General features: G+C 52.7%; 2 protein-coding genes and 1 long non-coding RNA gene across 4 annotated transcripts; 1 reads left to right on the forward strand and 2 right to left on the reverse strand.

The window, feature by feature from the left end:
- Positions 1 to 5,474: 5,474 nt before the first annotated feature.
- On the forward strand, positions 5,475 to 12,333 carry LOC103884176 (endoplasmic reticulum membrane-associated RNA degradation protein-like). 2 transcript variants are annotated; one of them, XR_004179302.1, is made up of 5 exons: positions 5,475 to 5,547; positions 5,931 to 6,149; positions 8,651 to 8,764; positions 11,963 to 12,040; positions 12,162 to 12,333. XR_004179302.1 is itself a non-coding variant. In XM_021938107.2 (3 exons), coding segments are annotated over exons 1-3 (339 nt in total). In that variant the 5' UTR covers positions 5,475 to 5,545; the 3' UTR covers positions 8,769 to 9,202. The 2 variants fall into 2 exon arrangements, 1 of the variants encoding a protein (XP_021793799.2); XM_021938107.2 differs by lacking the exons at positions 11,963 to 12,040; positions 12,162 to 12,333 and having other exon boundaries at positions 8,651 to 9,202.
- Positions 10,064 to 17,806, reverse strand: LOC103878577. The gene is made up of 3 exons (XR_638814.4): positions 16,684 to 17,806; positions 16,341 to 16,461; positions 10,064 to 10,113 (listed from the first exon to the last, which is right to left on the reverse strand). It is a non-coding gene; the product is annotated as an uncharacterized LOC103878577 (long non-coding RNA).
- A 4,467-nt stretch (positions 17,807 to 22,273) lies between these two features.
- On the reverse strand, positions 22,274 to 54,999 carry DOC2B (double C2 domain beta). The gene is made up of 9 exons (XM_003912031.4): positions 54,484 to 54,999; positions 45,476 to 45,555; positions 40,115 to 40,189; positions 38,189 to 38,298; positions 37,548 to 37,674; positions 32,462 to 32,619; positions 24,473 to 24,554; positions 23,511 to 23,607; positions 22,274 to 22,914 (listed from the first exon to the last, which is right to left on the reverse strand). Exons 1-9 carry the CDS (start codon positions 54,857 to 54,859, stop codon positions 22,778 to 22,780), a joined length of 1,242 nt encoding a protein of 413 aa, XP_003912080.2. The 5' UTR covers positions 54,860 to 54,999; the 3' UTR covers positions 22,274 to 22,777.
- Positions 55,000 to 63,466: the final 8,467 nt, after the last annotated feature.

Raw genomic sequence — 63,466 nt, forward strand, 5'->3', positions numbered from 1 at the left:
TATAATTATTTCATTAATTGCCTATTAATGTATTTTCTCCATTTATTCCAGTTTCATTTTTCCCACTGGTTCATTAGCCTTATTTGTGTACATATTGCTTTGTTATTTGTTCATAGGTTTTGATTTTTTTTTCCTCTGGCTTCACATTTGGAGTCATTCTGAAAAGAATCTTTGCTTTTCAAAATTAAAAATATAGGTGTACATTTTCCCTGGTACTTCTATTTTTTCTTTTTCTTTCTTCTTTTTTTTTTTTTTTTTTTTTTTTTTGAGACAAAGTCTCACTCTGTCACCCAGGCTGGAGTGCAGTAGCACAATCTCAGCTCACTGCAACCTCTGCCTCCTGGGTTAGAGCAGTTCTCTGCCTCAGCCTCCCGAGTAGCTGGGATTACAGGTGCCTGCCACCACGCCTGGCTAGTTTTTTTGTATTTTTAATAGAGGCGGGGTATCATCATGTTGGTCAGACTGGTCTTGAACTCCTGACCTTATGTTCCACCCGCCTCAGCCCCCCAAAGTGCTGGGATTACAGGCATGAGCCAACGTGCCCTACCTATTTTTTCTTTATTTTCCATTTACGTCTTTGGATCCAACTGGAATTTATTTCATCTTGAGAGTAAGGTACAGAGTCTAGCTTTACTTTAAAAAAAATTAATAGTTATTATTCTGTGTAAACTTGGACAAACATAAAACCCCAAAAACAAATAAGAACACCTCATGGATTGAGTTAGGGATAATTGACATTTTTCACAATATTGAAGCTTATTCAGGGACACAGTGTCTCCCCATCTTCATTCCTCAAGTCCTCCCATCTACGTGGCACCTCCAGCCTCCCAGGTGGCTGCTCAGGTTGGAAGCCTCAAATTCCTCTCCTCTCTTCATACTCCGTCCTTGGAATAGGTTTTAGAAATATGTTCCACAGTCCGGGCACAGTGGCTCATGCCTGTAATCCCAGCACTTTGGGAGGTCAAGGCAGGTGGATCACCTGAGATCAGAAGTTCAAGTCCAGCCTGGCCAACATGGTGAAACCCTGTCTCTAATAGAAATACAAAAACTAGCTGGGATGGTGGTGGGTGCCTGTAGTCCTGAGAATAGCTTGAACACGGAAGGCAGATGTTATAGTGAACTGAGATTGTGCCACTGCTTTCCAGCCTGAATGACAGAGCAAGACTCCATCTCAAAAAAAGAAAAAGAAAAAAAAAGAAATATGTTCCACATCTGCTTCTTCCTGTCCCTCCTGTGCCACCACCTGGCCATACCGCCTTGGTCCCTCCCTGGAATGTCGCTGGCACTGACTGGTCTGCCCACCGACTTCTGCAAGCCCTTCCCCTTGTCATAACACAGCAGCCAGACTGATCCTTCTGCAACATGTCATCCTCTCCTCAGAAGCCCTCAGGTGGGTTCACGTCTTGGAACAGAAGCCAGGTGCTCTGCAGTGGCACACATACACCGCTCTGCAGTGGGATATATACGCTGCTCTGTAGTGGCACACATACACTGCTCTGCAGTGGCATATGTAGGCTGCTCTACAGTGGCACACATACGCCACTCTGCAGTGGGATACATACGCTGCTCTGCAGTGACACACATACACTGCTCTGCAGTGGGATATATACGCTGCTCTGCAGTGACACATACACTGCTCTGCAGTGGCATATGTAGGCTGCTCTGCAGTGGCACACATACGCCACTCTGCAGTGGGATACATATGCTGCTCTGCAGTGGCACACATATACCACTCTATAGTGGGATACATATGCTGCTCTGCAGTGGCACACATATGCCGCTCTGTAGTGGGATACATACACTGCTCTGCAGTGGCACACATATGCCGCTCTGTAGTGGGATACATACGCTGCTCTGTAGTGGGATACATACGCCGCTCTGCAGTGGGATACGTACGCTGCTCTGCAGTGACACACATATGCTGCGTGTGGGTCTGCCCTGTGGGGACATCACCCGTGCAGGCACATGTGTGTGCCTCCCGTGTTCCGCCCAGCACACTCCCTGGTGCACTCCAGGCTCTCACACATCTGAGTGAAGGGAAGGCCAGCACATTTCTTCTGTAGTTAACATCTAGCTACTTGAGTTGTTTGTTTTGTGCTTTTAAGAATTGTAGGTAGCGGGCCGGGTGCAGTGGCTAACACCTGTAATCCCAGCACTTTGGAAGGCCGAGGCAGGTGGTTCACCTAAGGTCAGGAGTTCAAGACCAGTGTGGCCAAACGTGGTGAAACCCCGTCTCTAATAAAAATACAAAAAAATTAGCCAGACGTGGTGGTGGGTGCCTGTAATCCCAGCTACTCAGGAGGCTGAGGCTGGAGAATCGCTTGAACCTGGGAGGCAGAGGTTGCAGTGAGCTGAGATCGCACCAGTGCACTCCAACCTGGGCAAAAAGAGTAAGACTCTGTCTCAAAAAAAAAAAGAAAAAAGAAAAGAAAAAAGAATTGTAGGTAGTTACAGATTTTTTAATTTGTCAACTATCAATTCACTGACTTCATTTCTCATAGGTTTCAGTTGACTGACTTGGATTTTTAAGTTATGTGGTTATATTAGCTTCAAATTATGTAATTTTTATGCTTGTAAAAATATGTATGTGCTTAGCAATTAAATGATTATGTGATTTTTTTTAGTTGTATTGTTTTTTAGTGTTTAAGTAACTATTTCCTAGTTAAATTTCCAATTGTTTGGAATCCTTTTTTTCTTATTCATCTCCAGTTTTGTGCACAGAGGGTGGGTGTGGCATTTGTGATCTATTATTGTTAATGGCCTCCATTTAAAATCATTTTATTGGCTGTGATTTCCTTGCCATGTGAAACCTATTTTAGTGAAGCGTTTGCTTTTCTAGCTGCAAAAAATTGTTTGAAGAAAGATAATGAGAAATGGGGACTCTAATTGGCCTACAGTTCGATAGAAGAAAACTAAGTCTACCCAAACACGATAGTAGCCACTGTTTTCTCTAAACTAGGAAAAAGCAGCAGTAGAATTGTTGATTAGTCTTGAAGAAGGCTATAGTTCTCGCTGCCATCCGGTTTTTCAGCCTAAAAAACAGGTATGCCGAATGCAGGGTGCTGGGAGGGGTGTGTACGTCTCTGAAACCACCTGTCTTTTGCAGAGATGCTGGAAGGGTGCAGGTCAGTTCTGCCGAGTCAGACTTTGAGTTGGGCAGATCCAGCTTTCTTAGCCAGCTGGTGTTTGCTGTGGCCCTGGCCTGGTTGCTTAGTCTTCTGATCCTCAAGTTCCATGTCTCGCTGTTGAAAGTAATGCAGTGCTGATGGCACTGAGGTTTTTAGTGTTAAATGGATGAGCACTGGGAAGTGTTTTTGCTGAATCCCCTGTCAGGCTTTTATTGCTGTAGGCAGTAACGCAGAGCTGGGAGCAGTTTTTATTTGTCAGTGGTGAGTAATGTCAGTTTTTCTTCTCCTACACGGACTAGCTTTTGTTAACTTACTGAAACAAACAATTTTTTAAGCATTTCTGCCAGGAAGTTCCAATTTGGCAATCAGTGAAGGTGTTTTATTCTACATACGGGAGGATACAAGGGTAGTGCAAGGGGATGAAAAAGACAGTCCCCAAGAATATAAGCATCGTGACAGCTGTGCAGGTGAAAATTCATAAATGAGACTACCTCTAAAAGGAAGCTGTAAAATCAACATACAGCGGGTCAGGAGAGATTTGCAAAGGCGCTTTAAAGAAATGGTGCCTTGAGAAGTCGGAGGCCTCCTTGAGAATGCCTTAAGGAAAATACTGTCAGAAGGGGCTGTCAGCAGTGAGGTTGGGAAAACAGCCTCCTGGAGGTGTGGCTTGGAGGCAGAGCATCGGGCTGCACTGGTCGGATGCCATTCCCCGTTGGCGCCGCAGACCAGCTTTACCAGTGGGGATTGCCATGCTTTCCAAGCGCAAGCCCTTAGGAAGGTAGAGGTGGGCAGGTAGGGAGGAGGGAAGATTTAGGAAGGAAGAGGAGCTTCAAGAAGGCAGCCTTTGTCTTCCAACCAGAGCTGCTGAGGCTCCAGACCATCCTCTCCTGCGCCCCACGGTGGCTATTTGGGTCCTTACCACTTCCTGTCCCCCTCCTGGCGTCTCACAGGTATTCAGGCATCTTTGCATCCAGGGCTTCGGTTATTCCTGCTGTTGAGACCACTCACGCTCCGTGGTGTCAGCAGCCACCGTTTGACTTGCTCATGTGCTAGTGGGTTAGAAATGGGGAGCATCTGCCGAGGGATCTGTCCTGTGGCCTGGCCTGGGTGTGGACGGCTGTGGTCCCCCAGGGCTTCGTGGATGTTGCGTCTGAGAAGACTGGAAGTTGGCCAGAGGCCTCATGGGGGTCCTGCAGGGGCAGTCTCAAGGTGACAGCGGCTGCACCCCGAGCGCGGCCTGAACTGGAGAGGCACCTGCGCCTCTGACATGGCTTTGCATAATGTGCAGCATCTTCACTCTGTAAGTCTGCTTGAAAGTTCCAGGCCAGCCTGCCAGAAGCATTTGGTAGGTCCTCCTCTCAATGGTAGGTGTCGAAGAACCTGTGGAGGAAGTCATAGCCACCCCAGACAAGCCCACTCCTGGCCTGTCCCCTGTGGTGTTTCAAAGCCTTCCATCTGTAATTGAAGAACTGACACCAGCCCTCTCTTGGTTTTAAAATGTTTAGAATTTATAATAATTCTTATAGGGATGGTCAGTATTTTCTAGGAGAGTGATGTACATCCATAATACCAATCTAAAAATAGAGGATTTCTAGGAAAGCTGTCAAAATTGCCCAGGCATGGTCAGTCAATAAACATTTTAATTCCAGGTGCTGAGCTTTATGGGAGGAGCATCAGGTTTGGGGTCGCCTGCTCTTCCCAAAGAACGTCCTACCTTGGGAAGCAGTCAGGTATCAGACATCCCAGCTCTGGGCTGATATCGTTTGTCGCAAGCTCGTTAGTTTTCAGCAGCACTTTCCTTTAGCTGGTGTTTGCTTAAGTGATACAGCAGCGGCGGTTCTTAGCCCTTGGTAGGCTGTGAGGAGCTGTGCGATGCTGAATGCATCTTCCAGCTGGCCTGGGGCTCTGGTGGAGACTAGAACATGGAACGAGAGGCAGGTTTTGTAGTGGCATACGCCCATGAGAAACTACTGAGCAGGGCAGAAAGAAAGATGAAGCCCCTGAGTCATAAGGAGAAGTGGGATGGAGGCATGCATTCTGAATCAGAGACAACAGCAAGACATACCATGGTTCAGCAGGAGGAATACGAGGTGGTTTAATCGCTCCACACAATATCATCATTGACTTTGCTGGCATAGGGTATCGCGCTTTTCTCCAATTCTGTCCCGTGATAAGCTACTTGGTGGCCGAAACCAAGATTCACAGTCAGGTTAAAGTGCTCAGCAGGAACCATTAACCATTATTGTGCGCACCACGTGTACTAATCATCAAGTGTATCTAAATATTTTCACTTTTCGGACATAGAAGATAATTCAAATGCCAGCCACTCTTTAACACCATGCCTACGATGAGCTGTATCACCATGTGCCTGAGAGAATCATTGTGTTTTAAAGGACTTGGATCATCTTCCTACTGAGATGTAAGTTCCAGGACATCCTGACAACTGTTGAAACATTGATTCTGCAGATTAGCATATAGCAAACCAGATGATTTTCTGTTTTAGATTTCGGCAAGTAGTCTTAGAATCCCACTGTTACTACTCCAAGAGGAATTATGAGATCAGTTTTGACAATCTCTGTGCAAGCGTGGCACATCTGATGAGGCTGTGAATGTCACATTCTGTTTGCCACAATTCAGTGTATTTAATTAACACTTGCCGCATGTCACGGTTGTCCCTGCAGACCCACCAGTGATACGCAGCTAGCCCTGGCTCCCAGAAAGCCGCAGCCTTGCAGGTACAGAAGGAGAGTGAGGTACAGGTGAGGATCACAATGCCTGCTCCAAGTCTGGCTCTGTTTGCAGGTGGCCCCAGCTGCTCCGTGAGCTCTGCAGCACACCCTTTCCTACCCTCTTCTGCCCCAGGATTGTGCTGGAAGTGCTGGTTGTGCTCCAAAGCATCGGCAAGCAGTGTCACCACGTGTCTGGCCAGGTCACCATTGCCTCGGAGCTGAGACACAGGCAGTGGGTGGAGAGGATGCTGCGGTCTCGCCAGCGGCAGAACTACCTGCGTATATGGAGTAGGTGTGCGCTCACTTTCCTGTTTTGGAGGGGCACTGTGGGGCAGGAAGTTGTCACAGATGCAGTTCCAGTCCCCACTGAAGACACACACAGTAGGCCCCTCACTGAACCCATCGACAGGTGTTGATATACTTGGAGTTCACAACTGAGAGTATGAACCCAACGTATCTGAGACAGGTCTCAATCCTTTTAGAAAGTTTACTTTCCCAGGGTTAAGGACGTGCTGTGACAGCCTCAGGAGATCCTGACAGCATGTGCCCCAGGTACTTGGGGTGCAGCTTGCTTTTATACATTTTTATACATTTTAAGGAGACATAAGACATCAGTCAGTAGGTGTAAGGTGTACATTGGTTCCATCTGGAAAGGCAGGAAAACACAAAGGTGGGGGCCTTCCAGGTTATAGGTGGACAAGAGACAAAGGATTGCATTGTTTTGAGTCTTTCATAGGCCTTTCGGTGAATACAAAATTGACTTGTGAGTGGGGGTAGAGGAATAGTGACTTACACCTTAGTGTGGCTCAGTGAAGCTGCATTTTACACAGGGCAGAGGAAGCAATCATATAGGTATTTGTCTCAGGTGAGCTGAGGGATGACGCCCTGTCCCACCCCTGGGAAGATCAGCTGGCAACTGCATTGCCAGGGTGAAATTCAGCAGAAGTCTTTCCAGGTAGAAATCTTGAGGCCCACGAGGCATTTCCTTGTGGACAAACTGTGAGGGAGGTCTGTATGTAGCTTTTTTCTCTTGTAGCCACCTTATTTAGGAATAAAATGGGAGGCAGGTTTGCCTGAGGCAGTTCCTAGCTTGACTTTTCCCTTTGGCTTAGTGAGTTTGGGGTACTGAGATTTATTTTCCTTGCATGGTGGAAACAAAAGTTAAGTTCCCACAGCATGTTTCTGGTCATAAAAATATTGCCAAACTTCTAAAGAAAGACCCAAAACACTTACAGTGTTAAACATTGAGGCATATATGAGCTCTATGGACATTTAAGAAAGATGAATAAAAACAAGTGAGAACTACTCACTGTTTGGCGAGGCAGTATGACGCAGGTCCGGGCAGTCCTGTGGTGGTTAAATGAGGCAGTAAATGCTTCTGCAGAGCCAGACCCTCCCAGGCCTCGCTTCTCGCCCCCCCACCCACAGCTCCAGCACCAACAGGGAACAAATGTGTGGGTCACTGAGCACTTTTTGTAACCGACACGCACTGTCGAAAGCACTTGTATGATGATGGTAGACTTACAAGTTCTTATAATTTGTATTCATTCATTCATTCATCTACCTACTTTTCCAACCTGCTCATTCCATTTCAGAGTTGTGGGTGGTTGGAGCCTATCCCGGGCAGCTCCGGTACAAGGCAGGACCCACCCTGACAGGACGGGGTTCCCGCAGGGCCAGTCACACCCACACTCACTCTGGGACCATGGAGATGCTGCCACCACCACGTGCACGCCCTGGGATGTGGGAGGAAAACTGGGGATGGGAGAAAACCCATGAACGCGGCTTCCACAGACCGTGGCCCCCGGGGTATGGATTTCCTTCACCGATGTTGTGGATGAAACGGGTGTTGAATGAAATGATGTTATCTGAGGACCGTGAGGACTCCCCATGCTGATTTTCACAGAAAGTTATAGCACATACTATTTTAAATAGGGTGTTTGTAATTTGGCCTATGGAAATGTGGGTTCTATCTACCTAAATGAATATTTGGATTTAAAGTATAACAGCAGATTAACTGGACTTGGATTTAAAATGTAACAGCAGATTAACTTAATACAGATTAACAGCATTATGGTTCCTTCACTTACAGTGTATATTTTCTCGAATGTACACATCCCAAGAAATGACCATTTTTGGATACATTTCTAGAACTTTTGCTGAGTGGTATCTGTGTTTTAAAACTTTGAAATAGATATCACTGGATTCCCTCCAGAAGGGTGCGCTACCAATTCTACACTCTTACCAGCAGTTTATAAGACAAGGTCATTCTCATACCACTCTTCAAAACCAGAATATTTTTAAATGTCTCAACTAGTTTCATGGGAAAAATAAGATCTTACTTTAGTTGGGATTACTTTAATCTGGTGGCATTGAGCCTGCTTTCGTATTGAGGCCATTTGTTTTCCTCTGGTGAGAGTCCCTCCCTAGATGTCAGAGGGCAGGGAGCAGGGGGGCTGCTGGGCGCAGACTGGGCCTGCCTGGTGCCCCGTGAGTGTGCAGAGCCCCTGGCAGCCCTGACGTAGACCGTCAGATGTCTGAGAGTCTCAGATGATGACTGATGAGCAAGGAATGCGGACGTGCAGGATGGGCCGGGAGCAAGGGCTACACAGGGCACTCCTGCCAGCCACGGGCCTAGGAGCTGGAAGCAGGCATTGGGCTCTGAGGATTAGGAAAATTATTTTTTGAGAAGTTGGGACTTAAGGATGTTGATGAGGTGAAACATCTTTTTCCTGATGAAGGTGGAAAATACCAACGTTCCTCACGTTTGAATTTACTTTCATCTGTTTTTAGTATCAGACTACTGTCCCCTGTGCTCAGCCTGATCCAGTTCCTCATTACGCTGGAGTTGGTCAACGTTCATGCTGTTCATGGGAAGAATGCGCATGAGTATCAGCAGTACCTAAAGTGAGTATGTTCCAATTCTCTGTAGTTGCATTGCATCGTGGGCCAGATTGGGGGTGAGCCTGTAGGAGTGAGACTGGGGCAGCATGAGGGCCACCATCTCCTTGGTGGCCCCACCGCCGTCTCAGGCAAGGGTCTGACATCTGGCCTGCAAGAAGAACTCCCACATCCAAATGTCTCAAAACCACATTTGTTTGTTTCTTTTTCGGAGACAGAGTTCCATCTGGAAAGCCAGAAATCCACAAACGTGGGGAGCTTCCAGGTTATAGGTGGACAAGAGACAAAGGATTGCATTGTTTTGAGTCTTTCATAAGCCTTTCGGTGAATACACAATTGACTTGTGAGTGGGGGTAGAGGAATAGTGACTTACACCTTAGTGTGGCTCAGTGAAGCTGCATTTTACACAGGGCAGAGGAAGCAATCATATAGGTATTTGTCTCAGGTGAGCTGAGGGATGAAGCCCTGTCCCACCCCTAATACTAACCCTAACCCTAACCTTAACCCTAACCCTAACCCTAACCCAAACGCTAATACAAACCATAACCCTAATCCTAACCCTAAACCTAACCCCTAACCCTAACCCTAAAACCCTAACCCTAAAACCCTAACCCTAACCCCTAACCCTAAACCTAATTCTGACCAACCCTAAACCTAATCCTAACCCCTAACACTAACCCTAACTCTAAACCCTGACCCTGACCCTCACCCTCACCCTGACACTAACCCCTAACCCCTAACCCCCAACCCTAACCCTAACCCTAACTCCCAACCCTAACTCCTAACTCCTAAAATTCAACCTAACTCCTAACCCTAACCCTTAACCCTAACCCTTAACCCTAACCCTGTAACCCTAACCCTAACCCTAACCCAAACCCTAACCCTAACCATAACCCTGACCCTGACCCCAAACCCTGACCCCCAACCCTAAAGCCTAATGCTGACCACAAACCCTGACCCTAAACCCTAAACTTGACCCGAACTGCTAACCCCCAACCCTGAAACCTAGCCTTCACCCTGACCCCAAACCCTGACCCCCAACCGTAAAGCCTAACGCTGACCACAAACCCTGACCCTAAGCCTTAACTTGGCCCCGAACTGCTAACCCCCAACCCTGAACCCTAGCCTTCACCCTCAACACTAACCCAGACCCTAACTGCTAACACCTAACCCTAACCCCTTTCTACTAAAAATACAAAAAATTACCAGGCGTGGGGGAAGGCACCCGTAGTCCCAGCTGTTCAGGATGTTGAGGCAGGAGGACTGTTTGCACTTGGGAGTCACAGGTTGCGGTGAGCCAACATTGCGCCTTTGCACTCCAGCCTTGGTGACAGAGCGAGACTCCGAGACTCCGTCTAAAAAAAAAAGCAAGCAGCGTGTTTGTGCACACCACCATGTGCACACTGTCTCGCGTTGTCTGTTGTCACGCTTTCGGCGTTTGAACGGATACAAAAACCTTAAGTGCTCTAATTGTTATTTCCTTTCTTCTGCTAGGTTTGGGTTTAGTGTACTGTAATATTTAGAATTCCTTATATGGGGCCAGGCTCGGTGGCTCAAGCCTGTAATCCCAGCACTTTGGGAGGCCAAGACGGGGGGATCACGAGGTCAGGAGATCGAGACCATCCTGGCTAACACGGTGAAACCCCGTCTCTACTAAAAAATACAAAAAAAAACTAGCCGGGCGAGGTGGCGGGCGCCTGTAGTCCCAGCTACTCGGGAGGCTGAAGCAGGAGAATGGCGTGAACCCGGGAGGCGGAGCTTGCAGTGAGCTGATATCCGGCCACTGCACTCCAGCCCGGGCGACAGAGCGAGACTCCGTCTCAAAAAAATAAATAAATAAAAATAAAAATAAAAATAAATTACGTTTCTGACTTAATATCTGTATTCTTTCTTGAGGTAGACATTTATGATTATAAATGTCCTGAACACTCATACGTTATGGTGTGTTATATATTCATTTTTGCTTTTCACCATTTATTTTCTAACTTTGTAATATTTTTCCTTAAGTCACATTTAAGAATGTATTATTTGTCACATATTTATGGTTTTTGCAGCTTTTCTTCTTTTGTTGATTTCTACTTTCATTCCATTGTGACAAAAAATATATATCTGGAAATATTTCAATCTTTTAAAATATATTAGGACTTATTTTATAGCCTAACATATGGTTTATCCTGGAAAATATTCCATGTGCCATTCAGAAGAATGTGTATTCTGCTGCTATTCTGCTGTTCTGCGTATGTCTGTGAGGTCTATTTGGTATATAGTGCTGACCAAGTTCTCTATTTCCTTACTGATCTTCTGTCGTGTTGTCATATTTATTACTGAAAGTAAAGTACTGAAGTCTTTAACAATGATTGTTTAACCGTCTATATCTCACTTCACTGCTGTCCATTTTTGCTGCATATATTTTGGGACTCTGTTGTTAGTTAGGTATAGTTTTATTATAGTTATATCTTCTTGCAAAATAGAACCTTTTAATATCATAAACTTTAAAAAATTTAAAGTCTATTTTGCAGGCCAATAAATAGTCACCTTAGCTCTCATTTGATTAACATTTTCATGGAATAACTTTTTCCATAATTACACTTTTAGCCTCCTTATGACCTTATATCTAAAGTGAGTCTTTTCAGGTAGCATATATTTATAGATGGATGTGGTCTCTTTAATCTGAGCTCCCAATCTCTGCTACTGAGTTTAATCCATTTGCATTTAATGTGATTATTGACAAAGAAAAATGTACTTTGGTCATTTAACTGTTTTTTCTTATATGTCCTACATGCTTTATGCTACTTAATTCTCCCATTACTCCCTTTTAAGCTAACTTTTTGTAGTGTAACATTTTGATATCCTTCTTTCTTTTGCTGTATATTTTTGTTTACATAAGTTGTAACCTTGGGCATTGCAATTAACATTTGAAACTGATAAGTCTAATTTGAATAATGCCAACTTTGTTTCCGCAGCATACAAAACTGTGCTCCTATATATCTCTGTCCCTCCCCCTTTATGTTATTATTGTCACAGATTGCATCTTAACTCATTATATGCTCAGTAATATAGATCTATTATTATTGTTTTATGCATATACCTTTTAAGTAATATTAGAAAAGGAGAGAAGTTATAAGCCAAACCCCAAATGTAATAATCCTGGCTTTTATATTTACCTATAAAGTTACCTCTACTATTGTTATTTTTTTACTACAGCTTCAACTTACTGTCTAATGTCCTTTAATTTCAACTTGAAGGAGCCCCTTTAGCAGTGCTTGACAAGCAGGCCTACAGGTAATGAACTCCCTCAGCTTTTGTTTATCTGGATATTTCTTAATTTCTCCTTCATTCTTGAAAGGTAATTTTGCAAAATATAGAATTCACGGTTGACCATTTGTTTTTCCTTTCCTTTGAGGACTTTAAATATGTCATCACACTGCCTTCTGACCTCCACAGTTTCTGAGGAGAAACCAGCTGTTAATCTTATTGATGCATTGCTTCTCTCTTCAAAATTCTCACTTTATTATTGTGTTTCAATGATTGACTATAATGTTCATCCTTTGAGTGCATCCTTCTTCAAGGTCACCGACCCTCATGTATTTCCTCAGATTTGGGTGTTTTCAGTCATTTAAAAAATAATTTCTCGTAAATAAAAACTTTTCTTTCCTGAATTTTTCAAAGCCTTATTCAATTTTTTTCAGCATTTTTTTTTTTTTTTTTTTTTTTTTTTTACTTTAAGCTCTGGGATACATGTGCAGAACGTGCAGGTTTGTTACATACATATACACGTGCCATGGTGGTTTGCTGCACCCATCACCCTGTCATCCAGACTTTAAATCCCACATGCATTAGTTATGTGTCCTAATGCTCTCCTTCCCCTTGCCCCCAACCCCTCAACAGGACCCAGTGTGTGATATTCCCTTCCCTGTGTCCATGTGTTCTCATTGCTCAATTCCCACTTATGAGTGAGAACATGTGGTGTTTGGTTTTCTGTTCCTGTGCCAATTTGCTGAGAATGATGGTTTCCAGCTTCATCCATGTCCCTGCAAAGGACATGAACTCATTCTTTTTTATGGCTGCATATTATTCCATGGTGTATATGTGCCACATTTTCTTTATCCAGTCTATCATTAATGGGCATTTGGTTCGGTTCCAAATCTTTGCAATTGTAAATAGTGCTGCGATAAACATACGTGTGCATGTGTCTTCATAGTACAATGATTTATAATCTTTTGGGTATATACCCAGTAATGGGGTTGCTGGGTCAAACGCTACACTGACTTCCATAATGGTTGAACTAATTTATATTCCCACCAACAGTGTAGAAGCATTCCCATTTCTCCACAGCCTCGCCAGCATCTGTTGTTTCCTGGCTTTTTAATAATCACCACTCTAACTGGTGTGAGATGGTATCCCATTGTGGTTTTGATTTGCATTTCTCTAGTGACCAGAGACGAGCTTTTTTTCATATGTCTGTTGGTCGCATAAATGTTTTCTTTTCAGAAGTGTCTGTTCATATCCTTTGCCTCCTTTTTGATGCGATATGCCCCCTTTTTGATGGAGTTGTTTTTCTTGTAAATTTAAGTTCCTTGTAGATTCTGGATATTAGGCCTTTGTCAGATGGGTAGCTTGCAAAAATTTTCTCCCATTTTGTAAGTTGCCTGTTCACGCTGATGATAGTTTATTTTGCTGTGCTGAAGCTCTTTAGTTTGATTAGATCACATTTGTCAATTTTGGCTTTTGTTGCAATTGTTTTTGGTGTTGTAGTCATGAGGTCTTTGCCCATGCCTACGTCCTGAATGGTATTGCCTAGGTTTTCTTCTAGGGTTTTTATGGTTTTGGGTTTTACATTTAAGTCTTTAATCCATCTTGAATTACTTTTTGCATAAGGTGTGAGAAAGGGGTCTAGTTTCTGCTTTCTGAATATAGCTAGCCAGTTTCCCCAGCACCATTTATTAAAGAGGGAATCGTTTCCCCATTGCTTGTTTTTGTCAGGTTTGTCAAAGATCAGATGGTTGTAGATGTATGGTGTTATTTCTGAGATCTCTGTTCTGTTTCATTGGTCTATATCTCTGTTTTGGTATCAGTACCATGCTGTTTTGGTTACTGTAGCCTTGTAGTATAGTTTGAAGTCAGGTAGCATGATGCCTCTAGCTTTGTTCTTTTAGCCTAGGGTAGTCTTGCCTACACAGGCTCTTTTTTGGTTCTATATGAAATTTAAAGTCGCTTTTTCTAATTCTGTGAAGAAAGTCACTGGAAGCTTGATGGGAATATCATTAAATCTATAAATTGCTTTGGGTAATATGGCCATTTTCACAATATTGATTCTTCCTATCCATGAGCATGAAATGGTTTTCCATTGTTTTGTGTCTTCTCTTATTTCCTTGAACAGTGGTTTGTAGTTCTCCTTGAAGAGGTCCTTCACATCCCTTGTAAGTTGTATTCCTAGGTATTTTATTCCCTTTGTAGCAATTGTGAATCGAGTTCACTCATAACTTGGCTCTTGGTTTGTCTATTGATGTATACGAATGGTTGTGATTTTTGCACATTGATTTTGTATCCTGAGACTTTGCTGAAGTTGCTTATCAGCTTAAGGAGTTTTTAGGCTGAGACAATGGGGTTTTCTAAATATACAATCATGTCATCTGCAAACAGATAATTTGACTTCCTCTCTTCCTATAGGAATATGCTTTATTTCTTTCTCTGATTGCCCTGGCCAGAACTTCCAATACTATGTTGAATAGGAGTCTTGTGCCAGTTTTCAAAGGGAATGCTTCCGGCTTTTGTCCATTCAGTATGATATTGCCTGTAGGTTTGTCATAAATAGCTCTTATTATTTTGAGATACGTTCCATCAATACCTAGTTTATTGAGAGTTTTTAGGATGAAGGGATTTTGAATAATATTGAGTAATTGAACACCAACATGGCTTCACCTTACTCCAACAGTGAAATTGCTCATATGAAGGTCACCAGTAAGCTCAAAAGGCCTCATCTGCCTTCATTATTTGACCTCTCAGCAACTTTTAAAGTATCAGATCATGCTCTATGATCAAGACATTTTCCTTTCTCACTTCTTGATGACACCACATAAAACTAGTTTTCCTCCTTTTCACAACCCAACTTTTTGGGTTTGTTTTTTTGTTTGAGACAGGGTCTCACCCTGTCACCCAGGTAATACATCCGAAATGATAGACTTGAATAGGAATAGTAATTGAAAGTCCAAGACTTCAGATCTGTCAGTAGATAATTTTGGACTCAAGCCTGGGATAGGTCACTTGCTAGCTGGGAGCCTAGGCAAGATATTTTACTTTCTAATTCTCAGTTTCCTCATGAGTAAAATGTGGGCACTAGAGTTATCGGTTGGTAAGGATTAAATGAGCTGGTATGGTAATAGCTTAGTCACACCACACTGTTCTCAGAATATTTCATTTCAGTTTAATGAATATGGGTCCTTATTGTACAAAGGATTAAGATAAATTTATAGAATAAATTTTCTAACTACAACTTCTCACCATCATATAGTTTTTAACCTCCATGAGGAATATGAGTTCAACATCTCTATAACTCTTAATATAAAATATTGAACTGATATGATTTGACTCTGTTTCCCCACCCAAATCTCATAAAGAATTTTAATCCCCACCCTAACCCTAACCCTAACAATCCTAACCCTATGCTATCCCTAACCTAACTGAAAATGTTAAGAGCCTAACAGTTGAGTGAATAAATGATGACTGATCCTAAAGCAATTAAGTAAATAATTCATTAGGGAATTATTAAAGAATTAAGAATTAATATTCCACAAATCCTCACTGTCTCAATGATGCTCCTTGGTGTTCCCAGGCTTTTCTTAACCACCCCCACTTAAGCTTTGCAACCACCCCATGGCAGGTCCTAGCACCATCCCCATTTTACAGGTGAGAGGTTTGTGAACCTGCCTAGGGTCACACACCTGGGCAGTGTCAGGCCTGAATTTGAGCAGGCACAGGTGGTGTCAGGAGAGACGCTGATGTCTTAACAGTACAAGGAAAAGGAGGAGCAGAAGTGAGCAAGGCGTGATGGCCAGACATGCCATGGGCTGACCCTACATGAACTCTGCCCCACAGCTGGCCAGGCTACACTTTTCCTGTCCTTACATTGAGTTTTCATTTCATCATAGGAAGAGCACGGAGCGCAGGGAGAGTGTCCAAACAGCACTGGTACGGACTAGGAACTAGAGACTTTGGCTATCACCGACTCAGTGAAAAACCATCAGACAAAATACTAGAAATAAACCACAGGGACAGCTGACTTTGTCTTTAGGTGTCGGGCCTGCATGTGTTTCCTTCTAAGTCTGTCCCCTCATTCTCCAAAGCAGACATGAACTCGGGTGATGAGTCAGGCTGCAGGAGCAGTGTAGGGTCACAGGAAGCCCCCCCCGACCCCGTTCCCCGATGTGGGCTCCTTGCTGGTGACTTCCCCCTCCCTGGGGTCTGACCTTGTCCCCATGTCGGGGTCCTAGCACCCCCGCACCCACTCCACGCTCCAGTCTCATCTGAGGAGAGAGAGGAACTGATCACGTGAGGTGGTCCCATGGCCACGGGATGACAGTACCTGGCAGCCAGCGGCTTTGAAACTGTCTCAGCTCCAGGAAAGTCCGGGGCTGAGGCCAGCAGCTCCCACGGTCCTTGGATTGTCTCTGGGGATTGTGGAGGCCCCTTTTCCTCACGTTCCTCTGCAAGTGATGAGATGGGAGGAGAGGCTTAGTGAGGCTCCGTGTCCCAGCCTCCTTCCCAGCAGCCAAGAGCAGCCCTGCTGGCTGGAAAAGGCTGTTGCCACGGGGCCATCCCAGTATTCTTTCTTTCTTGGCATGTCTTTGGTCTGAAACAACAATCCATTACTATCAACCAAGACACCCCAAAACCTGGTGCTTGGTTCACCTCTCAAATATACTCACTGAACCCTCCTCTGGCCACACGATGCCCTCGTCTCCAGCTCAGCTCCTGGCCCTGCCACACAGTGACCTCGAAATGCAAATGGGCAGCCACAGCTCCGTTTCCAGCCGCGCTGGAGGTTTTGCTGTTTGGTGGCAGGAGGACTTGTCCTTCAGATAAGCCTGACAGCTAAGCAGGTGTGCAACCGGTCTGCCAATCGCTGGTGGTGCCAAACATCCCTTTCCCGGGGCATGAAGCCAGCCCAGCTGCCACTCCTTGAGCACAGGTGCGCGCGGAGGCGGCTGTGACAGCTCATTCCACCGAGAGAGGGAGCGGGAGCCCAGCCGAGCCTCTGTGCGGACAGCAGGGACGGCACTCGGTGCGCGGCGCCCTGGATGAAGGAGTCCGGAGCAAGAGCTCGGAGAGGCAGAGAGCGCTCCGCGTGGGCGGGACCCGCAGCCGCTGCCTCCCCAGGCTGCCCCCTCCCGGGCCCGCGCGGTGCCGGCAGGACCAGTTGCGCAGCCGCACACACGTCCCGCCGGGCGGGCCCCTGCTCCACCCGGACAAAGCGCCCGGGCCCCCCGAGTCCCTGCAGGGTCAGGGTCTGCGGAACCGCGCGGCCTCTGCCCCACAAAACCACCGCGCGGCGGCAGAGCTCGTCTGTCCGCGTCGCAAGGAAACGAGCCGCGCACCCCAGCCTGCGTTTCCGTTTCCCGGAGAGACCCCGGGCTCCCTCCTCCGAGGACAGGAACGCAACGCACTGGCAGAGCTCGCGGATTGGCTGGGGGAGAGAAGTGGGCGGAGTGAGCACTAGGAGATGCTGTCATTGGATAAGAAAGAGAAGTGGGCAGGGTGGGCACCGGGTAGAGCCTTGCTGGATGGATAGGAGTGAGAAGCAGGCGGAGCTGGCACTGAGATCCTGCAGCTGGACAGGCATGAAGTAGGTGGGGCGGGCACTGAGGAGACCCTGCCAATTGGACAAGAGAGAGAAGTGGGCGGAGTGAGCATTGGTAGAGCCTGCTGATTGGGCAAGAGACAGGAGTGGTAGGAGCAAGGACTGCGGAGAAGGCTGCTATTGGATGTTAGGGAGAAGAGGGCGGAACAAGAAGGTGGGGAGCTCTGCCGATTGGACAGGCGAGATAAGTAGGAGGAGCGAGCAATGAATGGAGCCAGCCCTGAAAAGAGCCCTGACAACTGAACAGGGGAGAGCAGTGGAACCAGAATTGGGGTTACGGTCACGGTGACAACCAGAAAGGAAATTACAGCAGGGATGCCCACCGCACCAACCGAAAACTATGACCCGAGTCCTAACCCACCCTAACCCAGCCAAAACCAAACGCCAAACCCTCACTAAATGTGAAACGCTGACCCGGACCCACACCTGGACCTAGTGCGACCCCAAGCGTGAACCCTAACCCCTGACCCCTAACCCCTAACCCTGACCCTGACCCTGAGGGGAGACATAGAGGAAAGAGATTGAGAGGTTTGCACACTCAGTGACATACATTTTCTTCGTTAGTCGATGTTAGAAAGCAAAGGCTTGTATCTCTTGAGACGTTTCTATCTGACCTAAAGAATGATGTGCAATAAACTATTCAATAAACTGTGTTAGGAAGGTTTTCTCCCCCTCAAAACCTACACAATACGTGTCTTAAAGTACCTTCCAACATTTAACTCCCTTGGAGACTCAGACAGGGGCTGGCGTTTGAGTCAATACTCCACAGCTGTTTGGTGGATGAGTGGACAACAGCACGGCCAACAGGTCCCGGTGCAAAAAGTCTTGGGTGGCCTCAGTTTGAATCCTGCTTCTGCCATCGACCAGCCGTGTGATTCGGTACAAGTATTTTAACCTCTCTGGTCCGCAGTTTCCCCATCTGTAACTTGAGGGCCTACCTCAAATGGGTGCCTGGTGAAGAGTAACAAGACTATATCCGGAGTAGGTTTCAGTTGCCTTTTCCTCCGTCTTTCCCCCTCCCCTCCAACCCTTACAAATCCTTCCCCCCAACCCCCCTACAGGGTCTCCCTCTGTTGCCCAGGCTGGAGTGCAGTGGCATGATCTTGGCTCACTGCAATCCCCACTTCCCAGGCTCAAGCAATCTTCCTCCTCCTACCTCATCCTCCCGAATAGCTGGAGCTACAGGTGTATGCCACTACGCCAGGCTAATGGTCATTTTGTATGTGTGTGTGTGTGGAGACAGGGTGTCTCCATGTTGACCAGGCTGCTCTCAAACTCCTGGCCTCAAGCAATCCTCCCACCTCGACCTCCAAAAGTGCTAAGACTTACAGGCCTGAGCCACCGCCCCCACCCCCTTCAAATCTATTACAAGGTGAGCGTCTTGCCAAGGCAATGAGATCGCAATATGATGTTTCCATTTACTTTGGATTATATGTCATTATAAATATTAACAAATAAGACTCAAAAAGGACACCTTCGGGTAGGTCAGACCAAAGTACAAAACGTGTGTGTGAGGCTGCAGTTTGAGGGCAGTGTCTGCAGCCGTCACATGGTAGCAAAACGGTGTTAAGCAGTGCACGAGAGTCTGCGTCGACGACAGCCAGAGTCCATGCATCGGGAGGTTCACTCGGTTTGCGAAGAACGGGCAGGGCATGCACGGCCTGGGCTCGGCGGGCGGACGGGCCGGGGAGCAGTTCCCCAGGTTCGCCACTAGAGGGCAGGAGGTGACCGCTTCGGGGCTGGAAGACGGGCCCGTTGGGGATTGGCTAGTGCCGGTGGAGGGCGGGGCGGAGAGCGGGGCGGGGCGGGGCGGAGAGCGGAGGGCGGGGCGGGGCGGAGAGCGGGGCGGGGCGGACGCGGCGCCTGGTTGCTGACATCTGGAATGACTTTTTTTTTTTTGGCATCAGATTTCCTGTCTTGTGGGGCTGATGGACCCGAGTAAAGATGCCCGTTCGGGGTCAAAGGCAGAGCCGCTTCTGCAGCTTCTCAAAGCATTTTTTTGTGGGTTTTTTTTTTTCTTTGAGACGGAGTCTTGCTCTGTCGCCCAGGCTGGTGCAGTGATGTGATCTTGTCTCACTGAAACCTCCACCTCCCGGGTTCAAGAGACTCTCCTGCCTCAGCCTCCTGAGTAGCTGGGATTACAGGCATGCGCCACCTCGCCTGGCTAATTTTTGTATTTTTAGTAGAGACGGGGTTTCGCCATGTTGGCCAGGCAGGTTTCGAACTCCCGACCTCAGGTGATCCTCCCGCCTCGAACTCCCAAAGTGCTGGGATTACAGGCGTGAGCCATCCCGCCTGGCCTCAAAGCGCTTTAACAGAAAGACAATCTGCACGGGATCTAGAAGGGTGCTGGGATCCTGGGGAAGGAAGGTTTCCGAATTTCCTGGGGGGTTCCCGCCCGAGTGCCCGTGCTGCCCCCGGGATGGCCAGTGAGCCCGCCTCCCAGCCTGACTCCCCGTCTGTCAGGCCCAGCCCCATTTGTGCAGCCTGGGCAGTAGAGGGCCCTGGACTGGGGGGCTGGAGCTCTGGGTTCTTGCCCCAGCTGTGCCCCTGCAGGCCCCGTCCGCCCACAGGCCCCAAGTTCCCCATGTGCCTATAAGGAAGTCATGCTAGCTGGAGGGTGCAGCCTCTTCTAGCTTTGCCATTCACTTCTGTGTCTTCAGAGAGGCGGTCAAGTCTCCTCTCTGAATGAGACCCACAAAAAAAGCAAAGCTAAGACGATGCCCAGAACTTACGTAGACACCAGGCCTTTTAGAAATAGACCACCTCTTACCTTAGGCCCCCCGAGGATGCCCATTCTGTGTGGAGAAAAGAGGGGCCCTTGCCTCAGCCCCCAGAGGCTAGGGTGGGGTGGCCGAATTTTGGGGCCGGGTTAGGCACCTCTGGGGAAGCCTGAAGTAGCACAGATGGTTTCAAAGCCAGCGGACGAGGGGGCAGGACAGTGGCAAGACCCCAGGTCTCCATCATGCACCGAGCTTACTGAGCCTACACCTGGGGTCTCTGCTGAGTCTCTGACAGACCAGGAGGGAAGGGACTGGGGGTACCGACCCCCAGAGAGAGAAAGTGGCAGTCATAAGACCTGGCTTTGAGTCGTGGCTCACCCCTTCCTGGCTCTGTGGCCTTGGCAAACTACTCAGACTCCGGGAACATGTTTCACCTGCAAGATGGGGTTGAGAATCAAACCCACCTCGCAGGGCTGTGAAGACGCGTCCAGACAAGTGCATGCAAACGCCTTCACACACAAAACCCTTCCTAAAGGTGGGCAGACAAGGCTCCATGAGCAGCCGGTGGCCAGGGACTGTGTAGGGCTGGGGTCCTGTTTTCCCTGCAACCTGGGAAAGGCATGATGGGCACTTGGTGGGATTCAAATCATGACCCTGCACCTCAGGTGGTGGTGTGCTTTGTGTCTGCAGTGGAAGTTCCCACCATCGTGCCTGTCAGTCCCCCTAACGGTGTTGAAGAGGGGGGGTGCAGCAGGCGGGTGAGCCCCAGGCTGGCAGCTAGCAGGACCTCTCTCATGTGAGCTCAGCACAGCAATTCCCCTGAAGTGTCGGGTCCAGCACTCTGGGCTGGGGGCTTTGGATCCTGGTTCCAGCCCTGTGGGGGCTGGAAGGCCCTGAGCAGGTCACCTAACCTCTCTGGGCCTCTGTTTCCATCACACACTGATGGGCTGACCAAAAGGAGTCTGGCTGTGCAACACCTTGGCTCTGCATTTGTTCACGCAGTGTTCCTGGGGGCCCCTTGGTAGGCAGGGAAAGTTTGTGGGCTTCAGGCATGGGCCCCAAGACTCAGATACTCTCAAGCCTCCTGGAGAGCTGAACACAGGGAAGCAGACAGGCCCACCAGGCAGGGCGATTCCTGCTCAGCTCCTGGAGGGTGGAGCCAGCCCCACAGGCCTCCCCAGAGACAAGGCCCTGGACTGCCACTGATTACTCCCAGAAGGGACATCTGTGGTGGTGGTAGGACCAAGATGCCATGAGCAAGCACCTGGAGGCCCCCAGTACTCAGTGTGAGCCAGGAAGTGGAGGGGAAGGGAAAGGGCAGACTGAGGACGTACAGGAACGCTTGCTTTTTTTCCAAGCCCAAGGGACCCCTTTCTCCACTGCAGTTGACCTGATGCTTACGCCGGGAAGGAGTGGCGGGCTCCATCCTCGAGGTCCCTCAGGAGTGGAAAGAGATCAAAGTGGGAGACTTGGGTCTGAGGTCTGAACTTGGCCCTGCACCAGCACCAGTTTCTCCTGGTGCTTCCATCACTTCCCCCACCTCCTGCCTCAAGCCTCACACCTTCCTAACAAACCCTGCCTCGGAGAGGAGACCCTGGGTCCATGGTTCCCCAGCCCCATTGGCCTTCTCTCTCCTCCAGGCCTTTTTAGACCTAGAACTCCCCACTCACCCTCCAAGGCCTTACAGAAGCACCGCGTCCTCCAGGAAGCCTTCCCTGACCTCCCGGCAGTCAGCAGAGCCCATGGCATTTGCAGACTGGCCAGGCTGGTCTCAGTATTTCTCGCCCCAGTTGGAGTGGTTTGTTCCCAGCTCCCTGACTAGACGGGAACTCCCTGAGGGCAGGCCCTGTGTCTCACCCACCCACAGGGCTTGTGGAATCATTGAGTGAAGCCTGTGCCAATTTACCCTCATCAGGAGCCTCTGGGAACTCTACAGACTTTCGGCCGGCAGGCCCGCTTCTTCCATCGGCCCAGCAGCGATGGAGATGAGGGATGTGGTCAGCCTTCCTTGGGCTGGAGCCGTCGGTCTTCAAGGTCCCGTCCTCCACCTGTCTGTCTGCTCACCACCTCCCTCCTCTGTTCCCACTGTCCCCCAGGGTGCCCCCACACTCCTGTCCTCTCAGCCCGGGCTGGCCTCCAGAAGGTCTTTGCTCCCAGATGGGCCTGTCCCCTTCCCCTGGGCAGGTGCTGAGGTCTCCTTCCACCACCGGCCTCTTGGGCCCCAGAGGGCTGAGAGCACCCCCAGCTCCCTGCCCTCCCCGTCCCAGAGTGGCTGAGCCCTCCACGTCCTCCGAGCGGGGACTGCAGTGGCTCTGGGTCCAAGCAGGGGTTCTGGATCTCCCCCAATGTGGGGGCCACAGGCCTTGGTGGCTGCTGGGGAAGCCTGGGCCGGCCGTGCTGGGCGCAGGTGGCGGTGGGGGTGGCAGTGGCAGGCGGGCGTCAGTCGCTGAGCACGGCCCCCGGGAGCTCGCTGGTGAGTGTGTGCCAGCGCTCGATGCGCTTGTCCTTGTTCTTCAGGCAGTCAAACCAGTGCTTCAGGCGCTCCCCCTTGGCGTTGATGCCCAGAACCACGCCACCTGCGGGAGGACAGGAGGGGCAGCCGGGGCACAGGGACCCCCGACTCCCAGGCGTGGGACCCGTGCCCCCTCCCAGGTTCTGTGCTCAAAGGCCAGCCTCTCCCACTGCCCGCTGGGTTCCGAGCATGAACAGGACCTGCCCTCCATGCCACACTCCAGCCCCGTCAGGGCCCAGCCATCCTGTCCCTCTTCCACCAGGGCAGGGATAGGGGCAGGGTGCAGAGGCAGTGTCAGGGGTCAAGGAATGGGGCCCGAAGAGGGGAGAAAGGGCCGGGCAGCCCCACTGTGCGTAGCCACCAGGCCCACCAGGAATCTGGGGCCTCTAGGGTTCCGAGTCCAGCCCGAGGCACTGCCCATCATCGTCTCTTGTCTGTGCTCCACCACACAGTGCTGTGTGGCCCTCCCAGAACTCCGTCCCTCTCTGGGCCTGTCTCTTCCTGGGGCACAGCGCTCAGGCTGGAGAAGGTCCGAGGCCCCTCAGGTCTGGGGACAGGTGGTCGGTGGCTCCAGCTTCCCGAAGGGACCAGGAAGGAGGTGCTGTGGCCTGATCCAGGACAGGCACACAGCGAGACGGTGCTCCCACTGTGCGCCCTTACCAATAAAATCGTTGGATTTTCCAATGTCGTAATCCCAAACGGTGACCTCCAGGGACTTCTTGGCCAGGTCCCCGTGCTTAATCTCGTAACAGAACTCCTGCTGGGCAGAAGGGAGCGTTAGGGCTGATGCCACGAGGCCTGGGCCTCGGCCGGTGGCCAGGAGGGGTATGAGGTGTAGGGAAAGAGGGGGGACGGGGGTGATCAGTGCTCAGGGTGGACGACGGGTGGACGCTCACACATCTCGCCCACTTCCCCGAGCTCAGCTGGGGTTTTCAGGGCCCCCATCCCCTCACCCACTTGTTCCTTGTCCCTGAGCCTGCTCTCCCCATATCCTGGGAGCCTCCTTACTGCAGAGGCACTGCCCGCCCCACAGTCCCTGTCGTCCTGGGCCTCTCTGGGGCCTGGCTTTGCTGACCCCTCCCTTCTGTGGGTCCCTCTTTCCCACAGCTTGTGGGACCCTCCCTTCCATCCGGGGTTCCCCTCACTTCCCGGAAGCATCTTCTCGGCCTCCCCTGCCTGCCTCTGGACCACGGGTGTGGCGTGGGCTCTACCCAAGGCCCCTCCGCTCTTCTTTCCTTCTTGTTCCTTGGGGGGAGTCGCATTTCCAGCTGTACTCGCCACCTTGGGCTGAAGACCTTCCTGGGGCCCAGGGTGACTCGAGTCCCCTTGTCCCACACAGAGCTTCTCCCCATCTTCTTCACCCCCTCTTCGCCCCGTGGCCTCCATGAGGAACCCAGGACACCCCTCAACACTTCCCTCTCCCCAGCCCTACATCCGACAAGTCCTGCCAAGAGCTTTCCAGGGGTCCCCCAGCTCCCCTGTGTCTGTGGCTTGGTGCAGCCCCTCCCCACCATCTCTGACCACCCTCCCCATCCCACTATGACCTTTTGAAAACCCAGCCACACCCCCACCGCCCCGGGGCAGGGGAGTTGCCCTCGTGAAGCTTCACCGGCCCCTCATACCTCGTTAAACTCCGGGTTCAGGGTTTTTTTCTTCACCGCTGTCTTATGTTTGGATTTCTTGTCCACATCTGGCCTCAGGTATCTGGAATTACAGCCAAGGGACAGGCAGAGGATGGGGACATGCTATGGGGTATAGATCAAGCCAGCAGGGATTCGAAGAGCTTTCTGTCCCTGGAGAGATTCCTGGACCCTTCTTTTGTCCTAATCATTGCATTTTCCCAACGCTATTCTGTGGCAAAGGCGAGACATTGTTTTCGAGAAGCAAGTGGTCCCTTTATCCACCGCCCTTCTGTTCACGCACACGCTCCTGAAGTGAACCATGGTGGGGGGGCCTCCATTCCCCTAGGGAAGGGATTTTTCCTCGTTTCTGGAAGCCTAATTTTCATCAGGCTCACATTTCCCACCAGAACAGAGCTTTTAGCAGAGTTGGTCTCTTGTTCAAAGTTTTTTTTTTTTTGAGACGGCTCACTGCAACCTCCACCTCCCAGATTCAAGCGATTCTCCTGCCTCAGCCTCTGGAGTAGCTGGGATTTCAGGCACCCGCCACCTCGCCCGGCTAATTTTTTTATTTTTAGTAGAGACAGGGTTTCACCATGTTGGCCAGTATGGTCTCGAACTCCTGACCTCAGGTGATCCACCTGCCTCAGCCTCCCAAAGTGCTGGGATTACAGGCGTGAGCCACCACGCCCGGACTCAAGCTTCTTTTATAAAATAGATTTGTTGAGATATAATTCACATACCATAAAATCAATCTTTCTGAAGTATAAAACGCAGTAGCCTTTAGTAGACTTGCAGAGTTGTACAACCGTCACCACTACCTCGTTGGAGCTCTGAGGAAGGACAAGACCTTTTGTGCAGTAACAGGGAGGCCACACAGATGTTCTTCCCTCCACAGCCATTCAGGCCTTAGACTCTGATGCAGAACAGCTGTCTTCCTCTGAGGCCCAGAGAGGTGGAGTGACTTGCCCAAGGTCACACAGCCGGCAAGCACAAGCGTGGTGCTTGGAAGCCAGGCTCAGGCTTCTTTCTGTATGACAGGGAGGTCATGTGCAGGCTGGAGAAGGGGACAAGAGGTCCTCAACTTCTTTGCAAAACTCTCCCTCTTCCTGCATGGATAACTGCATGACAACTGCCTTGTCCGTGCTGAGCGTGCTCTGCGGTCTCGCCCACTACCAACTCCTTGCGCCTGGCACTGGGGGGCTGAACAAACACCTGTCCAACGAATACCTGAATCCGTAGAAGTGAAGGCACCGCCCAAAGGCACGCCCATGTCTGGCTTCTTTTGCCAGTTCCTCTCCAGGAAGGCTGCACGGTTGACACACAGTGCCTGTGACAAAGCTGAATGCTATCACTTAAAAAATCCTTGCTGGTTTGAGAGGCAGAAAAGGTTATCTCATAGTTGCTTTACTTTGCATATTTTAAAATTGTGACTTTCATGGCATAAATAATACTGGTTTATTATAGAAGCACTAGAAAATGCATATGGACAAAAGTTGGGATTAGGAGAGACAAATGAAGACATATGTCCACACAAAAACCTGTTCATTGCAGCTTTCTACCACCACCAAAAACTGCAAACAACCACACACCCTTCAACTGGGGAACTAACCAACAACGGAAGACCACTCAGCAATAGAAAGGACCAAACTCCTGGTACATGCAACTGACAGATGAATCTAACGCATTTCTCTGTGTCAAAGCAGCCAGATTCACAGGGCTTCACAGACACACTATCTGACTGCTTCATGGGAAAATCTGGAAAAGGCAACACTATTGAGACAGAAAACAGGTCAGTGGTTGCCTGGGGCTGGGGAACTTTCCGGGGTCATATTCTGTATGTTGATTGTGGTGGTGGAAACAAGACTGTACCAGCCTGGACGATACAGCGAGACCCCATCTCTATCAAAAAACTAAAAATTAGCTGGGCATGGTGGTGCATGCCTGTAGTCCCAGGTATTCACAATGCTGAGGTGGGAAGATCGCTTGAACCCAGGAGTTCAAGGCTGCAATGAGCTATAATTGCACCACTGCACTTCAGCCTGGACGACAGGGCAAGACCCTGTCTCTAAAAAAGAAAAGAAAACAAAATGGGTATGAATGATACAGGTTGAGGATCCATTATCTGAAAGGCTTGGACCAGATGTTTTGAATTTTGATTTTTTTCATATTTTGTAATATTTGCAGTCTATTTACCAGTTCAGCATCCCTAATTCAAAATTTCAAAAATTCAAAAATCTGAAATCCCAAACGCTCCAATGGGCATTTCCTTTGAGCGTCATGTCGGTGCTTGAAATGGTTGGGGTTTTGGATTTACGGAATTGGGGCACTCAACCTGTACCTCAATAAACGTGATTTAAAAAAGAAGGTTGGGGAGATTCCCCGAAGCCCACCACCGGAGACAGCGGATTTCCTTAGTTACTTACTAGGCTCCTTGGCCATTTCGCTACGTATTGGTTTTGTGTCTGCTGTGAATTGTCCTTGGCCTGTTTGGTAACGGGTGAGGAGCAAGGACAGAAGCGTCCTGCATGCCCGGCCTTCACAGGCCCCTGGAAGGAAAGTGGTTTTGGGATCTCTGCGCCCTCAGCCTGGACATTGTGCCCATCTGCTGACCCCTCACTCAGCCACCAGACTTCCACAACAGGCACCGGCCTCAGCACGTTCAGCTATGCACAGTTCCACCAGTGTTGCCCTCTGTTCTGTTTTCCCTGCCAGGAGCGCCCTTCCCTCCTCACCTGACCACTCCGCGGAGATCCCTCAGCACCCTCCCTGCGCACACCCTGCTCTGGCACCAGCCCACCCTGCAAAGCCCCGGAGGCCTGCCCTGTGGCGTCTCTGTCTCCCTTGCTGTCAGGACAGTGGCCCTGGCCACTGGGGCTCATGGAGCCACCCTGTGCCATGTACCTCTGGCCCTTCTGCACAGCACCTTCCGCTTGCCTGTGGCTTCGAGAAGAAACCCCTTCTGGTTATACATAAGAGAGCCAGAGAAGGGAGTTGCCCAGGGTGGCACAGCAAGTTACTGCCAGTTACCGCCATTTTCACTGGCATGAAATGGAGATAATAACGGGGCGACTGCACAGGCTGCTGGGAGGGTCACACTCAGCCATCGCACCGCCCAGGGATACTACATGTAACTCGACATGTCAGCGATTGTCACAGGCACTGTTACTCCTGGGGTTTTCCCACAAACCCTCAAGAGCTGGGCCTGGGGTCAACTTCCAGGGAAACTGGGGCAAGTGTCACCAGAGATGAGGTTTATAAAAATAACGGTGCATAGCTGGGCATGGTGGCTTGCACCTGTAATCCCAGCACTTTGGGAGGCCGAGCTAGGAGGATCGCTTGAGTCCAAGAGTTTGAGACCAGCCTGGCCAATATGGCAAAACCCAGTCTCTACAAAAAATACAAAAAACAACTAGCCAGGCATGGTGGCGCACACCTGTAGTCCCAGCTACTCGGGAGGCTGAGGTAGAAGAACTGCTTGAGCCCAGGAGTTTGAGGCTGTTGTCAGCTATGATCGCATGACTGCATTCCAGCCCGGTGACAGAGTGAGTCACTGTCTCAAAAAAGATAGGAAGAAATAACTTTGGGAGGCCGAGGTGGGCGGATAACGAGGTCAGGAGATCCAGACCATCCTGTCTAACACGGTGAAACCCCGTCTCTACTAAAAATACAAAAAACTAGCCGGGCGTGGTGGCGGGCGCCTGTAGTCCCAGCTACTCGGGAGGCTGAGGCAGGAGAATCTCTTGAACCCGGGAGGTGGAGCTTGCAGTGAGCCGAGATTGCGTCACTGCACTCCAGCCTGGGTGACAGAGCAAGACTCCGTCTCAAAAAAATAAATTTAAAATAAGAAAAAAAAAAAAGATAGGAAAAAATAAAGAAAATAAATAAAAATAATAGTGCAGACAGAAGGCCTTGACCCATCTAGCTTTGGCCCTCAGCATCAACCGCTGGATACGTCCCTCCCTGTCTTCTGGGGCACAGGTCACACTCCCTTCCAGGCCTAGGATGCAGCTGAGGGGTGCCCCTTTTACCGTCTAACCTGTGCCCTCATTTCCCCTGCCTTTAGTGACGAAAAGGCCCTTGGTCCATGAAGGGGCCTTTCAGAGATGGGGTCCCCTGAGGAGACCCGAGCAGCAGCCCTTGTGTCTCACTCAGGGAGTCTGAAACAGACGTGGAGGTCTCAGGTGACGTGTGGCTCAGATATAGGGAGTGGCCCACAGCTTGGCGTGACTTTGAAAGGCGGCGTGACTTTGAAAGGCCACGTGACCTGAGACGTGGCTGGCAGGTGGGACCCAGCTGCAGGAGTCCAGCAGCACCCGCAACAGCCACCTGTGGCAGGGAGGAGCCTGTAGCACAGCAGACAGGCCCTGCCCAGGCGGCCCCCTGCTTGCCTGTGGAAGTTGACCAGACTGTCTGTCACAGCAGGTAAGACTCTGCTTTCTGGGCAACCCAGCAGGTGACCCTGGAATTCCTGTCCATCTGGCAGATGAGCATTGAAACTGGTTTGAAAGTTTCACACCATAGGCTGGGCACAGAGGCTCACACCTGAAATCCCAGCACTTTGGGAGGCCAGGGCGGGCGGATCACTTGAGGTCAGGAGTTCAAGACCAGCCTGGCCACCCTGGTGAAACCCTATCTACTAAAAATACAAAAATTAGCCGAGCGTGGTGATGCATGCCTGTAATCCCAGCTACTTGGGAAGCTGAGGGATGAGAACTACTTGAACCTGGGAAGCAGCGGTTGCAGTGAGCTGAGATCATGCCACTGCACACCAGCCTGGGCAACAGAGTAAGACTCTGTCTCAAAAACAAACAAACAAACAAAAAAAAAAAAACACAAAACCACACCATTTGGGCTTCAGATTGCATATCCTCCTGCAAGGATATATACGAATGAGATTCAAGTCAATGACAATCAGATGAAAAAATATATAGACACAAACCAGTATCCTACTGTGTGTCATTTGGTGTGTCTTCAACAGCTGTCCATGTTATAATAATTCATCTAGTTCTAATTCATTCATTTTTAACTGCATAGTACTATATTCTACACATATGCCACAGTTTATTAATCTATTCCTCTGAGGATGAATGTTTGGCTATTTCCAGTTTATAGCTATTACAAGCAATGCTGTGATAAATAGCTACCCACCCATGCCCAGGTTTCTAGGAAATAAACTTAGAAGGAAAATAATGTGGCCACAGGGCACACGCATTTCCCACGTCAACTGGATATTGCCAACTTTCTCTCCAATGGTTATTATGGGAGTCTCCTGAGTGTCTTCTCAGCATTCACAGAGCTTCCCCCAACACTCGGGTCTCTAGTGCACTGGATACTTTGTTTTGCTAAGTTGTTGAGGCTGGAGCCCACTTTAGTGTTTTCCACATAGAAAACCAGTAACCCCAGAACTCTTTCTGGAAGCCTAACTTCCCCCAAAGATGCAGCAGGTCCCGGGCTTTGCTCCTGGAGCCTGGTGTGATTGGATTTTTAAAAATCACAGATTTTTTGAGACATAATACACATACTGTACAATGCACCCTTTTAGGTGTATAATTCAGTGGTTTTTGGTATATTCACAGAATTATGCAGCCATCATCACAATCAATTTTAGAACATTTTCATCACCCCAGAAGGAAACCTAGAACCCTTCAGCAGCCACTGCCCATGTCCCCTCAAGCTTCCCCCGGCTCCTGCAACCACAAATCTACTCTCTGCCTCTGTGGGTTGACCTATTCTGGACACTTCATAGAAATAAAGTCCTGCAATACGTGGCCTTCTGTGTCTGGCTTCTCTCATTTAGCATCTTGATTTCAAGGTCCACCCACGGTGTAGCACGTACCTGCTACACTCCCTCTTATGGCTGATAGTCCACGCACCTGCTACACTCCATCTTAGGGCTGATATTCCACACACCTGCTACACTCCTTCTTAGGGCTGGTAGTCCACTGCAGGGACAGACCTCATTTGTGTATCCATTTATCAGTGGATGGACGCTTGGGCTGTTTCCACTTTTGGTTGTTGTGAATAGTGCTATGAACATTCCTGCACAAGTTTTAGGATGGACGTGTTTTTCTTATCTCTTGGGTATATAACTAGGAGTGGAATTGCCAGATCAAATGGTGACTCTGTTTAACTTTCTGAGGGACTATTGGCTGCTTCCCAAAGTAGCCATCCCATTATTGTCATGTTATTTTTATTTATTTATTATTATTTTCAGACAGTGTCTTGCTCTGTCACCCTGGCTGGAGTGCAGTGGTGCGATCTCGGCTCACTGCAATCTACACCTCCCAGGTTGAAGTGATTTTCCTGCCTCATTCTCCCAAGTAGCTGGGATTACAGGCTCCTGCCACCATGCCCAGCTAATTTTTTTTTTTTTTTTTTTTTTTTTGAGACAGAGTTTCACTGTTGTTGCCCAGGCTGGAGTGTAATGGCACGATCTCTGCTCACTGCAATCTCCGCCTCGTGGGTTCAAGCGACTCTCCTGCCTCAGCCTCTCAAGTAGCTGAGATTACAGGGATGCACCACCACACCCGGCTAATTTTGTATTTTTAGTAGAGACGGGGTTTCTCCATGTTGGTCAGGCTGGTCTCGAACTCCCGACCTCAGGTGATCCGCCCACTTCAGCCTCCCAAAGTGCTAGGATTACAGGCATGAGCCACCATGCCCGGCTAATTTTTTCATTTTTAGTAGAGACGGGGTTTCCCCATATTGGCCAGGCTGAGTGATCCATATGCCTCGGCCTCCCAAAATACTGGGATTATAGGCATGAGCCACTGTACCCGGCCAAATTTATTATTATTTTTAACTGTAGAGACAAGGTCTCAGGATGTTGCCAAGGCTGGTCTCAAATTCCCGGGCTCAAGTAATCCTCTCAAGTAGCTAGGACTACAGGCACATGCCACTATACCCAGCTAATTTTTTTTTTTTTTTTTTTTTTTTTTTTTTAGAGATGGGGGTCTCACTATGTTGCCCAGGATGCTCTCAAACTCCTAGCCTCAAGCGATCCTCCTGCCTTGGCCTCCCAAAGTGTTGGGAATGTAAGTGTAAGTCACTGTACCTGCCACATACAATTTTTAAAGTGACAGAAATATGATCATGGCCATGGGAATGGTGCCCCGAGAGCTGTGCCATGAGGAGTACTGGCCTCTTCATGGTGCCAGGATGTCCCTGATGCCTTAGTCCCCTGGGTCCTTGGTGTCCCCTGGGTCAGGGCCATTCCTCTGTCATCCCCTCCCTGAAGCACCTGCCTCTCCTTTCTGCGAACTGAATCCCTCTCCAAGTCTCACTTTTCCAGCATCTCCCTGTGAGCTCACACTCATACCTACCTAGTTTCTGGACAGCCCCAGGCACTGACGGTAGTCACTGTGGCACCTGCGGCACCCCTCTCCAAAGGGTCGCCAGCTCCTGCCTGGCTCTCAGAGCTGCACAGCCTCTCCTGACCAGGCTCACAGGTCCACAGCTCTGAGGCCCAGGTCACCTGGCATGGACCCTGAGTTAGTGTCTCTTCCCAGGACCACCATCAGCCCCTGTTGGTAGAGCTGGGTGGACTCTTATCTGCATCTGTGGCCCCAGTATAGGGCTGGGCATATGTGGGCATTTGCCAAGGCCTGGCAGAGTTCCTCTGCCACCTCCCCCAGCCTCCTGGCTACCCCTGGCACGGGCCCCGCCTTCTGTCCCCTCCTCCGACCTCCTCATGGCCCCTCCTGGGCCCCTCAGTCACAGAGAGGCCTGGACATAGCATCAGGTGATAACTAATATCTGCATGACTCTGGGAAGCCACTCAGCTTCTCTGGGCCTCAGTTTCCCCATCTGTGAAGTGGGCTGGCCATGTTTAACCCCTGGAGTTGCCAAGGGAGCCCATCAGGGAACACGGCGCCCCTGTACCTCAAGTACTCCCTGGGTGCCTGCCACCTGAGACCACGGAGCCGGCACACGGACCCCCGTCCTTAGAGGTGAAGAGGTGGCAGCTGGTCACGCGCGCAGCACACTCACGTTTTCACGTAAGGGTCCGAGTAGCCGTTGGCGTCCATGGCGGCCAGGTGTGCGCACCGCACGATGCCCACCAGCAGGCCCTGCTTCTGCGAGCTGTACTTGAGGGAGATGAGGATGCGGCCCCGCTCCTCCAAGGACTTGTCTTCGCTCTTGTCCACCTGTTGGACGGGACGGTCACTCAGTCCTCACCTGCTCCCACCCCTCTCTTGGCCATACTTGGCCTCCTCTTCCTGAGCCCACCCACTCTCGCTGCTGCAGCCAGGCCCGGTCAGGGTCCCTGGTGAGTGGCCACACTGTGAACTCACAGGCCTTCTGTCATCTCTTCCCTCCCAAGGGTTCTGCTGGGGGTGGATCTGACCCTCACCCTCCCTGTTCTTGGCTGCATGGCCTGGGGTGCCCTTCACAGCCCAGCAAGGGCCAGCCCAGGGATCGGCAACTGCGGCCTGGGGGCCAGATCAGGCCCGACGCCTGGCTCTGTATGGGATGTGAGCTAAGAGTGGCTCTTACCCTTTTTAAAAAAAAAATTCTAAAAAAAAAAAAAAAAATTTCGTTTTCAAAAAAAGAGAGACAGGGTCTCACTATGTTGCCCAGGCTGATCTCAAACTCCTGGGCTCAAGGGATCCTCCCACCTCGGTCTCCCAAAGTGCTGGGGTTACAGGCGTGAGCCACCGTGCCCAGCTGGTTCCTTTCAGAATAGCAGAAAGAAAAACGAAACGAAAAATATTTTGTGACACATGAAAATGATATGAAATTCACACTTCGGCTTCCATTAATAACATGTTACTGGAACACAGCCTTGCCGGCTCCTTGATGCCTTCTCTATGGCTGCTTTTGCTCTAAGGACAGAGCGGCGTGGCGGCCACCGACAGCGTGGTGCACAGACCCTGACATGCGCTAACCGGCCCTTCACAGCTGTGCAGCCCCCGGCCTGGCGTGCTCGGCCTCCGCAGAGGGTCTTCCGCCAGGTCCTCCTCACGGCCCACCCTGACTTTCTCTGCGGTCCCTCGGCTTTGAAGCCGGGTCCCACCTCCACACCTCTGTGCACGCTTAATCCACAGCTCCAGCACCCTCCTCTGTGTTCACCGTTGATAAATTCCTGGTCCTTCTGGGCCTGGGGGCTTTTCTGACCCTCGGGGTGGGTTGGTCGTCCCCTGTGTGTGCCCACTGCCTCGGGTTTATCCTGCCATGGCCTGCGTGACCCCCTGCTTCCTCATGGGTCGGCCCCAACCTCTAAGTTCCTTGAAGTTCGAACTCTGCCTGTACATTTTTTTTTTTTTTTTTTTTTTGAGACAGAGTCTCACTCTTGTCACCCAGACTGGAGCGCAGTACTGGAGCGCAGTGGCACTATCTTGGCTCACTACAACCTCCGCCTCCCGGGTTTAAGCGATTCTGCTGCCTCAACCTCCTGAGTAGCTGGAACTACAGTCTAATTTTTGTGTTTTTTTGGTAGAGACAGGATTTTGCCACGTTTGCCAGACTGGTCTCGAACTCCTGACCTCAAGTGATCCACCTGCCTCAGCCTCCTAAAGTGCTGGGATGATGGGTATGAGCCACTGCATCTGGCTAATACCTGCATCATCTTTAATACCTCAGGGCTGGGCAAGGGCCTGGCACTAAAGGCCCACTGGAGGCTTACACTAGTGAAGGCAGGAATGGAGGGACCCCTGTGTGTTCAACCTCACACAAGCAACTCCAGCCTGGAGGGTTCAAAGAAAGGCAGAAACGTGTGCCGATGCCAACGGAGCCTGGTGGATGGAAAAGGGTAACCCTGGCCCCGGTCCCCTGAAGGTGCTTCCTGGAGCCTCTGAGGGTGCTGGAGGCGGCTCCCTCAGGAGAACCCAAGAGACAGAGCTCTGGTACTTTCCTCACCCTGGGGAAGCTGGGAGCCCGGTGGGGAGGCCACTCAGTCCCCTCCCCTGCCTCAGCAGCTGCCCGGTGCCTGCCTCTCAGGGCAGATCTCAGTTCCAGGCCTCCCCATCTCCAGCCAGACTGAGGCTTCTCCATTCCTTGACCTCCCAAGACCACCTGGCCTCTTCCTTCCAGCTGCTGCGCACCCAAACTCTCTCTCCGGGGCCTCGGCCCAGCCGGACATACCCAGCTTGAGCCCTGTGTCCCCCTGGGTCCCCTTAGGACTCTGCTGGGCTCCTCTCCTAAGCAGGCCCAGCCACACCCTTTTACTCACAACTGTGCCCTGCCTAGCACCAAGTGAGTCCCTCTGGCTACATCCAACCCTTTCTGGAGATGAGAGTCCTGTGAGGTGAGCAGGGATGTCGAGCAGGGAGGACACACACGCCCCACCGGCCACCTTCACCACCTCCCACGCCCAGAGCAGGCATGGCTAATCGATCTCAGCATTTGCCCTGAGCTCCAATGCCCCCTCAGAGTCCTTTTCAACAGTGCCCAGGCAGCCGTTCCCAGTGGATCAGGGCAGGCCTGCGAGATCTCGCCATCTGCCCTCAGGCAGAGCTTTGTGTGTGAGGCCTCGAGGCACTGTGCTGCCTGTGTCAGTGTGTATGGTGTGAAAATTAGACAATATAAACCAGCAGGGGCCGGGCACAGCAGCTCACACCTGTAACCCCAGCACTTTGGGAGGCTGAGGCGGGCAGATCACCTGAGGTCAGGAGTTCAGGACCAGCCTGGCCAACATAGTGAAACTTCGTCTCTACTAAAAACACAAAAATTAGCCGGGTGTGGTGGCAGGAGACTGTCATCCCAGCTATTGGGAGGCTGAGGCAGGAGAATCACTTGAACCCAGCAGGCGGAAGTCAAAGGGAGCCGAGATCGCACCACTGCACTCCAGCCTGGGCGACAGAGCGAGACCCCAACTCAAAACCACCACCACCACCAGCAGCAGCAGGGATATCTTTCGCTGGTTTTTCAGGGCTGGGATATTGTGCTTTGGGTTGTTTCATATGAAGACCATTGGGTATTGCTCAGTATTGATTTAAAACAGACAATGTTCACAGACTGTAAATTCTAAATGTACCACCAGAGGCCTGGCACACGGGCTCACGCCTGTAATCCCGGCACTTTGGGAGGCTGAGGCAGGTGGATCACCGGAGGTCAGGAGTTAGAGACTTGCCTGGCCAACCCGGCGAACCCCTGTCTCTACTAAAAATACAAAAATTAACCAGGCGTGGTGGTGCACACCTGTAATCCCAGCACTTTGGGAGACTGAGGCAGGTGGATCATTCGAGGTCAGGAGTTTGAGACACCTGGCCAATATGGTGAAACCCCGTCTCTACCAAAAATACAAAAATTAGCCGGGTGTGGTGGCACAGGCCTGTAGTCCCAGCTACTCGGGAGGCTGAGGCACGAGAAGTGCTTGAACCCGGGAGGTAGAGGTTGCAGTGAGTCAAGATTGTGCCACTGAACTCCAGCCTGGGTGACAGAGCAAGACTTGGTCTCAAAAAAAAAAAATAAAATAAAATAAAAGTATCACCAGAATGTGGCTTTACTGCCAGGGGTGTATCCCAGACTGTACTCCTGTGGTCACTGTGAGTCCCTGAGCGGCACCAATGAGCTGGTAGCGCACCCAGTAATGCCGTGATCACGGCCATGCACGGGGATGCACATGCTTTCACGAACACACACCACACACACGCAGACACAGTCACACACAGATATGTACTGACACACGCTCTTACGCACAAGTCACACACAGGCACACCCCCACGTGGTTGTTTATGCCAGTGATCAAAACTCAGGACACTACAGTACGGCTGGTGTTGCCTTTTCCTTCTTCTTTTTTTTTTGAGACAGAATCTTCCTCTTGTCACCCAGGCTGGAGTACAATGGTGTGATCTTGTCTCACTGCAACCTCCGCCTCTCAGGTTCAAGCAATTCTCCTGCCTCAGCCTCCTGAGTAGCTGGGACTACAGGCACCCGCCACCACCCCTGGCTAATTTTTGTATTTTTAGTAGAGATGGGGTTTCGCCATGTTGGCCAGGCTGGTCTCGAACCCTTGACCTCGTGATCCACCTCCCTCGGCCTCCCAAGACGTTGCCTTTCTTAAGTGACATAGATCATATGGAAAAACTGGGTTACCTGTGGTGAGTGACTAACAATAAACCAGAAAAGGTTGTACCCATCTACACGAATGTCTGAGTGGGAGAGAATGTGACAAGGGAATAAAATTGGATCAAATTATGAAAAAACAACTGGGATTCTGGGAAGAAGCCCTGGCCACAGGCTGACTCACCCCCAGGGCTTGACTTGAGTCCACATCCCCGGGCCCACTGGGGCTGGGTACACTGGGGACAACCGCTGGGCTTTGTCCTTCTGAACTGGCCCCTTGCCCAGCCTCTGCCTGTGTCCTGAACACTAGCAGGCTGAGGCCCCGGCATTTCTCTCCACCCTGGTGGCACTGGGGACTCCTGGCTTCATCAGCCCTATGAACCAGGTGAAGGCCAGGCCAGAGACAAGGGAGGGTGGGGCAGGGAAGAGGGACATAGAGGCCAAGACGCGGGAGGGTGTAGCTGCTGGAGCAGGCCAGGGGGCACAATCTATTCTGACATAACGTTCAGACAAAGGCCATTCTGTCTCCTCTGAGTATCTCACAGGCACTCAAGTCTGACACGTTCCAAGCACGCTCCCTGAGAGTCCCGTCCACCCGTGGCCCCTGCTACGGTCCTCTGAGTGCCACGAACAACCCCTAAGGCTCCGGTGCCTCAGGCCCCAAACCTCGGACCTGCCCTTCCCTCACCCAGGGATGTCCTATCTGCTGCCTGGACATCCGGTTCAGAGTCAAGTCTCCTACTGCCGCCAAGGTCAGGCCAGGGCTGTGCCCATCTCTCCCCATCTCCCCGGGCCTCCTGCCCTCTCCTCCCTCTTCTTCAAGCCATCCTGAGCCCAGGCCAGTGAGGCTGGTAAACTGTCATCCCCCGCACTCCCTCAGCTTCGCGCCCTCCCGTGGCCACTCAGAGTGAAAGCCAGGGTCCTCCCTCTGCCCCTCCACGCTCACCTCCTCATCTCCCCTCCCCTCTCACTCTGCCCCTCAGTAGCCCCACCACGGGCAGGAAGTTCTGCCTTCCCAGCACCTGCCACCGAGCCAGGCACACAGCAGGCGCTCAACGACTCCTCTCACCGGCAGCTGCTTCTCCAGGCAGATACTGAAGGTCTTGGTGTGGTTGGCTTTCAGCTTCTTCAGGGGCACGCGTGTCTCCCCGATGAACTCATTGTGCCGGAATTTGTCCTCGTCGCACACAGAGATCCTGGGTTGGGGGTGAGAGGCACAGCCAGCGGCTCAGACGCATGGGGCGTGGGGGGAGTGTGCGCGGGTAGGGCCAGCCCTGGCTTGTCCTGCCCCAGGCCCTGCCCTGGTCTGGGGTGGGAGACGCACGAGATGCCTGGGCCCTGACAGGGCCAGAGTGTGGCATGATGTCAGGTACTGTCCTCCCGGACAAGTGTCCTCAGGTTGGAAGAGGGGACAGGAGAAGGTGGGGCCAGTGCCGGGAGGTGGGGAGAGCCGGTTCTCTGAAGGGAACCGCCGCCAGCACCCGGAGAGGCCCCAGGAAGCACCTTCAGGGCACTGGGGCCAGGGTGACCCTTTCCATCCACCAGGCTCCGCCGGTGTGAACAGACCTTTCTGCCTTTCTTCAGACCCCCAGGCTGGGGTGGCCTGCATGAGGCTGAACCCACAGGAGACCCTCTGACCCTCCGGCCCCGCCTTCGTGAGGACAAGCGGGCGGGGGTGGGGGAGGGGCCGGCGGCCGGGGCCCCGCCTACCGCAGCGTTTTGCGGATCATGTCTTCGTCTGTGATCCCGTAGTAAGTGAGGGTCTCGTTCCACGTGGGGTTCAGAGTGTTACGGAGAGTTTTTGTTCTGAGCTTGTTTGCCTGGAGAAGAGAGAGATGATCGTATGAGCATCGAAGGGTGTGTCAGACAGAACAACGGCCCCCAGAGATGGCCACATGCTCGTCTTGGAGCCTGGGAATGTGTCATCGACACGGCCAAGCGGAGCCGAGGCTGCAGGTGGAGTTACGGTTCGCAACAAGCTGACATTAGAACAGGGAGATTATCCTAGATGGTCGGGTGGCCCAATGTGGTCACAGGTTCTTCACAGCAGAAAGGGCAGAGAAGAGAGTCAGAGTGAGACGTCACCAAGGCAGGCGGCCAGAGGGATGCAACGGGGCCTGCTGTGAGGGCGGAGGAAGGGGCCACGAGCCCAGGAGGGTGGACGGCCTCCAGAAGCTGGAAAGAGCCAGGACATGGGTGGGCTCCCCAGGTTCCAGAAGGAACGCAGCCCAGGGAGACCACGGTTGGACTTCTCACCTGCAGAGCAGGCAGAGAATGAGGGAGCTGCTTTAAGCCACGAAATCTGTGGTCATTTGTTGCAGCAGCCATTCGAGGCTCATCCACAGAGGCCTCCACCTCCAGCCCGAGGCCATGGGGTGGGGTCTGCAGGAGGCCTGTGTGTGTGGAACCGGAGTCTCCTCCCCAGGGCATTCCCTTCCTTTGCCGACTGTCCCCTCTGCCTGGAACCCATCCTGTCCTCGGGCCGGCTCGGGGTGGCCTCTCTGAGCTGGAATATTGCCGCCACTCCCTCCTCCTGTGCCAGCGACTCTGAGCTCCTCATCTGAGTCGGTCTGATGCCTGCCACGCCTGGCCCAGGCTGGGAGGTCAGACAGTCCGGGCTTCCAATTCCAGCTCTGTGGCAGCGTCAGGGTTCCCGCTGTGGAAAGGCCACGGGCATCCCTCTCTCCCGCTTGTTTGTAAGGAGACCGCTCTTGATAAAACGCTGGGGAAAATCCTGGGGACTTCCTACAACTCGGCAGCCAGGCACTGCCGGCTCCAGTCCCACAAATGAGGGGTCACTGAGCTCCCACGTGGGGCACACTTCCCTGGTCACACTCGCCCTCGGCCCTCACATCCCCAAGCCCCTCTGGCAGCATAAGGACGTCGAGGCCCAGCGTGGGGAGCCCATTTCTTCCCCAGGAGGAGGTGGTGGGGTGCTGCCTTTCTCCCACAGCCCTGCCTTCCCGAGGGAAGGGGGAACGGCCCCTTCTGGGGTGGGCCTCCTGGATGGCTGCGGGCCCAGGCCTACCCATTTAGGCCCCCAAGTCAACTCAGACTCTGCCCCATGAAATTAAACACAAAACAGCACTGAAGTGCACGGTGCACAGAAGGGAGTCTAACTAAGTTCTGATTTTCCGCAGCTCGAGGTCACCTGGATGCTTTTGTTTAACAACAGCAATTTCTCTCTCCTCTCCTAGATGCACCTGTTGTGCTGGTGCCCTTTCCACAAGTGTGGTCGGACTCTTGGCGTAGGAATGAGGATCCTGTGGTCAAATATACTGGGCAGATTCCGCCCACTTCATCCCCCTTACGGAGAGTCGAGGAACAGCCCATCAGCACGTTAAATGCTCTGATAGGTCCGTAATAGTAACCTCCAACTGACACTGCTTCTTATACAATGCTGGCCTGGAAATTCTGGAACTCCCAGATCAGCAGGCAGGTAACGCTGAACGGCTGAGTGTGCAGCTGAACGGCTGAGGTCCCACCAGCTTGCTTGGGCTCTGAGGGGAGTGGCAGCGGTGGGCCTCCCTGGGTGCCCCCAGCCCAGTCCAGGCCCCAAAGCCAAAGGACCAGTGTGCACTGCCTGAGGTGGTGGGGGGGTGCCGCTGGTGGGCAGGTCTGGGTGAAACCCCTCACCTTACTGGCTCCTGGCAGCAGGTGCAGCTTGACGTAGGGGTCTGCCAGCCCATTGTGGTCCATCGGCTTCAGGCCCTGGGCAGAGAACAGCAAAGGGTGTGAAGTAGAAATCGGGGAGATGGAACGGACAGGGCCTGCAGGTGCCTGGGCCAGCATATACCCTTGTCCGCCGGGTCTATTCATGGCCCCTTTCACAGAAGCCCCCAGGCCCCACCCCTCCAGATGGAATGAGGATGGCTCGATGCCAGTGCAATCTCCCCTCCCCAAAACATCCCGGCCCAGGGCAGCTGTCATGGGGCCTCTATCAGGACAGACTTTTTCTCTTCTCCTCATCCGGGAAGCCACATGGCTCACCCTCCTCTGAGCCTCCCTCCCCACCCCGCTTTGGTCAGGTCCTTCCATCGTCCTGACTCCCCTCCCCCATCTTCCCAGCATGGCCTCCTGAGTGGTCACGCCCCTCATCGACTCTAAATCCACGTAACCCCGGGACACGGTCCAAGACTAGGCCCCATTTCTGGCCATATTTGCCACAACTCCCAATCAGTCCACAGAGATCACACAAGCGGACTGGCCACAGAGGGTCCCTCCACAAGATGGCTCCCCTCACTCACTCTGGTTCTTTCAGAAAACCTCGCCACGCATGCACAGCCAGAGGCACGGACACACGGGGGCTTTGCTGACCTCAGCAGGCACCTGTCTCCGAAAACTGCATTTGTTTTCTTCTGGGATGGTGCTCAGGATGCAGGGAGGCAGCCAGCAACCCCAGGACAGGATTCAAAGGTGCAGGGCCAGGCTCCTACCCAGCAGGGTCCAGGAGGCGGCGTGGCTACCCACACCAGGCCCATCTCCAAGGGGAGGCTGGGGCTCCCGCCCAGGCCCACCCCACCCTGCTTTGATGGAGCTCTGGGGGATGCGGCAGGGACTTCCAACCACCTACTTCCCTGCCACTGGCAAAGGGCAGAGGTCTGGGGGCCTGGCTGGCTTGGGTGCCAGGCTCAGCTCCTGTGTTCACCAGCTGGGAAGTGGATGAGTTACTAAGCCTCAGCTTTGTCATGTGTAAAAGGGGGTGGCCGGGCACCGTGGCTCATGCCTGTAATCCCAGTGCTTGAGCCCAGGAGTTCAAGACCAGCCTGGGCAACACCGTAAGACCCTGTCTCTTCAAAAAACTAAAAAATTAGCTGGGTGGGTGGCAAGTTCCTGTGGTTCCAGCAACTAGGGAAGCTGAGGTGGGAGGATCGCTTGAACCTGGGATGCAGAGGCTGCAGAGAACCGTGATCGCGCCACTGCACTCCAGCCTGGGTGACAGCGAGACCCTGTCTCAAATTTAAAAAAAAAAAAAAAAGGGCAGGGGTATAATTAATAGTCCCACCTTCCTAGGGCTGGAGTGAGAGGGAGGAGACCGTGTGGACACAGGGTCTGGCAGGCAAGGCGTCTGCTCTCTTCTCTGCATGCCAGGCCCCTGCACTGTGACGCTGCCTCTGGGACAGGGCCTGGCTCATGGCCCAACATGTGCTCAAGGTGACAAGGCTGCTCTTCCAAACTCAACTCCCTCACCCTGGCCTTGCGCCTTTCCCACCAAGTGCCTGAAGTGCGGAGTTCCGGGAATCTGGCGGCCCAGCCTGACCAGGGGATGCCTGACGGCTGTGTCTTATTCTTACAGTTCTTATACATTCGTGTGTTGTAGCTTAAAATGTTTCCATTTGGGCCACGTTTCTTGACACATTTCACTTACAAATCTTTGGGCCACCAGAAGTTCTGGCGTGTCTTTCCAGTGGCTCTGGTGGTCCCACCTCTGTACCCGGAGACACCCGTGGGAGCTAGGCCGGGTCAAGGGGCGCTGTCATGCTGGGACAGGAGTGACGCCTGCTCTGTCCTTCAGACCCCTGGGCGGTGACGAGGCCCCTGCTGCTGCCTCTCTACTCCTCCACCCGGCAGGTCGCTGAGCACCCTGGGCAGCTGCACCCTGGGCAGCCGCACATTTGGCCAAAAGCAAAAGGACCCGTAGGCACTGCCCGAGGCCGTGTCACCGAGCTGCCACCAGCTTCTGTGCCCAAACACAGGCACTTCCCCGGCCCTGACCTGGGTTCCACCCATGCCTCCACCCACGGAGCCTGACCTCTGTCCACGGAAGGGAAGGGCAGGAGGCTGTTTGCAGGGGAGGGAGCTGTTAGTGGGGCTACTGGGCACACCCTCCCCAGCTTGGGAGCTCGCAAGAGGCAGAAACTGGTCCCATAATTTAGGGCCGGGCCCTACGGGAGGTGATAAGGTTTGGCCGTGTCCCCACCCAAATCTCATCCTGAGTTGTGCTCCCATCATTCCCACAGGTGGTGGGAGGGACACGGTTCTTGTGGGAACGAATCAGTCTCAGGAGATCTGGTCTGATCAGGGGAACCCCGTCTTGCTTGGCTCTCATTCTGTCCCCTGCCACCAAACATGTGAGAAGTGCCTTTCACCTGCCGCCATAACTGTGAGGCCTTCCCGGCCACGTGGAACGGCAAGTCCAGTAAACCTCCTTCCTTTATGAATTACCCAGTCTCAGACGTGTCTGTCTCAGCAGCGTGAAAATGGACTCATACAGGCGGGACGGGCAAAGGAGGCCCGGGGGAGGCCCTGGCTGGTCCTGGCACTGAGGGAACAGAGGGAGGTCTGGCTTTGAGAGGAGAGCCTCTTCCCAAAACCCCAGCCCTACCCCGCCCTGGGCCTCTCCGAGACCTGCTGGCGAAGTGTTCAGAGAGGAGCTTTCTGGCCGGAAGCACCATCCAGCCTGAAAAAGGAAATTCTCCGCGCACCGCGACAGGGATGGAGCCTGAGGGCTTTGGGCTGAGTGAAAGGCGGCAGCCTCAGAAGGAGAGACACTGGGGGGCTGCAGTTGTATGAGGTCTATGAGGTCCTTAGAAGAGTCAAATCCAGAGAAGGAAGCCAAATGGCGGCCTCCCCAGGGGCCAGGGAGGAGAAGGGGAGCTGCTGTTCAGTGGGCACAGTTTCAGTTCTGCGAGCTGAAGGGGGCTCTGGGGGTGGGTTTCACAGCAGCGCGAAGGTAGAAGGTGCTCAGCACAACTGAGCTGTACGCTAACAATGGGTGAGCGCCGAGGGGAGGAGTAAAAAAAAAACGGTTGAGGTGGGAAATTTAGATCCGTGTAATTTACCACAATAATAATAAAAAACAAAACAAGAGTCTCCCAGAACCGGCAGTGCCAGGGGCCGCGTGTTAACTCAACAATGCTCACAACGGCCAGGTAGGGCAGGGACAAGCAACCCTCCTTACAGACGGGCAAACTGAGACCGACCCTTACAAGGGGTGACAAGCAAGGTGCACCTGGAGGGTCCAGCCCCGCCCGGAGGCCAGCCTCACTTCAGCTCGCCCACCCTGGGCCCTCCCCACACCCCCACCCAGAACCCCAGCCTGTGCCACCGCTCTCCTACAGAACTGGATTTACACAGAGAAGGAACTGGGCCTCCCACCCCCACTTCTGATACCTGAGGGATACAGCCCAAAGTGGACATACACTTACATGTGTGCACGCACAGTACTCACACATGCACACAGACACACACACACAGACACACACACACACAGACACACGCACAAGCACACACACGCGCGCACACACACGCACGCACGCACAAGTGCACACACGCACACACACGCGCACACACGCACACACATGCACACACACATGCACACACATGCGCACACACACGCACACACACACACACAGAGGACCCACACATGCACACAGACACACACACACACGCAGACATACACACACAGTACCCACACACGCACACACATGCAGCACACACACATATGCACACACACGCACACATGCACACACACGCACACACATGCACACACGCACACACACACTGGTACCCACACATGCACACAGACACACACAAACGCGCACACACACACACACACACGCACACACGTGCACAAACACAGCACCCACACATGCACAGACACACACACATGCACACACACACACACACACACATACACACACGCGCACACACACATTCACATACACAGACACACAGACACACACACACACACAGACACACACACACACACATGCACCTGGAACAAGGAAGGAAAGGCTCTGCCCAGGAGAGAGAGGAAGGCGTGGGCTTTGGCCAGAGCGGCCTGGCAGCCAGCACCTCTCCAGTCCCCAGGCCGGGACCACCTCTACAAAGCTGGACAGAGGGAAAGTAGGGAGGGTCTAGCTTGGTCTCTACCTTGGCACAGCTGGGGTTTGATAAATGCTCAGTTCTGCTCTTAGGGGCGGCTGGAGCCCCTGCCAGGCAAGGCTGGGCATGCCCTGAGCCACAGCACAGGTGGTTCTAGAGGGGAGGGCAGGGGTGGGATGGAGCGTGCAGGCCTCTCAGTGCCCAACCAGGGCCCTGGGCCTGGCGTGGATGGCACTCACACCTACCCATGGCAGTCCACGTGTCGTGGCCCAGGCTGTGCCTGGGGTGGCACGCAGTAGCCTGTCCTACTGGGTGGGCACGGCGCCAAGGGCAGCCCTCACGGCCAGGCTGGGAGGAGGGGCAGGGAGCCTGCAGGTTGGGAGTCTGGGTGGGGCTCTGCGGGAGCCGCTGGATCTGAGCTGGGCTGGCTCAGGCCCTTCCATGGCACTACTTGGGGGACTCCACTGGCCACGCAGGCCCTTACCTTGCGAGAGAACATCAATTTTGGCACCTTCCTCCCACAGGGAGCAACGGGGTGAGGGGGCAAGGGAACAGGACAGTTGAGAACATGGAACTGGCACATGCTGACTCGAGTGGCAGAGCCAGAGGGGAGTGGCAGAGCCCGAGGGGAGCACCAGGGGCCGGGCCAGGCTGCAGAGGGGTCCATACACATCTACAACCCCAGCCCATGTAGTGAGGCTCAGAGGGCCTCTGGGATCAGGCCCTGGAGGCCCTGCCTCGAATGGTGTCAGCCTCCTCCAGTGGCTCGGCTTCCAGGGTGCACAGTGGCGTCCCCACTCCTCAGGGTGCCTGGGAGGCCTGGAGGCACCAGCACCCAAGCCACCCTCCCCTGGCCTGCGGACAGACATCACCCTGTCCCTCTCTCTCCCTCTCAGCAGCCCCTCCCCAGGCTCGGGAGGCCTCTGTCCAGGCCTCCATCTTCCCATTCTCATCTGTTTCTTTGCTCCCCTCAATGCCTGACTGTCCAGGGCGTTTCTTGGAGTTCGGTATTCAAGGTTTAAACAAGAATTCCTTCCTGGCCCCACACAGCTCAGACATCCGAAAGCCTGGACAGGAACCCGGGGGGTGGTGTGGTCTGGCCTCCCTGACCTAGGCCCTCTCTTGCAGACCCCGGGGCAGGGACTTTGGGGGCAGGCCGGCGGGGCCTACCTTGGCCTTGGTGATGGTGCAGTGGAGGGCGTTGTTCTCCTGGTCGTACAGCAGGCTGAAGTCCAGCGTGCCCAGGGCGGCTGCGGACAGAGGAGGGCACAGCTCCCACCGTGGCCACGTCTTGGAGAAGCTTCACTTGCCCCTGTGAGGCCGGATGGGCCTGGCCTGGGCAGGTGCCACCGTTCCATGGCGGCTGCCACTGACGGAGCACCGGCTGTATGCCAGCCCCCCACCCATCCTCCCAGTCCCACCCGACCCCGGGAAGTTACAATATTCTCCCCCCTTTCCAGAGGAGGGGCTGAGACCCCGAGAGGTCGGGGGGGTCACGCCAGTCCCCTGTCTGGCCGTGTGTGGCCGCCTGAGCTGGGCGCCCAGTCAAAGGAGTTCCTGCCCTACTGGAGCAACTGCCAGTCTGGGCCCCGTGCCTCAGTTTCCCTCACCCGTGAGATGTCACAAGGATCACATGAGAGGGCAGAGGAGACGAGGCTTGGAGAGAGGCAGGCCCTGGCCCATACACAGGACTGAGGCTCCTCTGCCTCTCTGGCCCCTTGGGGACCCCTAGGAGGCTGTGAGGAGTCAGCTGGGTCCTCACACTGCTGCCCCCAAGTCTCTCAATGGCAGTGATAACTCCCTACAGCCGGGGGGAGGGTGCAACTGTAACTGGGTGCAGCTGCCTCCCTCCCCTGCGGCAATCACTCACAGCAGCTGTGGCTTTCCATGCAGCGGCGGCTCCCAGCATGAAGGCCGAGGTGATGGTGGGGGGCAGAGCTTGGGGGCAATCCCCGGACAGCAAGAAGCGCATTCACAGAGGGCCTCAGAAGCCCAGAGCCTGCTCCCAGGCTGCAGGGCTGGTCAACTGGTGTCACATTCATTCATTATTTACCAAGTGTTCACAATACGCCAGACTCTAGGGGATGGACACCTGTGAGGCAGAGTCCCTACCCCAAGGAAAGCACAGCTTAAGGGGAGGAACAAAAGGAAAGAATTTGCGGCAGTAGACTCTGGTGAGCCAGGAGCCATGGGGAGCCCATGTGAATTGGGACCATCAGGGAAGGCTTCCTGGAGGAGCCATGAGGGATGAGTAGGAGTTCGCCAACGGCACAGTGGGGCTGGGGGAGGTGATGATTCCAACCACAGGCCAACCAGCAGGTGCGGGCTTAACGACTGGTGTGATCCTGGGATAAGGGAAGGCCAAACTTGAAAGACTCTATTCTTCAGGCTCTGAGCTACGCTCCCAACATGGATCTAGATCCAATTATGGCCACATCTGACTGGGCCCATCATTTACATCTCGTCTGCGGCTGCTTTCCTGCCTCAGAAGCAGACCATATGGCCTGCACAGCTGAAAATATTTACTGTCCGGCCCTTTATAGAACAAGTTTGCAGATCTCTGGGTGAGTGCTGGGCCCAGCCAGGCATAATACAGTTTCTTGGGTCTGCAGGGAAATTGGCTGATGAAAGGCCATGGGTTTGGAGCTGGTGATGGGAGTGGCATTTGTCCAGATCACCCCCTTCTAACACGGATCAGCACGTGTCTCTCTTTGCAGCAGTGTGGGGTGCAAGACCTGCCCTCTGACATCAGTCTCCCGGGCTCAAATCCCAGCATGCACTTCCCTGCTGTGTGACCAGCTGATCTAACGTCTTTATGCCTCAGTTTACTCATCTGTCAAATGGAGACAACGGTGGTATCCACCTCACAGCACACAGTGTGCCTGGGGTGTAGGAGGGGATCAGTAGATCACTACAGAAGAAGCAGATCCCTACGCTGGGTTTTCTAGCTAACAGCACTGGCTTCTATGAGACCCGTTCTGGAATGAAACTGTCCTCGACTGGTTCATTTCCCTCCCTGCCTTTGGGAACAGAACATACAAATGGTCACTTAAGCTTTTCTGAATAACCTGAGTCACTGCTATGGCTACGATTACTCTTCCGAACATCACAGTCATAGTCCAGATGCGAACGGGGACATGAAGCAACCAGAGGGTCCCGGGTGGTCCTCTTTTCGGTTTTATTTTTCTGCCTCTTTCTTTGACATGAGCCTGAAACTCCTATTCGATTACTTGTCTATGGTAGTACAAACAGCTCTCTCACCTGTTCAGTAATTGTTTCTCCCAAGAAACCAGGTGATGATACTTGTTGGAACTATGTGCAAACTAAGAGCCAACAGATCTTGGTGGCTGGCGCGGTGCTCACGTCTGTCATCCCAGCAGTTTGGGAGGCTGAGGCGGGTGGATCACTTGAGGCCAGGAGTTTAAGACCGGCCTGGCCAACATGGCAACACCCACTTCTACAAAAAATACAAAAATAGCCAGGCATGGTGGCGCATGCCTGTGGTCCCAGCTACTCAGGGGGCGGAGGTGGGAGGACCCCTTGAGCCCAGGAGGTTGAGGCAACAGTGAGTGTGGCTGTGCCACTGCATCCGACCCGGGTGACAGAGCGAGATCCTGTCTCAAAAACGTCAATAAACACTAGGTCTTGAGTGAAGCCTGGGCCACATTCTCCTGAGAAGGGTATGTGTGCCTCAGCAATAGCTGCAGCTGGCATGCTAGCTGCCATCTACACACCAAGCAGGTGAGGCTGCTGGAAGGTAGGTATATCCCACCGCTCCTGCAGCAATGCACACAGCCACAGCCCAAGACACACCAATCTGTGCTTTTGTAACAATATTCTCCAAAGCCGTTGGCTTTACGTGACAGTCATTCGATGCCGTTCAGGTCAGGCCTACCTGGGGTGCGTTGCCCCAATGATTCAGCCTCCCGAGCAACGGGACCATGCCTTGGCCACACCTCTGAGACCAACAAACAGATGCAGACACACGTGGCTGGGCCATTCAAGCCCACCTGCCCTCCAGGTGCTCCCAGGAGCTCGGAGCCGGTGTGACCCTCACGTGTGAAAATGCACAGTCTGATTTCTGCCTGTTGCCCAACCCCAGAGAAGGACAGCCAGAAGACGGAGTGGCTGTCTGCTCCCCCGGGACACCCAGCTCCTGGAGGGGAGGAGCCCCTGCACTGGCTCTGCAGAAACCCCTGCATACGGAGGGCAGCGACCTGCTCCCTCTGCTCGGGGGAAACTGACACCTGCCACCACATCCTGGGAAGGGACAGCGCGCCCAGTGTGTCACCAGGAAGGCACTGACGAATTTCTCTGAACTCCACTGGAAGGTAAGAAATGATAGTTTATAAATAGAAGCTCGGTCACAATTTTGAGAGGCTGGTGAAGCTGTCTTAGGGAGCACATGGCCCAACTTCATTTCCCTTCAGAGAAATGAGGCTCAGAGAGGGCAGGTGAGCTGCTCAGCGCGGCCCAGCAGACCAGGCCACAGAATCTAGGCCTCTTCACTTCCATCCTGATAGTTTCTCCCTGGAAGCCTAGTGGCTCCCAAGAAGTTGTTGTTTTTTGTTTGTTTGTTTGTTGTTTCTGAGACAGGCTCTTGTTCTATTTGCCCAGGCTGGGTGTGGTGCAATCACAGTTCAGCCTCGGGGCTCCGGCGATCCTCAGCCTCAGTGGCAGGGGACTACAGGTGCGCCACCATGGCTGGATTTAAAAAATATTTTGCGAGGGTGGTGTGGTAATGTGGGGGAGAGGGACGGTGGTGTGTGTCGGGGGAGAGGTGGTGTGGGGGATGGTGGGTGTGTGTGTGGGGGGGACGGTGGTGTGTGGGGGACGGTGGTGTGTGGGGGGACGGAGGTGGGTGTGGGGGACAATGGTGTGAGGGGACAATTATCTCGCGGAAAGAAAAAGGGCATCATCCGTCAGGAAAGACAAAATCGTCGAGGACAATCGAGACAAAATCGATATCGAAAGTTTTCAAAAAAAAAGAAAGTTTTCAAATCAAGAAAAGTTTTCAATCAAATCAAAGTAAGAAGAATAAAGGATAAATTATCGAGACAAATAAAAGATAAAAGTTTTAATCAGAGACAAGAACAAATCAAATCAAGAAAAGTTTTTCAAATAAATCAAAAGGAAAAAGACTCATCCTGCTCAAAGGAACAAATAAATAAAAAGAATATCAAAAGATTTTAATAAATAAAAGAGACAAAAAAATAAATGCTCAAAAAGAGAGACAAAAGTTTTCTTCAAATATCTCGAAAAAAGGGTGCTCAAAGAGATTTTCATCGTCTCAAAGACAAAGGAAAAAGAGACAAAGAGATTAAAAATAAAATGCCTCCGAAGTTTCATCAAATCAGAAAGAACAATGTCCCGAAAGAGACAAATAAAATAATAGAATTTCAAAATAAATTGAGACAATAAAATTAGAGAGAACAAATAAAAGTCAATCAATGCGGAACAATGCCAAAGACAATAAATCATAAAGAATTAATCGTAAAAGAGACAATAAATTAAGTGTGGGGACGGTGTAGACGCTGTGTGTTGGGGTCTGCAGCGTTGCTCAGGCTGGTCTTGGACTCCTGGGCTCAAGCAATCCTCCTGCCTCCACCTCCCAAAGTGCTGGGATTACAGGCACGGGCCACTCTGCCCTGGTCCAAAAAGTCATTTTGTTGTTGTGACTTTGTGCTTCCGTTTTAGCTGAAATCACCCAGGAGGATTAGCTAAGAAACCAAAGAAAGCTAAGGAAGAGTTGCTCTTGGGGAAGGAGGGTGAGGGCTCAGCCGCCTCGAGGCCCTGGAGAGCCCTCTGAGTTGGAAAAGCACCTCGGGCTTGTGCTGGGAGTGACGAGGGCCCTAAGGGCAGGAGAAGGTGCTTCTCTGTGAGCCACAGTGCCCTGCCCTTGGAGCGCGCAAATCACATGACCTCACTGAAGTTTACATCTTCGGAAAAATAATGAGGGCTGGTCACTGATGGGCCTTGGAGAGTTGTCACCCGTTTGTCGATAACGATAGAGCTTTGACGGGGCTAATTCAGAGAAAATCAAGCTCAGGCCCCTGTTGGCTCCTCTGAGGCCGGACGCCTCCCTGCTCGGCTGATGGAGACCGACAGCATCACCATAACCTTGGTTTGTGCCTGGACCTTCCCGACACCCTTGGGAATAGGAAATCTACCCTGATTTCTTTTTTTTTTTTTTTTTTTGGAAGAAAAATATCAGGCTCTCAAATAGTTAAAAAAAAAAATCTGTGGCAAGGACCATAAAAAACCATCAAGCTTGTGTTGAAAGCATTTTATAGTTGGGGAAACCGAGCCACTGAGCCAGGCCGGCACTGCAGGGAGGATAGACAGAAACGAGCCGTCATCCCTGCTTCCCTCTAACCCTTAGAGATGAGTGTTAAGATTTTTATAAACATCTTCATCATCTGCTTTAAATTGTTGGAAGGTTCTCCATCAACTCCTGGACTCAGTTCAACCTCCTTGGTGTGGCCTTTAAGACCTTCTGTGATATGACCGCTTTGGCCTCCTCATAGGTCCCTTCCGCTTCTTTGAGCCACTTGGTTCTATTGTTTTGCCTACACTGGGCTGAGATTCTGACACTTCAGGACCTGTGTACACAGCTGTCCCTCTGCCAGGAGCACCCCCCTTTCCTCTTTCCCCTCTGCCAGCCCACCTCCTCCCTCCCCCCCGTCTTAGGGTTGAGCCCTCTCTGTGAGTGACCTCCGCAAGCCAGAGCTTCCCATTTGGGTTCCTCTTCCCTGACTCTCGCTGTGGGTCACCTGTTTGTCTTGGTTTTGATGAATACCCTCCGGTCAGAGACTGCCTCTCAGCGTTCTTGTATGTTACACGTGCATGACACAGAGCCTGCCACATAGGTGGTGCTGTAACACTGAGTGCATTAAAAATATCACGGGTCCAGGTAGAACATGACTGGGGCCAAAGAGGTTCTGGGCTCAAAGGAAGGGGCACCACAGCCAGTGGGGGCTGGAATATGCCCCCTGACAAGGAGAACCTTTGCGGTGGACTCAACACTTTGTCCTTGCTCCAGACCTGCATGGGCATCAGTCCTGACCCGGTCCCGGGTGAACCACACGGGGCAGGTTTAACATGGACATATGAGGCAATGCTGGCCAACAAGATAAAAGGACAGGTCTCCTGGGGACTTCTCGGAGAGGTTTCCTTGCTCCTAAACTGAGACACGAGAAAAGGAATCAGTTCTTACCCAATCAAGGACCTTATTGTTACGTGTGATGCCTGGACACCTGCAGCAGCCACCTTGGACCCGAGGGTCCTGCTTTGCTGATGGAGACTGACAGTGTCATTCTGACCTTGGTTTGTACCTGAACCTTCCTCACCCAGACACCCTTTGGAATAGGAAATGGGCCTTGATTTTTGGTCTACAAGGAAAAGCGCACAGCCACGTGCAAAGACGGACAGAACCATCACCCCTGACGGTGCTGAGGTGCTGACACATTGGTGCACCCTGGTGTGGCAAGACCTCAGCTGTCCTCATTGTTTAAGCCACTCTGAGTCAGTTTTCTGTGACTTGCAACCCACAGCACTCTAGTGATTACAGCTTTGAAGAATGAACTGGGCTTCCACAGGTGGGGACCAGGCAGGAGAGCAACTCAGGTAGGGGCAGCGTGTGGTGTGTGGAGCCCACGGCCCACCTGGAGGGCAGCACGCCACAGAGGCCATCCTAGGAGAACTGGCAGGGCGGACACCGGGTCCCGCTCATTAGGACATTCACTGCCTTTCCTCCCTGTCATCGCCCCTCTGCGAGATCTGCTGGGAACACGTGAGTTGTGTGCTTGTGCTTTGACATGACTTAATAAAGGAAGGGCTTTAAAGAGCCAGGAGAAAAGGCTGAGTAAATAAACAGCACTTCACTCTGCCTTGGACAACAGAGCAACCGCCCTCATTTCTTTTTGTCAGAACAGAGATAATCCAATAATTAGGGCAGCAAATAGCATAACCCTGGCTAAAGCCATAATGAACCATCTGGCTTGAATCACTTAGGCTTATTCTAGGGATCTGGTTGTCACAGCCCAGAGGGGGGCACGGCCTGGGGTACTGGGTGGAACGCAGTCCCACCCCAGACCCTGTTCCCCCACCACGGACGAGAGCCAAGATTTCTGGGCTCCTGTGCCTAGGATATTTGCTCAGCCTCCCATAGGATCCAAGCCTGGGGTGGGGCACCCCTTGAAGGGGGCGACAGGGGCCCACGCAGGCCCTGGCTCAGTGGCACACCGTCCTCCTTAGCTCCTCTGAGCCCGTTTTTAGCATTTCTTTGGCGTGTCCTGGTAATACGGGTGTGGCCAGCCCACTGGACGAAGCTGGCAAAGCTGCGTCCAGCTCTGCCCTGCACCGCTGACCCCATGTGAGTCTGGCCCCTGCATGGCATGTATCTGAGGCCAGGGACCCAGCACTGCTGCCAGGACATGCTCCGCCAAGGGCTGCTGAGTTGATGAATTGGACATGGGGCCGGCTGGCCTGAGTTTCGAGCTTCCTGGTCCCCTCCTTGCTTTGTGGGTTCAGAGACAGAAAAAAAAAAAAAAAAGTCTCTTGGCCATTCGCTATCCAGAGGGCCCTCTGTGGAACCAGGAGGGTGGCCTGAAGCTCTGCCCTCCCCTCTTACTTCCTTGGTGCAGTGGCAGTGATGCCAGAAATGGGAACAAGTTTCCCATCCCTTCTTCTGGGGGAGGCTTTGGATTCAGGCCAGCCAAACGAGTGGCCACTTAGGGCCTGCCCAGAGGCTCAGCAAGTCCGGGGTGAGCTTTGCACAGGGCGCCAGGAGCAGAGGGGAGGGGGTGGATCTAGGGCACAGCCCTGAGGGCAAAAACTCTTCCGACCCGATTTCCCCAAGCTGGCAGGAAAGTGGAGGGACAAGACGGCTCCCCAGCCCCCACACCCCAGGGCAGGGCCTTCATATGCCAGGCGCTGGCCCGAGGGCCGTGGTCCAAGCCTCGAAAAAGTGCCTGGCAGGCAGTTTCCCTACAGCGGCCCTGCTCTAACCGGCTACTGCTGATGGGCCTCCCCAGGTGCAGCGATGGGGGGTCTCCACCCCGGGGGCACTGGTAATCCCTACCTTCAGCTTCTGCTGGCACATTTGATGCTTGGGAAACTCCAGGCCCGCAGCCCACAGGCCCTGGTGAGTGCCCAAGCCAGGCGCAGACACCCCTGCACAGGGGAGGGGCAGCCCCAGCCCTGGAGAAGCTGGAGCAGGACTCCTGCCCGGGCCACATCCCGGGAAGGGCTGGGGTTTGACGCTGGTTTTCCAGGTCTCAGTGGCAAGTCGGGAGCCACAGCTGGGCTAGAAGGGGGTTCTCACATCCCGTCCCCACCCCGCGCACACCGGTTCCTCACTGGACTGCGACCTCTTCCGGCCTCGGTTTCCCAGCCTGTCCGGCCCGGTGGATGGGAAAGGGCGCCAGGAGCGCCCACCGGCCGGGCCTCGGTCCCGGGACTCCGGCGCTTGCCTGCTCCCCGGGGCTCAGGGCTCAGTCCGGGAGGAGGGGAGCGGGCTGGGAGGCCCTTTCTGCCCGGGGGCCGCGGGCGTAACAGGTGGGCGCAGGTGCGCGGCCCTGGCCAGCGCCGCGGCGGGGTCCATGGACACGGGAGGAGGAACCGCCAAGGTTTTCCCAAAGGACAAGCGGCCCCGCGGTCCTCCCGGTCCTCTGCCCGCGCACCGGCCAAGCCCACGCGGGAGGCCGGGCCGCTCCCAGCCTCGGGCCCCTCCTCAGCCCGCCCCAACCCCGACCCTCGGCCGCGAGGCCCTCCCGGAGCGGCTGGCGAGCGGGGAGCGAGCGCGGGGCCGGCAGCAACTGGTGTCTCCCCGGGACACAGCTCCGCCCTTCCCGGGAACAAAAGCAGCCGCCCGCGCCGGAGCCTGGGGAGGGCGGGCTGGCAGGGAGGGGGCGCGGCGCCGGCTCCCGGGAACCCGGCCCCGGAAATGGGACACCCCCAGGGGCTGCCCCCAAACTTCCCTCCTCCCCGGTCCGGGTCGGGGAGGGCGCGAGGCCGGCGGGCAGGGCGCGGAGAGTGCACGGAGCGCGCGAGGGGGGGTGTGCGCCGAGGGAGGGCGCGACCACGCGCGGGGGACCGGCCGAGGGGACCCGCGAGGCCTGAGGACGCCGAGCCCGAGCCAGGGGAGGGGGCGCGAAGTCGGCGACTTGGAAACTTACTGCAATCGTCCGACTCGTAGCCGTCGGCGTCCGGCTCGTCCTCCGGCGGCTTGGCGGGCGGCCGCGCGGGGCTGGGGCCCGGGCTGGGGCCCGGGCTGGAGCCGTAGGCTCCGAAGAGCTGGTCCACATCCTCGTCGTCCTCGCGGGCGCCGTCGGAGGGGCTGCGGCGGCCGGCACTGGCCGCGGCCGGGCTTGCGGAGGCGTCCGGGGGCGCAGCGGCGCGGGGCCCGGCGTCCGGGGGGAGGCCCCGCGGGAAGCGGGGGAAGTAGTCGGAGATCTGCTTGATGGGGCGGATGGGGCCGGGGCACACGTCGATGGCCATATGCTCCTGGATGCTGATGGTCGCCTTCTCCCCGCGCCGCCGGAGGGTCATCATGCAGGCGCCGCCCCGCCTCCCTGGCGCGGGCCTGGCCCGGCGCGACCGGGCCCGGGGCGGTCAGGCCCGGCGGGGCGCGGCGGGGGCTGCAGGCATCGCCGGCCGCGCCCCCGGACGGCCCTGACTCGGCTGCTGCCCGCTGCGCTGCGGACGGCTGGAGTGAGCGCAGGGGGCGGGCCCAGCCCGCGTCACCCGGCAGCAGCCAAGCAGGGCGAGTGTGCGGACTGCGCGGGCGGCGCGGAGCGGAGGGAGCCGCGCGGCGCCACACTCACTCGCACTCACACCGGCGCGCACGCCGGCCCGGGACCCCGCGCGCGCACACTCGCGGCCGGGCAGGGCCGCCGGGCGCCTTCCGCTCATGCACGGCCGCGGTACAGGCGGGGAGCCAGGCGGGCAGGGACCCGCAGGACGCGCACCCACACGTTCCCGCGCCTGCCAGCCCACGCTGGGCTCTGCTCGCTCGCTCGGGACGCACGCAGGTGTGCAAGTGCACACACGCGTGTGCAGAGATCCGTGGTGGAAGCATCCGCTCGCTCACACCGTAGGACACACATACAAACGTCTGCATGCGCACACAGAGTTGGTTGAGGGGGCCGTGACACAGCGCACCCCCCGTGCACACGCGCGCACACCTCATGGAGCGCACACACAGGTCAAGGGCACCCAGGACACAGGCTTCCACACCCCCAAGCACCCCTAACAAGACACACAAACATGCGCCCATAGAAGTGACCAGGGGACCCTGGACACAAGTCCCTCTCTCCTCCCCCATCTAGCAGGACATGGAGTCACTCTCCTAGCGTGTAGGGACAGGCTGCCTACACACGGGCAGGACATGTAGACGCTCAACTGTGCAAGGACACGGGGGCACAGTCTGTGCACACATATTCTCAGGTCACATACAACGCAGCACTCGAACCTCGAGTCAGTCCTTCACTCGGTCAGTGAGTAGTCCGAAGGACCCACCGCGGCAGGGTGGCTGAGAACCTGGACAGGGCCTGGTCAGGAGCGGGTGAGGGGAAGGTCTGGGCGGCGAGTGATGCAATAAGGCTGGGCGGCACCCTCCCCCCACCACACTCCTACTCTAGGCCTCCCACACGGTCAGATCACTAAACAAATCCCACAGGGCCCAGCCCTGGTTGTCTGGCTTTCCGGACCAGAGCTCTGTTGGGAACTGCTGCTGCTTGGACAGGTGTGTTCCCGGAAAGCCCTGGGCATGAATGGAATCCTGTTTACCCTCTGGTTTCCACTGACGGGAAAGACACTTAGCTTCTTAGCTGGGTGCCTTTGTTGAGTCTGAATAAGGGGCTCCAAGCCGCTCTTGTTCCCCCACTGTAACCCTTGCAGAGTGATGGGGAGCAGAGTAAAGAGAGGCCAAACCTTGCTCTAGGGCTTCCAGCTGCACAGTTCTGGCAGGCTATTTGACCTCTTTGAGCCTCAGTTTCCTCATCTATGAAGTGAGGCTGTTTCCAACTGCACAGCATTGTGGCAAAGCCCCATCCAGCACAGAACATGACAGATAAGAGGGGCTCAGTCGGCCTTCCCTTCTCCCTTCCTTTGGAAAGACAAGACTCATGGTGAGAAGCGATGAGAAATTCATGTTTTGTACTGAGTTCTGAACTGGGTGGTGGCAGGCACTACCGGCCTCTGAAAACACTGGAGAAACACATGGCATACGTTGTACTGTGCCAAGGACATTCACAGCTGCCATCTCATTGATTCCTTAAACCACTCCAGGATGTAGGCAGGGCCTGCTGTTCCCATTTCACAGGTGAGGAAATTAGCGCTCAGGCACAAGGATGTGCCCAGGGTGACTGCTGGCTGGCGGCAGAGCTGCGATGACAGTCCAGTGTCCTTTTTGATGCTTCCACTTTCCCTCCCTTCTCCCTCTCCTCCCCTCCACTACAGAGCTCAGAGGCTCAGAGCAGAGTTGGAAACACAGGTAAAACCTTGCTCCCAAAGCTCATCCTGAGGCTTCTTGGACATGGGAAGCCCAAACTGAGGAGGAGGGGAAGGAGGGGGAAAAAAAGGAGGAGGAAGAGAAGGAGGGAAGGAGGCCAAGAGCCTCAGGGGATACAGTGGGAATGACCGGCCTGGGGGTTCCCTAAAGATAGTCTGAGGTCCTGGTGGGAGAAATATTCATGCTTCCAAGAGCCAAAGGCCAAGGGAAGGACAGAAGAGCCTGGAAGGGCAGCCTGGCACAGAGGGGCTCTCATTTCCAGGAATGCTTAAGGGGATTAATCCTTAAATAGGCACAGAGTGACTTTTTCTGTGCCAGAGGTGGCTGCATCACAAAATGATTATATAATAACACAGGTATTAAAATACAGATGCTGAGCTGTCATTTTATCATTCCTTTGCTAAGGAGCTACAGGGTGTCGTCATCATCTTACAGTTGGGGAGACTGAGGCTGCGGGAGGTCAAGTGACTAGCAAGAGGCAGACTGGGGATGAGACCTGGACATCCTGACCCCTGAGCCTTGCCCTTTTAACATCAAGGCCCTGTGACCGTGTTCACTGAGAGCTGGCTGCTCCCTCCTGGCCTCTTCTCTTGGGGGTCTGGTTTTTGGAGGATCAGCTCACGGCTCTTGGCTCTGCAGGAGCTGGCTCTCGGGGAGGGTTTGGAAGAAGTTAGGTGGCGGGCCCAGCCTCCTAAGCATGGAGCCAGGGAACCCCAGGATGCCCACTGGAGAAACACATGGCATGTTGGGGTCCAGCCTTTGGCAGGTGGCAGAGTTGAAATCCACTCTAGGTCTGAATTTGCCCAGCTCTCAGCCCAGCTGAAATGGGGTGGGGCCTCCCCAAGGGACAGAAGTGGTGTTATCTGGGCAGGTGTCTACTTTCTAGAAAGAGCATAGGTCACGGAGTAGGCAGACGTAGAGTCAAAAGTCAGGGGTGCCTCCTCCTAAGCGTGCCAGACTTTGGGCAAGTTGCTTAACAGGCCCTGGGTCTCATCAGCAATGGGGGAGAATAAGAACAAAGCTTGTGTGAGTTAAAGGCGAGGATGGGTACACAGTGCTCAGTGTGCAACTGGCGCTCAGGGAATTGTGGTTCTGCTGCCCCTGCCTTCCTGGTGCAAACCGTCCCGGTGCAAACCTTCCTGGTGCAAATCGCCCTGGTGCAAACCTTCCTGGGGCAAACTGTCATTGCACTCCCAGTGCCTGGCTCGATTTCTCTACCAGTGACATGCGGTTGGCTGCTCCGTGTCTGCTGCCAGGACCAGGTGACAAGTGGATGCACTTACCAAGGCTGGGCGCTGGCTGGCATGTGTGGGCATCTCTAAGCTGTTGGATATGTCCAGAGCCTCATCAATCACGTCGCCTTCCATTCCCAATGCTGAGGTGGGCAGCTGGGCAGCTGGATCAGCCTCTGGCAAAGTTAAGTGGATAGAGTCTGCCCTTGGTCACAGCCCTCAGGAGCCCCGTGCCCTTGCCTGTCTGCCCCCTGCTTTTCCCAACGAGCTTCTGAGCTTTCTCCTAACTCCCCACAGACCCTCTCAAAGGCTCCTGTCAAATGAGATTAAGTGGGTTCTTTAAAAAATGGTCCAGGTATCTGTAGCACTAGGGTGTCTATTTACTTTGTCACCGAGGCTGGAGTGCAGTGGCGAGATCATGGCTCACTGCAGCCTCGACCTCCTGAGGCTCAAGTGATCTTCCCAACTGAGCCTCCCAAGTAACTGGGTCCACGTGCATGCACCACCATCCCCAGCTAATTTTTAAAATTTTTGTAGAGACAGGGTCTCCCCATGTTACCCAGGCTAGTCTCCAACTCCTGGCTTTAAACAGTTTTCCTGCCCTGGTCTCTCAAAATGCTGAGATTACAAGCATGAGTCACCACGCCCAGCCCAGGATGTCTATCAATAATGCAGATTCCAGGCCCCTACCTCACACCCACTGATTCAGAATATGTGTGTGCACACTCAGGATGCATCTTAAGTACCCCTGATGATTCTGGTGCACAATGGAGGTTGAGACTTGCTGGGTTAGAGGGTGCTAATGGTTTAATAGTGATTTTTCAACCTGCTGGGCTGCCTCTATGCTGTTCACATGTGTAACATATGCCCATCAGTGACATTTCTCAGTATTTAGTGATTCTTCACTGGGTGAGTGCCTAACCCAAGGCAGGTGTTGGAATTTCCAGAAAGATTTGGCAAAGCCACACTGGGGGGTCTGATATCCTCCTGTTTGGATATTCTGACCTCTTTCCTGGTGGAGAAGGACCAGCTAACAGATCTTTACAGTAGGTAACGTGTGTTTTTGAGGAAATGCCCTCTGCGCAGCACTTGACTGGATGTTCCTTGGTTGGCATCTTGGCTGGTGCTCATGTGCCCGGAGAAGAAGGGCCCTCTCTGACCCAGGCCTAACATGTGTCCCCCGTTTCCACCCTTCCCTGATTACCGGAGGAGCTCTTGTCCTGCTGTGCTAATAGAACGTTCTTTGTATTAGCAGAAAATGTTAACCCAACAGAGGCGCTTGGATGGAGGAGTTCCAAACAATGTTGCTGGTTGATGGAGAGGGGCCTGCCAAGGTCTCTTGTCCATTCATTTATTCATGAAGCCACAAATATTTATTGTGCACCTGTCACAGGCCCCAGGCTGCGTTCTGTAGGGGGCCCAGGGATAAATGAAGCCCCTTTTTTCTTTAGATTCCAGATGACGGAGGGGAGGTCAGGAAGGGAGGTAGGAACCACCACTCTGGGGGTCTCCTGCCTCCTTCTTGGCGTACACTATGGCCTCGGCATGGAGAGCACGGTGGAGCGCTGACGCCAGCAAGTCAGTTCAGCGTTTGCAATATAGCTTGTGGCTGCTGAGAGGCCAACTTGATATATTAAATGATATTAAAAATGCAGCCTATTTCTGATCATTTATTATGCACATTCTCATAAACACATTACACTCGTCACAGTACATTTACGAGCACCAGGCCTACCAATGGGGAAAAGTTAACACCTAGCTAATGATGTTTGGCGGATGTCAGATGCTCTGGTGCCGCGGTGATGGGGTCAATGGTGCAAAGAAATGCGAGTGTGTTTTCTATCCTGGGGCACCAGGAGGCTGCCCAGGGCTGGCTGGAAGAACCAGGCTCTCTCCCTCCACACTGCCAAGGTCTGCGCTGTGGGATTTGAAAGAGGCCGGGTGAGAGGCTCCCCGGCCAGGAGAGACTTAGCCCAGGATCAGGCTGCCTAAGGCAGGAGATTAGATGTCACAGAGGGATAATCTGAATCCTCTGGGAAAGTTCTAGAAATGACCTCTGGGAGAAAGAGAGGCAGAGCCTGAGGCTTATGTGACAGCACAGACGAGCTTCCCTCCCACAGGCCTGGGGACCACTAGAGCCCGGGGTCTTGGCTGGAGCAGTCTTCACGACTGGGGTGAACATCTCAGCATTATACATGAACTAGAATGGGTAGAAACTCTAACCAGCCTAGGGCTGGTGGAAACCCAGGGCCAACAGCCACAGATGTTCCCTCCAATAGCTTTGAATTGATGATGCAATTCAAAGGTATTAACAATGCAAGTGGTAGCTTCCAATGCTAATGTGTTCCACTTTTTGTTTGTTTGTTTGTTTGAGACAGAGTCTCACTCTGTTGCCCAGGCTGAAGCACAATGACATGATCTCGGCTCACTGCAACCTCCGCCTCCCGGGTTCAAGCCATTCTCCTGGTTCAGCCTCCTGAGTAGCTGGGACTACAGGTGATTGCCACCATGTTTGACGGGCACAGTTTTTGTATTTTTAGTAGAGATGGGGTTTCACCATGTTGGCCAGGCTGGTCTTGAATTCCTGACCTTAGGTGATCTGCCCACCTCAGCCTCCCAAAGTGCTGGGATTACAGGCGTGAACCACCATGCCTCGCCCACTTTTTTTTTTTTTTTTCAAGAGACTGGACCTTGCTCTGTTACCCAGGCTGGAGTGCAGTGGAGTGATCATGGCTCACTGCAGTCTTGACCTCCTGGGCTCCGGTGATCCTCCCACCTCGGCCTCCTGAGTGTCCAGAACCACAGACCTGCACCACCATGTCCAGCTAATTTTTTTATGTTTTGTTTTTTTAGAGATGGGTCTTGCTATGTTGCCCAGGCTTACATGAACTTAGTTTTACATTTACTACAAATGTGTGTACCTATAAACAATATATGGTATTGTTTTGCATGCTTTAAAACTTTGTAAAAATGGCATCATACTGTATGTAACCTTATTAAACTCATTTTTGACTTATTATTGTTTGTGAAGTTTATTCCTGTTGATGCATCTAGCTATAGTTTGTTTTTATTGTTGTCTACTATTCCACTATGTGAATATGCCATAATTTATTTCTCTTTTCTGCTATTGTTGAACATTTAAGTTGGTTCCTATGCATGGCTATCATCAACATGCTGCAATGGCTATTCCTGTTTCCTGGTCCATATATGGGATTTATTTTGAGACAGGGTCTCACTCTGTTGCCCAGGCTGAAGTTCAGTTGTACCATCTCAGCTCAGCACAGCCTCAAGCTCCCTGGGCTCAGGTGATCCTCCCACCTCAGCCTCCCAAGCAGCTGGGACTGCTGGCGCACACCACCACGTCTGGCTAATTTTTATAATTTTTGTAGAGACAGGCTTTTGCCATGTTGCCCTGGCTGGTCCGAAACCCCTGAGCTCAAGTGATCCTCCCACCTCAGCCTCCCAAAGTGCTGGGATTACAGGCATGAGCCACCACAGCTGGCCAGGGAGAGTTTCTTTAGAGTTTCTTGGATAGGAAATTTGCTGGGCCTAAGGTCTGCATACCTTTGACTTGACTAGAGAGTGCCTAGCTTCTTCCCAAACTGGTTAGAACAATTGCCACTCTCACCAACCATCTATAACAGTGCCAGTTCCTCCATGTCCTTGTCAACACTTGGTATTGCCAGACTTGAATTTTTGCTAGTCTGATAGTATTTTTTTTGTTTAATTAGTTCTCCTTGCTAAGTAGGTGCTACTTCATTTCTGCAGCTAAGGGTGGGCATGTGGTATCAATAGATAAATGCAACAGATTAAAAATTGAAGCGCTTCTATCAATAAGGGATTGGCTAAATACAGTATGCCTCACCTATACAATAGAATACGGCACAAACATTAACAAGGATGTGTGTGCTGATATGGAAGATATATTGATATTCTGATGTACAAAATACCTTTTCATCTCTCAGATTTATTGTTAAATAAAAAAGCAAGAGGCATAAAAAGCATATTCACTTTGTAAACAAATGAAAGGATATGTATACACATGCCTATTTGTATGTGCACAGAACATCTCTGAAAGAATGAACAGGAAACTGGCGACAGCAGTTCATCTGGGAAGAGCACGAGGGGACAGGGAAACTTTTCTGCTCCGTGAATTCTTACCATGTATGTGTATTAGCCCGTTGGAAAAAATTAGCCCTAGAATAGGCAAATTCATAGAGGCAGAAAGTAGAATAGAGGTTACCAGAGGTTTTGGAGTGGAGAATAGGGGGTTTTTAGTTGATTGATGCAGAGTTTCTTTTTGAGATGTGTGAGTTCTGAAATGGATACTGGTGATGGTTGTACAACATTGTGATTGTACTTAATGCCACTCAGCTGGATGCTTAAAAGTTGTTGAAATGGGCTGGGCACGGTGGCCCACCCCTGTAATCCCAGCACTTCGGGAGGCCGAGGTGGGCAGATCACCTGAGGTCAGGAGTTTACGACCAGCCTGACCAACATAGTGAAACGCCGTCTCTACTAAAAATACAAAAATGAGCCGGGCGTGGTGGTGGTCGCCTATAATCCCAGCTACTCAGGAGGCTGAGGCAGGAGAATTGCTTGAATCTGGGAGGTGGAGGTTGCAGTGAGCCAAGATCATGCCACCGCACTCCAGCCTGGGCGACAGGAGTGAGACCGCATCTCAAAGAAAAAAAAAAAGGTTGAAGTGGCCTGGCACAGTGGGTCACACCTGTAATCCCAGCACTTAGGGATGCCAAGGCAAGATCACTTGAGCTCCAGGAGTTTGTGACCAGCCTGAGAAAGATGGTGAGACTGTGTCTCTACAAAATGTTTTTTAAAAATTAGCCGGGTGCAGTGGCGCACACCCTGTGGTCCCAGCTACTCGGGAGGCTGAGGCAGGAGGATTGCTTGAGCCTAGGAGGTGGAGGCTGCAGTGAGTCATGTTCTCAGCACTGCCCTCCAGTCTGGGCAACACAGTGAGACCCTGTCTCAAAAACAAAGAAAAGAAGGAAAGAAGAAGAAGAAAGAGAGAAAAAAAAGAAAAAGAAAGAAAGAAGAAAGAAAGAAGAGAGAGAGAAAAAGAAAGAAGAAAGAAAAAAGGAAAGGAAAGAAAAGAAAAGAAAAGAAAAAAGACAAGACCAAGTACAGTGGCTCACACCTGTAATCCCAGCACTTTGGGAAGCCGAGGTGGGAGGAGGCCAGGAATTCGAGACCAGCCTGGGCAACACAGTGAGACTCCATCACTACAAAACATTTTTTTAAAAAGTGGTGGGGTGTGGTAGCATGTACCCGTAGTCCCAGCTACTCGGGAGGAAGTGGGAGGATCCCTTGAACCAGGGAGATTGAGGCAGCATCGAGCCATTATTGCACCATCGTATACCAGCCTGGGTGACAGAGCAAGACCCTATCTCAAGA

This window comes from Papio anubis, chromosome 17, assembly GCF_008728515.1.
Source record: "Papio anubis isolate 15944 chromosome 17, Panubis1.0, whole genome shotgun sequence".
NCBI classification, from domain to species: domain Eukaryota; kingdom Metazoa; phylum Chordata; class Mammalia; order Primates; family Cercopithecidae; genus Papio; species Papio anubis.

What these genes read in the sequence shown, in the direction of transcription:
- LOC103884176 (XM_021938107.2), top strand. An exon ending in TACCTGCGTATATGGAGTAG is followed by an intron (nt 6,150 to 8,650) that starts GTGTGCGCTCAC and finishes ATCTGTTTTTAG; the next exon opens with TATCAGACTACTGTCCCCTG.
- DOC2B (XM_003912031.4), bottom strand. Translation starts at nt 54,859, where the DNA reads ATGATGACCCTCCGGCGGCGCGGGGAGAAGGCGACCATCAGCATCCAG. An exon ending in GCACCATCACCAAGGCCAAG is followed by an intron (nt 40,190 to 45,475) that starts GTAGGCCCCGCC and finishes TTCTCTGCCCAG; the next exon opens with GGCCTGAAGCCGATGGACCA. An exon ending in TGAACCCGGAGTTTAACGAG is followed by an intron (nt 23,608 to 24,472) that starts GTATGAGGGGCC and finishes TCTGCCCAGCAG; the next exon opens with GAGTTCTGTTACGAGATTAA.